At 32.7% G+C, this 72089-nt stretch overlaps 6 protein-coding genes across 7 annotated transcripts in view; 4 read left to right on the top strand and 2 right to left on the bottom strand.

Moving 5' to 3' along the window:
- The window catches only part of LOC132734562 (long-chain fatty acid transport protein 2-like), a 21751-nt gene extending 12568 nt beyond the window's left edge, over positions 1-9183 (top strand). Inside the window, exons 8-11 of the mRNA XM_060721331.1 lie at positions 1583-1682; positions 2816-3017; positions 3897-3994; positions 6721-9183. Of these exons, the coding sequence (XP_060577314.1) occupies positions 1583-1682; positions 2816-3017; positions 3897-3994; positions 6721-7034 (714 nt within the window). The 3' untranslated portion in view covers positions 7035-9183. The remainder of the gene's footprint in view (positions 1-1582; positions 1683-2815; positions 3018-3896; positions 3995-6720) is intronic.
- A 7019-nt stretch (positions 9184-16202) lies between these two features.
- Positions 16203-24419, top strand: LOC132734556 (long-chain fatty acid transport protein 2-like). Its single transcript, XM_060721316.1, has 11 exons — positions 16203-16350; positions 16896-17265; positions 17623-17733; positions 18139-18345; positions 18865-19023; positions 19193-19317; positions 19827-20018; positions 20599-20701; positions 22042-22243; positions 22470-22567; positions 23581-24419. Exons 2-11 carry the CDS (start codon positions 16896-16898, stop codon positions 23892-23894), a joined length of 1881 nt encoding a protein of 626 aa, XP_060577299.1. The 5' UTR covers positions 16203-16350; the 3' UTR covers positions 23895-24419.
- A 1582-nt stretch (positions 24420-26001) lies between these two features.
- LOC132734570 (long-chain fatty acid transport protein 2-like) lies at positions 26002-32537 on the top strand. Its single transcript, XM_060721341.1, has 11 exons — positions 26002-26128; positions 26507-26876; positions 27071-27181; positions 27332-27538; positions 27963-28121; positions 28673-28797; positions 29099-29290; positions 29604-29703; positions 30301-30502; positions 31001-31098; positions 31932-32537. Exons 2-11 carry the CDS (start codon positions 26507-26509, stop codon positions 32243-32245), a joined length of 1878 nt encoding a protein of 625 aa, XP_060577324.1. The 5' UTR covers positions 26002-26128; the 3' UTR covers positions 32246-32537.
- Positions 32538-37634: 5097 nt separating this feature from the next.
- LOC132734539 (long-chain fatty acid transport protein 2-like) lies at positions 37635-48209 on the top strand. Of its 2 annotated transcripts, none has more exons than XM_060721307.1 (11): positions 37635-37746; positions 39593-39966; positions 40658-40768; positions 41520-41726; positions 42657-42815; positions 43158-43282; positions 44502-44693; positions 45341-45440; positions 46126-46330; positions 46821-46918; positions 47497-48208. In XM_060721307.1, exons 2-11 carry the CDS (start codon positions 39597-39599, stop codon positions 47808-47810), a joined length of 1881 nt encoding a protein of 626 aa, XP_060577290.1. In that variant the 5' UTR covers positions 37635-37746; positions 39593-39596; the 3' UTR covers positions 47811-48208. The 2 variants fall into 2 exon arrangements, with proteins under 2 accessions (XP_060577290.1, XP_060577284.1); XM_060721301.1 differs by having other exon boundaries at positions 37648-37746; positions 39579-39966; positions 47497-48209.
- Positions 48210-50091: 1882 nt separating this feature from the next.
- On the bottom strand, positions 50092-57031 carry LOC132734507 (uncharacterized). The gene is made up of 12 exons (XM_060721265.1): positions 56874-57031; positions 56450-56771; positions 55735-55996; positions 55398-55539; positions 54584-54924; positions 53673-53796; positions 53054-53133; positions 52255-52420; positions 51735-51901; positions 50973-51181; positions 50683-50821; positions 50092-50449 (listed from the first exon to the last, which is right to left on the bottom strand). The coding sequence occupies exons 1-12, from the start codon at positions 56941-56943 to the stop codon at positions 50342-50344; spliced, it is 2130 nt and encodes a 709-aa protein (XP_060577248.1). The 5' UTR covers positions 56944-57031; the 3' UTR covers positions 50092-50341.
- A 9019-nt stretch (positions 57032-66050) lies between these two features.
- The window catches only part of LOC132734528 (MAU2 chromatid cohesion factor homolog), a 23922-nt gene continuing 17883 nt past the window's right edge, over positions 66051-72089 (bottom strand). Inside the window, exons 13-15 of the mRNA XM_060721292.1 lie at positions 71205-71295; positions 69117-69244; positions 66051-66149 (exon numbers count right to left, since the gene is read on the bottom strand). Of these exons, the coding sequence (XP_060577275.1) occupies positions 66090-66149; positions 69117-69244; positions 71205-71295 (279 nt within the window). The 3' untranslated portion in view covers positions 66051-66089. The remainder of the gene's footprint in view (positions 66150-69116; positions 69245-71204; positions 71296-72089) is intronic.

Below are 72089 nucleotides of genomic sequence, written 5' to 3'. Positions count from 1 at the left end.
AAATATTAAAATTTATAAGTATCAGATAATCAAATATTTCCATAAGAGGTGCCCTTTTTCTATCATAAGTCATTTTTGTATAAATTCACTTGAAATACAGTTTATGACTATCATTTATTAATACTTGTATGTTCATAAACTGTGTTTTGTAAAAACAGATTCTTGATTAGATGGTTAATGCTTAAAGGCTATTTTATTGGTAAGCAGTTGAACTACCAATAAACCATAAAATAATACATATATAAATGCAAATTAAAAAGGAAACATACTAAAGGAAAATAACTCATGAAATTTAATTCAAGGTAATGGAAGTGTCCCAAACAAAATGTCTTTTAACCTAATGTTATAGAACTGCAATAATGCTTTGGTGGACTAAATTCTCTAGTGAAAAAGAAAAAAAATCTGAAAGAGTTTTAATTTATTTCTGTGAGATAATTAAGGTTCAAGGACAAAATAAATATTGTGAAAATGGTCAAATGACCACAAAGGGGTGGCTAAAGTTTATAACTATATAGCCAAAACTTGTTAGATCCCTCACTGATTCATAAGGGTTTGTAATTTATATTTTATATATATATAATTTGCATGTGCCCATGTCATAAATCCACATTGTTAATTAGACAAACACTTGTAGTTGAATTAATCCTAGAAACTTCTTACTAACCATAATACAACTTTTATTGTTAACTATGTGCTTCTTTATTACTTATGGTCGTAATAGTGGATTGATCATTAAAATTGGGTGTTTGTAAGGCGGGGTTATACTGTAAATTCTTTGTGTGATGATTACTTCTCAGACAGTGTGTCTAATTGTCATCTGTCTCTCACCATTGATTCATATGCCATGTGGGATTAGTTGGTAATCACTTGTGCAGAAATTGTGTATTGCTGGTTAGTTATCCACTAAACTTTGACATAAAAATGTGTTAAAACTGTCTTAAAAAAAAAAACAATCAAACATATATACTCAATCTAGATGCATGTATACATTAAGCTGTGGTAAATACAAGTAGTAGAATTGCTAGTACTTATTTACAAAATTTTATATTCCCATTAGTTATGTACCTAGTTGAACCCATTTAGTATCACTGACTTGTAAAATACAACAGCCAGTATAATGCTGTAGTCACATTTTCTGTCTTGGGACAAGCATTCCGTTATCAACATTCTAGAATACCGGTAGTTAGTATAACCTTAACAATAAGATTGCATAAAAATGTTATATTTCTTGCTGCATATAAGATAATCTTAATTTTTCCTGGACATAAGTCATCTCTGGGAAGCCTCTGTGACAGTCACCAGATTTACATGACTGTGAGTACCATACATCAGGGATGTTGTAATATGTATATTTAAATAGACTTTTATATAGGAAAAACACATCTACCATGTTCAGAACTTAGATTGGATGAATTTTTATAAGTTCAAATTTTGTGTGACTATGACTGAGGATTCATTAGCAAAATGATGTGAATTTCTGTAACTGTAACTTTAGATATGTTTTGTATATTTCTAATGACACAGTTATTCATTTATCACCTGTATAAATGTTTTAGTTAAATGTTCTTCACAATGGTTACAGAATAGAATGGACCCTACACCAAAGTTGCTGGTAAAGGTAGAAATTGACACTGGGGATGTAATCAGAGATAAAAATGGACATTGCATTCCTGTCAAAGTTGGTATGTTTTTATTTTGCCATTTATACTTATGTCATAGTTGACAACATACTTAGCATCTACAGTAAAGTGTCAATTAAAGAGATTGTAATAGTCATATGATTAAGGTATACAATGTACATTGTTAAAAATTATGCCATTGTTTCTCAAATCTCCTCGGCGTGGCAATCATGTTTTTACTTTTAACACAAGTACTGGTTTGTGAAGAAAAATGTGTATTTGAATTGAATAGCCTAGTGTCTCTTTTACCCTAAGAGTATTATATTTATATAAAATATATGATTTAATCAGTTAATTTTGAATAATAATAGCAGAAACTTTAAAATTGATTTGTGCCCCCCCCCCCATAGGGGAGCATTTAGATTTATGCACCTGGGGTTCTGCTTGTGGATTCATTCTGTTTTGTCAGAGTTGTTGCCCTTGCCTTAGTAAAAAAAATCAATTTTCAAGTTGTGTCAAGTGTAGGTCAAAAAGTAATACATGTATTGACTTAGAGTCATGAAACTACAGGAATGTTGATCAAATGTGAAGTTGTGCACCTGGGGTTTCGCTTTTGAAGAAATTATGTTTTGTCCTAGTAAAATTGGGCAATTTCAATTTGTGTCTTGCATGGCTCCTGGGGATTTGCTTGAAAATTTGTAATATTCCAAAGTGTTAAGTTATGTGTACCTTGAGTGCTTGAGATAGAACTTTGCAGGAATGTTGATCAACATGTGAAGCTGTGCATTTGGGGTTTTGCATGTCAATTTTTATTTTTCAATTTTGTTAGAGATATTGCCTTGACTTAGGATAAATATGCAGTATTCAACAAGTTTAAGCACAGCTCAAAAAGTATTTGACCTGTAGTCCTGAAAGTTTACAGGAATGTGGATCAGATTTGTAGTTATGCACCGGGGGTTTGCTTGTGGATTTATTCAGTATTTGTAGAGTTTTTGCCCTTGACTTAGTAAAAGATTTGCAATTTTCAACTTGTGTCATGTGTAGCAAAAAACATATTTGACCTATAGTCAGTAGATTGACAAAACAGTGGAGTGTGGGGGCACCCTTGTCCTATAGACACTTTTCTGGTTTTGTTTATGACATAAGTATTGGACAGAAATATTTACAGTGTTTAAAACATTTGTTTGGTTTGTCAGGTGAACCAGGACTGTTACTTGGTGCTATACCATTCTACTACCAGGACATGCAGTTTTATAAAGGAGGGAAAGAAATCAACGAGAAGAAAATACTGAGGAATGTTCTGAAGGAAGGTGATGCTTACTTTAACTTTGGAGATATGTTGACAATGGACTCTGATTATTTTGTCTACTTCAAGGACAGGATAGGTGATACATTCAGGTAAAATATGTTATATTAGGAATGATTGTCTTGGAGTTATGAAAGATTAAGGTAGAATTTAAGTGTTTGTAAAGCCAAAAAATGATTAAATTTATTATTTCAATTCCTTTTATAGGTCAAACAGATCTTTAAGTATGAGCAGAATAAGGGAAATTCCTTTAAGATCTTGAAATATAAGATAGGAAAATATCCAAAGTTTGTGAATCTTTTTGATGTGTTGATGAAAAGAAAACCTATATGGTAATAATAGATATCCATTTGAGACTATGTAAAGAGATAGTTTTCATTTTCATCATAGAATTTTTTCTTGATCACAACAAAAAATAGGACAAATGAAAAAAGTCTTATGCAATTAATATGAATATAGACTTAAACTAGCTAATAAACTACAAACTTGAGCTTTTTTGTATCAAAGATGCCTCAATTGATTGGTGAGTGTATCAATAAAACTTGAAACTTGCTATGGAAACATAAAATTATTGTACATATTAAGAGTGAGCTTTATGTTAAAAGTTTAATATTGCTATGAGATATGATAGTTTTTTAACACTCATAAATTAATACCCTGTCCTTACCCTGTTAAATCTGTATAACAGATTTATCCGGCTGTGACTTTGCATCTGTGCATTTGAAACATGAGTAATTTCAAAGAAAAAAGCTAGAATCAAATAAATAGCATTAATTCAATTCCATATTTGTTGCATTAAACAAGAATATACATATTTATAGCAAATAATTCATGAAATACAAAGTAGAGATACAGATTTCATTTTGTATTCATATTTTCTTATTAATGAGTAAAATAGGTCAAACAGCAGATGTATACTTTGGTATTGTGTTATCATTGTTTAATACATTCATATGTACTGGTATTTTCAGGTGGAAAGGAGAAAATGTTGCTACATATGAGGTCTCTAATGTCCTTACAAAGCTAAATGTCATCCATGATGCTAATGTATATGGAGTGGAAATTCCAGGTTGGATAATTTTAAAGCTTTATACTGATACCCAATAAACTTTTTAATGGGACTTGTCCTGCTTTTAAATTAGATCAGTCCATTATTAGTTAGAGAGATTTAACCCTTACTATGCTAAATTGCTTATTAATGGACTTTTCCATCTTAAGTGAAAATTTCAAAATGTTAACTGACTGAAAGCAATCATTGCAGACCATGAGTGGTCTGCATTGATCACATTGGTATATTTAGTTGCCACTAGCAGACTAAGGGGCCACTTGACTCTCACCACTGTTGGCTCAAGCCATGCAAGTGTCATTGGACTCTTTCATGTCAGAAAGCTAACCAAATCTTACAGAACGTTGGTGGTTCTGTTCAGGTGCCAAAGGGCACCTAAGGTCTTTCTCAACCAGTAAAGCTAGACCTATACTTTATTGATGCGATGTAAAGCACAACCCCCAAAAGAACAGCAGAATAAGGATTTAACTACAAATGTGTTATACATGTTTGACATTATGAGAATATGCATATAAATAAAGAAAACATTCTATTTTAAACTTGTATATTAGCCCAGTTGTAACAAAAACTGTATCTTGATTTGAATCACTTTTTCTCTGAGGAAATACAGTATTGGTCTTATTAGGGCTCAAATCCACATCTTTTGTCCTCTAACATTGTTTCTTTTTAGCTCACCTGTCACAAAGTGACAGGGTGAGCTTTTGTGATCGCTTTTCGTCCGGCGTCCGTCCGTCCGTCGTCCGTCCGTCGTCCGTCCGTAAACTTTTGCTTTAAATGACATCTCCTCATAAACCACTGAGCCAATTTCATCCAAACTTCACAGGAATGTTCCTTTGGTGGTCACCTTTAAAAATTGTTCAAAGAATTTAATTCCATGCAGAACTCTGGTTGCCATGGCAACCGAAAGAAAAATCTTTAAATATCTTCTTTTAAACAACCCTAAGAGCTAGAGCTTAGATATTTGGCATGAAACATCTTCTAATGAGTGTCTACCAAGTTTGTTCAAATAAAAGCCCTGGGGTCAAAATTGGCCCCGCCCCGGGGGGTCATTGATTTTCCCTATATGCATATAGTAAAAACTTAAAAAATCTTCTTTTAAAGAACTGTAAGAGCTAGAGCTAAGATATTTGGCATGGAACATCTTCTAGTGAGTGTCTACCAAGTTTGTTCAAATAAAAGCCCTGGGGTCAAAATTGGCCCCGCCCCGGGGGGTCATTGATTTCCCTATATGCATATAGTAAACACTTAAAAAATCTTCTTTTAAAGAACTGTAAGAGCTAGAGTTTAGATATTTGGCATGAAACATCTTCTAGTGAATGTCTACCAAGTTTGTTCAAATAAAAGCCCTGGGGTCAAAATTGGCCCCGCCCCAGGGGGTCATTGATTTTCCCTATATGCATAAAGTAAAAACTTAAAAAATCTTCTTTTAAAGAACCCAAAGAGCTAGAGCTTAGATATTTGGCATGAAACATCTTCTAGTGAATGTCTACCAAGTTTGTTCAAATAAAAGCCCTGGGGTCAAAATTGGCCCCGCCCTGGGGGGTAATTGATTTTCCCTATATGCATATAGTAAAAACTTAAAAAATCTTCTTTTAAAGAACCATAAGAGCTAGAGCTTAGATATTTGGCATGAAACATCTTCTAGTGAATGTCTACCAAGTTTGTTCAAATAAAAGCCCTGGGGTCCAAATTGGCCCCGCCCCAGGGGGTCATTGATTTTCCCTATATGCATAAAGTAAAAACTTAAAAAATCTTCTTTTAAAGAACCCAAAGAGCTAGAGCTGAGATATTTGGCATGAAACATCTTCTAGTGAATGTCTACCAAGTTTGTTCAAATAAAAGCCCTGGGGTCAAAATTGGCCCCGCCCGGGGGTCATTGATTTTCCCTATATGCATATAGTAAAAACTTAAAAAATCTTCTTTTAAAAAGCCCAATGAGCTAGAGCTTAGATGTTTAGCATGAAACATCTTCTAGTGAATGTCTACCAAGTTTGTTCAAATAAAAGCCCTGGGGTCAAAATTGGCCCCGCCCCAGGGGGTCATTAATTTTCTTATATGCATATAGTAAAAACTTATAAAATCTTCTTTTAAAGAACCCAAAGAGCTAGAGCTAAGATATTTAGCATGAGACATGTTCTACTGGGTGTCTACCAAGTATGTTCAAATAAAAGCCCTGGGGTCAAAACTGGCCCCGCCCCGGGGGTCATTGATTTTCCTTATATACATAGCAAAAACTTAAAAATCTTCTTTGAAAAAACCCAAATAACTAGAGTTTAGATTTTAAGCATGAAACATCTTTAAGTAAATATCTACAAAGTTTGTTCAAATAAAAGCCCAGGGGTCAAAACTGGCCCTGCCCGAGGGGTGTCATTGTTTTTAACTATATGTGTATAGTAAAAACTTAAAAAATCTTCTTTTAAAAAACCCAATGAGCTAGAACTTGGATGTTTTTAAGTCTGTTCAAATAAACAAATAAAAGCCCTTGGGTAAAAATTGGGCCAGGGAGGGGGGGGGCTATATACAGGTGAGCAACCTCAGGGCCATCATGGCCCTCTTGTTATGTGGAGAAGTTTGAATTTACTTTGACAACACTGACTTGTTGTACAAGTACACAGGTAAATCATTTGCATGTTCAACTGGTATATGATACTGTAACAAACAAAAAAAGAAAAAAAAATTGTACATTGAAAAAAAAAGTTATAAAATAAATCAATGGCATGTATTTTCAGGGTCGGAGGGTCGTGCAGGGATGGCGGCCATTCATTTAGAAGATAATGTTACAATTACACCACAGATTCTGAAAGACATATTTCATCATGCTAAAGAGAATTTACCAAGTTATGCCAGACCTTTATTCCTAAGGTTTCCAAAAGAACAGGCTGTTACGACCACACTTAAACAACAGAAAACACAGTTGAGAAAAGAAGGTTTTCAACCACAAGATATAGATGACCCACTGTATTACTATGATGAACAAAATAAAACATATTCTCCATTAACTGTGGACACATATGGACAATTCCTGACAAAATCAAAATTGTAATTAAGATTATCAGTGTGACAGCAGTAACTATATCTAAACTAATGAGGAAAATGTTGCACTTTGACTTGTATATAGACACTGTATTTATACTCGTATATTTTTAAATCATTCCATCATTAACACAAGGTAATTGAAGATGTTTTAAGACTGTATTATTTTTTTAAAAAGGGATTACAATTGAAAATGAAAACTTATTATTTAATTTCATATTAAAAGATATACATATATAGATTATATATAAATTTAAAAACACTACCTCATCACTTTGTCAATTATTTTGCTCAACTTTACAATGAATAGTGGAGCTAACACTTGATTTTTGTCTTGCATGAAATGTCATAATTCATCAAGTTCTGAATATTTTCATTTGAAACTTTATATTACACTTTAAATAATAATTGTAGATCTCTGATCAAAACTGTATACATTTTTGTATCTGGTATAAATTTGTACTAACTCATACCCAATGGTGAGCTAAGAAAATTTCTGGTTAAAGTTATCTTTTCAAATGATATCTTGACAAAAAAAAATAACAACGCATTCTAGATATCGCCTATATCTCTTTTGTTTTCAATATAGATCATTTACCAACACCTATAATTCAATCTTTTGCACTAAATTATTTTCATCTGAGAGCTTGGATAAATTCTATGTTAGTCTATATTATCAAGGCTGAGTTTTCTGAAAATCAGAATAGTTTAGAGCACTTAACTATTGAAGGCTCAAGATTATATTGCATTTTTATTCAAATTTTGAAATATGTGATCTTTAATACCTCCATCTTAAAACAACAGTATGATTTTATACTAATGTTTTGAATAAATCTCTAACATTCCATCATGATTTTTATTTGTTATCAAATGTTTCACATTCTTTATCCAGAGCTCAGGGGAAACATGTTAAACGGTTGTGATTTTTGTTTAAATTTACATGCTTTACCTTTGACTTTGAAATCAAAAGTTAAACTTACTGAGTCTGTGATAATTATGTTTTTATTTCATAATGTGTATTTATTTACTGACACTATTTACTGACACTAAAAGCATTCATATACAGGTTTGTTTTCTCACTACCAATCTAGTATTAATTGTTGTCAAGTATCATTATGTAAGCATCAAGAAATCCAATGAATTATGTTGTGATGTATTGATTTTTGTTTTGTTTTTAGTCCCCTACCGGTTTAACCGGAGGGGACTTTATGTTTACCCTCCGTCCGTCTTTCTGTCCGTCCGTCCGTCTGTCTGTCTGTCAGTCCGTCAGTCCGTCCGTCCACAAAACTGGATCCCGCGATAACCCAAAAAGTACTGAATTTTTTTTTATGAAACTTGATATATGGATAGATGGCGGTATGGGCATTATGCACGTCTTTTTCTTTTCTTCCTATGTTGAAAATTCTGGTTGCTATGGCAACAAATAGTCTGAAAATATGGCAAATTTAACACATAAACTGGATCCAGTGATAACTCAAAAAGTACTGAAAATATTTTTATGAAACTTAAAATATGGGTAGATGGCAGTCTGGAGATTATGCACATCTTTTTCTTTTCTTCCTATAATGAAAAATCTGGTTGCTATGGCAACAAATAGCCTGAATTTCAAGATTTCTGATTTAAATTTTTCAGCTTTTTCACTATAAGTTCTTTATTTCTTAAGGTGTTTACTTCAAACTTTAAATATAAGTTTCTGGCCATCAACCACATCATATATGACAAGGTTTACAACTCTAGCACAAAAATTATCAGCATTACCTCCCTTGAACTTAGAATTTTTATGAAAAAAAAATGTTGTCTTTTTTAAATAACTTCTTTATTTCCTAATGTATCTACTTCAAACTTCATATATATGTTTCTTATTATCACTCAACATTTTTGAGGAGGTTAAATACTCTAGCAAGACTATTATCAGAATTATCTCCCCCTTGAACTTAGATTTTTTTCGACTTAGATTTTTTATAGGATTTACTTTAAAATCCCACATTATAATAATATGACAGGGTTGTATAAACATAATTTCCTTACTAGGCAGGGAAACTTAACACATTACTGTGATATAGACAAACTTAGAACTCAAAAGATTTAAGTTCATTCATGTCATTCATCCACTGGTAAAATTGAATGGCCAATGGCCCATCAGAATGTTGCTGGGGTTCTAACCGGTAGGGGACTTATGGATTGCTTGCAATACTATGATAATTGCTTGTTTGTTTTGTTTTTTTTTGTGGGGGGTGGATTAATATTTAGTTTCTATACACATATATATGTATTGTTTAAACTAAGATCATTGATTCTAATTCATTAAATTCTGACATGTAATTTATAAAATGACATATAGATGGGTAGACTTTGTGGTATTTACAAGTGAAGTTAATAATATGAGAGCAAGTTATTTACTGTCATTTATTGTATTGTTGCCACTGCTCTTCGGGGTGGGGGGATCAGAATACTGTGAGGAACAGTAGATTTTGTGGGATTTACAAGTGTAGTTAATAAGGATATTAGAGTAAGTTCAAGGGTGTTTATTATTACATCGGTGACTGTGCTCATGGGGGACCAAAAATTTTAAGTAAGCATATTGCTAAACCAAGGGCAGTAAATACCGGTAATCTGTATCTTTATTAACCAGGTTTTCAATTTTGAAAATCCTGGTTATTAGATTGGGGTATGGCGGGCGGATGGGCGGGCGGGCGTCAAACGAAATTGTGTCCGCTCTGTAACTCTTCAACCCTTTGAAGAATTTTGATGAAACTTCAGACAAATGTTTACCACATCAAGATGACGTGCAGAACGCATGTTCCGCATGGCTGGCTCCAAGGTCAAGGTCACAGTGACATTAACATTGAAAATCCTGTCCGCTCTGTAACTCTTCAACCCTTTGAAGAATTTTGATGAAACTTCAGACAAATGTTTACCACATCAAGATGACGTGCAGAACGCATGTTCCGCATGGCTGGCTCCAAGGTCAAGGTCACAGTGACATTAACATTGAAAATTGGTGACATGTTTCAGCTTCGACCTGTTGGTGACTCCTGGATTTTCCAGAATGATCGATATTTGTATGGTCCTCTAATGCAAAATTTATGGCAAGAAACAGTGCAAATGTATGAGTTGACAACTGTTATGCGTCAGAAAGATGATGCCGAGTTCGCACATTGCTTGAATCGTATAAGAGAATGCAATCATACCCAAGCTGATATCCTCAAAGGTATCAAAAAATGAAGACCTCAGTGATTACCTTCACTTATTTAGCCGTAATGCTGATGTTTACGAGTACAATAACATGGTTTTGACAAAAAAAACAGGACTGAGATTTTTTTCAGTCGCCACTGATTTCCCACAAGGACAGGTGACAACCAGTGGAGCAAAGACACTTTTAGAACAAGCTAAAACACTGGAACCAAAGAAGACTCAGAATTTACAGTATAATTTATTGCTTAAGGAGTCTGGTAACTATATGATAACTCACAATATTAATACGTCGGATGGTCTTACCAATGGCGCTACCTGCAAAATAATGATGGTTCAATGTGTCAACAATAATCCTACAGTTGTCTGGGTCATGTTTCCGGATGATGATATAGGGACCATTGCCAGATATGAAAACAGGCACCTGTACCGGGCCACTTCACAAATTTACAGATCATGGACACCCATTTTAACAGTGCAAAAGGAATTTCAAATTGGAAGGAGCAACAAACTCCGAGTTGTAAGAAAGCAGTTTCCTTTGACACCTGCTGAAGCAATCACAATCCATAAATCACAAGGATCCACAATAGATAAAGCAGCAATTTCATTCAAAGGTACAATCCAAAAACACATGGTGTATGTTGCATTGAGCAGACTACGTACTCTTGAAGGCCTACGATTATTGGACTTTGATCCCAAAAAGATTTCTGTAGAACCACTTGTCCAGCAGGAGATCTCTCGGCTCAGAACTGATGCAATATTTGTTTGTAACAGAGCAGTTGATTGTAAGTGCTTAATATCCGTAGTTGGCCATAATGCTAGGTCTCTACATAAGCATATTGGACATTACAGAGTAGATGACAGGCTTTCTTACACTGATGTACTGGTGATTCAAGAAACATGGGCTAAGAAGAATGATCAAGCAGATTATTATACCCTTCCTGGTTTTCAGCCACCACTTTCTGTGTCAACAGATAATAGAAAACACCGACCCCACTCTGGAACATTCATTTACGTTAAAGCTGGACTACAAGTTGTAAGCAGCCAGCAGTATACAGACCCAGGTATTGAAGGGGCAAGTGTGATAGTTTCCAAAAACAGTGCTCGCTATCAGATTCTATCTATATATTGCCGGCCACCAGGAAACACAGATAAAATCTTAAACATTGCACTCAAACTCCACTCAACGGATGTTCCAACTTTAATAGTTGGAGATTATAATATTAATCATCTAGACCTTACAAAGTGTACTAAACTCGTAGATGGTATGTGTACGCAATTTAGAGCAAAACCTGTGATCCATGAGGAAACAACAGATTATCACTCATCTTTGGATCAGATATACAGTACAGCCCTCGCAACCAGAGGTGGAACTCTTGAGACCTATTGGAGTGATCACAAAATGGTGTGGGCTGCTATATAGAGTCGGGTAATAACATTGATTAACAATTGTTGCCCATTTTAACAATATAATCTATTTGCTTTCTTTTTCAGCAGTTGATGTCTCAATGATTGTACTAAAACATCTATAGAACCCTCTCAAACTTGCTTTCATTTAACTCAAATTGTTGTCTCATTATTAAGTATACTCCTTGCAGACAGTATTGTTAGCCGAAATTTACATCCTACTCATTATCATGTATTCTCATGAATATTATCTTTTCCTTCATGTCATGTTATAATCTTTTGAATATTCATAGCAATCTTCATTCCAAAATTCATACTATAGTATAGAATCAGAACAACATTTTTGAAAACCTGGTTTCGTGGCATTGCCATGTTTCTTGTAATTAAAGTTGTTCAGATCATGTATAAGTAGTTTTAAATCATTTTATATTAATATTTTGTTGTGAAATTCTTGAAAAATTACGACTTTGTGTTGATTCTGACAATTGTGATGTTAATTTATGAATATTCATGCATCTGTTTTATTGATTCAGTATATTTTATGTTATAAATTTATGAATATTCATGAGTTTGTGTTGCAGATTCATGAAACTGCATATACAACATATATATGGTTGAAAGCTAATTAACTTTCATTAATGATTTGATAAATTTATGTAATGATAAGGAATATTCTTTAATCTCTACTAAATATCTCCTATAGACAATATGGGGTCAAAGTTCTCGTGATGTCAGTGTCCTCATTCTAAAATGATGTTTAAATTGTCATTGTATTAAATGCAGTGTCACTAATTCAATGACTTTGAATAATAAAGTAAGATAGTATACATGACTGTGTCTGTTTAATACTGACTATATGATATTGTACCGATTATTTTTTTGATATGTGAGGAACTTTGGTACCAAAGAACTAAAGTATGGTCAAAACTGCACTAATATATGAGCTAATTAGACTCTGTACTAACATTGGTAGAATATTGGTTGAAAACTTTTAAGGAAGGGAGTTTACACTAGTCAGGTTATAATGTTTAAGAGTACATGTAAGTGATTCTATCTCTAAATTATGTTTTGATATGATATATAACTAGAACAAAGTATGATATTCTGATATGTTTTATTGTCATATTTCTAATAATACAGACTTCAGTTGACTTCTGTGACCTTGACCTTGAAAGATTCATATTAACCTATAACCTGCTGGAACAAGAAGTGATAAATCTTTGCTATGGGTAAAGTGTCAGGCCAGCCTGCACATACAGGCCAGTCTTACCAGGCTGTCTAATGTTAATGGCTTAATTTTTGTATTTTAATGCTGAAAAAATCCCTGTAAACTTTAGTAGGCTTAACTAGATTCAAAACAAGGCAAATCTATTTCACAAATTTGCCAGGTTACTTGTTGATGCTAATAGGCCTCTTTGAGAGTGACTGGGTGTTACATTGACTTTAATAACATTCTTCCTATTACAATAACATGTCCTTTTGTACATTTTCTTTCAACACATTGACTACAGACAGTGTTATTATTTTACCGTATTCACTGTTATTTGTACAAACATTGACTATATTTTCTTTTGTTGTTGTTTAATATTGAACAATGTTTCATTTACATTTAGTGGATGTTTTGTATATTCATGTATATTCTTGTATATTCTTGTAAATCAAACTGGTGTTTCTGTTAGATTTACTCATGCCGGAAATATCATAGCCTAGGGGTGCCAGATGAGTCGCGTTGTTTTACGCTATTGTAAGAAAATAGTTACAGATAAAATAACATTAATTTCCATGAAATATTGATTTATTGTGGTAAACCCCTTGAAATTTCATAGACTATGATAGGAGATCTATATGCAAGAGAATATATCTGACATGTATTTCCAGTTCAAATCAGTATATCGATCCCTCCTCGGGTACCCTCGGGATGGGTATTCTGATCCAAACCGCAACATATGACAGTATCAACTCAGGATTATAACCTTACATTCTTTTTTAACCCTAATGTATATTGAAAGATGATTGTTTTGTGGCTACTCTTTCTAGAAATGATTAAGATGTATTATTTGTATGATTTTATTACAGGAATTCTTTTTGGAAATATATTCAATCATGATAAAGATAATTGTTTTTGATCTGTTTTGCTGTAAAGTGTCTACACTGTATATATGTTTTGCATAATCAGGTTCACATATTAACAGTATTATTTGGTTAAGTTTGACATAGGTTGTTTAGACTAAGTGTGTTCTTTTGTTTAGTCAAGAAAACAATTTATTATATGTTATGAATTCCTATTGTTTTTACCTACATTGTAAATAAAATTTATATTCACAATTTTTAAGCCTTTTGCTTTTCTGCCTAAAATATTGTTCTACATAAATGCTTTTTATGTTTTGTTAGCCGGACTAAGTAAATATAAGTCAGTAAGGTAAACTCGAGGATGATAATTGTCTGAAATGTATGATGTGCTTTTCCTGATCTGAATATGGAACTGTTCATAATGAGTTACGGAGAAATTAGTTATCACTAGTTAGTTATCCAGACAAGCCAGTTAAGTGGACCGACTGTCTGGATATAAACCTAAACATGTTAAAACCGGCATAATAAGCAGATACACAAACATGATTTTTGACGAATATAAGGATTTCATTATAAATACAGTGAAATAAAAGAGGTGGATTATCCTTTATTCTACATGTAATTGAATAATCAATTAAGATACAAAATGAAGATATTTTGTTAAATGAGAAAAATGGCGGCTAGAAAGGCAGGTCTATTGCTTGGCACCAGTAGCCCTTTGAAAGGGTTGTCTCCTTTTCTCATATTGTCTCAGGTTACTGAACATTTAATTTCTCATTGACCACCGTACAGCGGCCTACTTAATTTTTTGACCCAAACTTCATATATTTGGCTATTTAATCCATGAAAATTGCATGGAGGTAAATTATCACCACTTTGTGCTTCAAAATTTAACCTAAAGGGCATGACTGGTGACATGTCCAGTGTGCGAACTCGACAGCGAAAGCGCTTTGTGCTTAACGGCTATAGACCCTCATTAAACTAATACAACATACAACACACACGACCACGCACACGCACACATCATACATACATCATACATAGCCCTTTTAGATACTAGTAACTACCGTTCGGAAAGTGAAGGCAACCACTACTGGTAAACTACATACCCGTTAATATGCTATTATAGGCAATATATTGATTATCATATCATTTAACACCAAAACAAGATACAGGAAGTATTTTTAGATCATTTCATTTTTTAACTTTCCATGATCTATGTTAGCTTAACCTTTTACCCTATGAGCAGTTTGCGAAAAATGGCCGTTTTCATTGAAAAGCCTCCTGTAACAAGTTCAAACTGCTATGAAACTATGAAAAATGCTTCAATACTGATGAAAATTGGCGCATGCCCAATCGTAAATTTCCTGTTACCATGGCAACTGGGGGGACGTCTCAAAATTGCCAAAAATCACTATTTTGCATTGTTTTTTCCCATCAAAACTGATTTCAAAGTGTTGCAACTTCTCAATGAATTAAGATAGAGTAAAAGACTTTTCAGCGTCGGTTACTAGTTACCCTAAGATCGACCTGAGGCCATTTTTAGCCTGTTACATGCCCAAAACTTTCTTGGCGATGAGGGGGATTACCGCCCCCTTCAAACCCCCCAAACAGAAGGGGACACGTCCCCCGTCTGGTAACCCCAGATGTAACATTTTGATAGGGGGCCGCGCCGAAAAAGTGCTCACGTTTTTAAACATTTCTCAAACGAAAAACAGTGTTTGGGGGCCTAAATAGGGCATTTTAACACTGTTTAAGGCCTCAAAAAAGGGTGGAGGACGAAAAACCGTCAAAACAAGTCTATATGAGGGAAAAGGTTAACGATAAACATGTCTGATTAGACGGACCCATGTTGCGCAAATATCTGTACATATCAGGCCTGTGCCCTTTAAACCGGGGAGGCGAATTCAATATGGTTTATAAAGGTATAAGTTCACACACTAAACAAAGTCAAGATAATTTATATGTAGTAATGTTTATAAAACTGACTATTTGCTTAAGATAAACATCAACCGAACAGCGTCCTAGTTTTTCCAATACTTTTATTTTTTAAGTTTTAATAAAATTGTTAAATCACAAAAACTCGCGGATTGTATGACATTTTGTTTAACCCTTAGATACAATAAATATCTAATTAAATTTTACTGTCTAGTGGTATAAACCTATATGTGATAAACACCTAACAATCTATTATGGGTTTTTGCTTCGTAAGGAGCACATTTTGGCCATTATAGTTAAAAACTATTACTGCTAATGTTTGAATTAGAACGTTATAAAAACGAACATTTTACATGTGATGACAGAATATCTATTTGCATGCACGCTACTTCAAACTTGAGATAGTAAACTAAACTATTAACACTGCACGGTTTATCGACATATTTTCATTATTGCAAAGTTTAAGTCATCAATCATGCAATATGGAATGTAGACTATTAGATTCAGCTAGGTTTGCAAAGATTCTATGTACGATTGACCCAAATTCGGTCTTAATCTAACTCGAAAGGTTAATATATGTGACAGATAACGCAAATATCGTTTATCCAACATTATAAACTAATAATCGCGTTGAACTTTGCACACGTTATATTTCTTGTTAATTTAAAATGGAATTGTTTTTAATCATGGATTTTGGTTTGATACTATAGTCGGACAGGGTAAGATTGTCTGCTAGCAAGTACTTTATATCACTGGGACCAATCAAATAACATTTATTGATTTAAAATGGCGCCATGCTCTAGATGGACGTTAAATAAAGGTATTTCCTTAATGATAGCTTCAATATGAAAGTATTATTTTGAGTTAAAACAGACGAACCTTTTCAATGAATATGTCAATTAGAAGTCTCACTTTCAGATTTGATAATTATTTTCTATTTTTTCTTAATTGAGTTTAGCGTTTGCATTGTTCTTATGTGATAAGAACATTAAATGTGATGGACATTTGTTAAATCCTTTTATGAATTTCTGTAATGGATTTGCAAATTAAGGGATTTCAGTTTAAAGCACAAAAATTTAGCTATCAAGAGTTTAAACCCTGACAATGATATGTAGATTGACCTTGCTCTATATTAGTTGATGGCAAGGGCTACTCGCTATATAGTTGATGGCAAGGGCTACTCGGTTTAGGTTCCAGCAGGGTAAGGGTTACGGGTAAAAATCGCTTAAAATATTTTAAATGTTGTTTTTCATGTACTTTGTAGATGAGTTCTAAGCGTAACAAGATTTTACTGGGAGTTGCTGGCACGGTTGGGGTAGGGGTTATATCATGGCGTGCATTATTTCCATGGATAGGGTACGATATTGAAGTAATGAAAAAGGGGGCAAGGTACGGCAAGGTGCTAAACAAGGACATCACTAGTGGCCGATTCCCTATAAATATGTTCGAAGAAGCTGTGGAAAAATATCCCAAGAAAGCCTTTGTTATATTTGAGGACAGAGTATATAGCTATGAGTTTATGAATGAGCAGGCTAACAAAGTGGCAAATATAGCAGCCAAATGGGGACTGAAAGTTGGTGAATGTGTTGCTATAATGATTGAGAATGAACCGTCATTTATCTGGACATTTCTTGGTATGTGCTTTGAGATGTTTTATAGTATAAAATATTAAACTTCTTAATATGTATTTTCATAGTGTTTTAAGTCCAATTGTATAGTGACGAAATTATGATGTGAAAAAAGCAATGTCGTGGTCCATATTGTGCCTTGTGTTATGATCATGCCCTTTGAATTTAAAGATTGATCCGTCCAACAGTTATTTAAAGGATTCCTCTATCGGAATACTAATACTGAGCCTAAATGTGTTACATGTTAAGTCAGCCTGCTTAAATGCGATAGCTGGCTTGACTCTGTACCCGAAGCTATTCAATCAACTACCCTTTGCTGCTAGAACTTTCTATTTTGTTTTCATCCACATTGCTTTATTTCAGGTCTACAGAAACTAGGGATAGCTGTAGCTTTTATAAACTACAACATAAAAGGACAGCCATTAGTTCATTCAATACGTGCATGTGAGGCCAAGGTTCTTATAGCAGGAGCAGGTAAAGATTGTTTGAAATCCCTTAATGGTTTTAGATAAACAAACTTTACTTACAAAAGACCGAAGCGGACTTATATATTTGGAAATGGTATGCTCATATTTGGAATTCCTTAACGGTTGTAAACTTACAAAGGGTCAAAAAGTTGCAATAAGGTCCACAGCAGTTTTATATAAAAATGAGGATACAAAATGCTTATTAACGACTTGCTCAAGCCAGAACATACCCACGTACGCTGTCTCTCTGTCTGTTTTTCTTTACATTACATACACTATACTGGCTAATAAATTTTGAAAAAAAAATATATTTAATTGATAAATATGGAGTGGCACATAAGAATTTCAACATACTCAAACAGTACATACTGTAGCAACAATACAACTGTGAGATTTTATATAATTCATGTAGCTGACGAAATATTCCACTCAGTCAAAGAGATAAAACCAACCATTCAGCATATTCCCATCTATGTTCACGGTAATAACCGCGGTGATGGTTTCGAATCCTGGGACAGGTTGATGTTAGATACACTCCCGATACAAGTATGCCCCAGTGTGAGAAGGGGAATGGGGTTACATACTCCCTGCTGCTATATCTTTACTTCAGGAACAACTGGTAATTTACTATACGTTATTTATACCAAACATTACTTTATAATCTATATTTATATATGAAAGCCATAGGCAGACATAATATAGGGGATTTAGATTTTATACAAGATCTTTTATAGGAAAGAACCTCTTTCAACTTTAACCAAGTTCTTTCAACTTTGGGTTTATTTATAAGGTCGACCTACATGTCCGCTTTCTAGACTATCCGAGCTTGCAACTATTTTCAAGTTTGTCGTTTTGTTTTTTTTCTATTTTGTTGGTTGATAAAGATGTTAAACACTACGATGCTGATTCAGACTGGAGAGATTTATTTTTAGGTTTTTTTACCTTTTTTTCTACACCAGCTATTCTATATATTCTACTCGGAGTTGCTGGTTGAGTTTTGTTTAAAGTATCAAAACTGAAAAACTTTGAAAAATGTATCTTTCTTTTTAAATAATTATTCTATTAATGAACCTTATTATTATATTTATTGCAAATGAACGAATGAATACATGTTTATTGCAAATGATCTTGATTTTAGGATTACCAAAAGCTGTTATCATGAGTCAAGGAAAGTTCATTTCTATCGGCAAGTTCTTCCAGGTGTTTGAATTTCTTCCATCAGACATTATCTATACATGTATGCCATTATACCACAGTGCTGCCGGTGGACTGGGACTTATTAATACTATAGATCAAGGTATACATTCATTTTATAAATATTAATAATATATTACAATTTTTAATTAGGCACTCTTGGCGATATTTGTGATTAATAAGAATAACAATAAGTACATGAAACGATACGACACTCCGAGATGATTTATAAACTCTCCGTTATAACAACAATGAACATCTTCTTACTGTAGGTGCAACAATGGTTTTGAAAAGGAAGTTTTCGGCCAGTCAATTTTTCGATGACGTCAGGAAATACAACGTCACTGTTATACAATATATTGGAGAACTTTGTCGGTATCTACTCTCTGTACCGGAGGTAATATTTTCATAGCAACCATACAAAATTGTAAATGACTAGAATATCCATACAATGCCAATACATCACTTTATCATTTCTTTCTACCTTGTACTTTTCTTTACTGTTTTAATATCTGTAAACATTTGATTATATGAGCATGCCAAATCTGAAATGTTGAAAGGTAAAATCTACAATGCAACTTTTAAAATGGTGAATGACTTCGTGTTAAGTAATTCAGAAAGCCATTGTAAAACAAATGTTTTTAAATTGACAGGAACAATTTTCAAAACTTTTTTGTAAACTCGGTACGCCACACTTTAGTATAGATTAGTCTGCCCCTTCATTTCTGTTTGTAAAAGTACTTTGGGTAGCACATTATGCCAAATTAAAGCAGCGTTTCAGCAAAAGACAAGCAGGCAACTACCTGCCTTAGATACAAAAACAAGTACTTTCCAATGTTTTTGAAATCTGAAGAGGTCCATGCACGTAACGCTCTACATATTGAGCTTTTTTTTAACTGTTTTCAGAATAGCCAAGATGGTAAACATAAAGTGAGAGTGGCAGTTGGAAATGGATTAAGGGCAGACATATGGGATCAATTCAAACAGAGATACAATATTCCAAATATTTGTGAATTCTTCGGAGCCACAGAGGGTGTTGCTGGCTTTGTGAACCTTAACAACAAAACAGGGTCTTGTGGTCGCTATTCACCTGTTACAGTAAATAAACTATTTGACTTTTATCTTCTATTTACATTAGACTATTTTGAAAATAACATTGTTTAAAAACTCATTTAGGACAACAGCAATTACATTTCTTTGAGCAAAATACAAATTATAACTTCAATTTTTGCAATCGTATATTTCTGTTTTGCATATATTGTATCTCGGATATCTGAAATTAATGTTAAAATTACAAACCAAATTGATTAATATAAATCTCATAACGATCAAAGGTAATATGAATCATTTCGCTTTATAATGTGAATTTAATATAACGTTTTATTATATGTGCCTGGACACATTTTGGTTCCTTACGTCCATGGCACAGACTAGGCCTTAACCAGCTGAATTACTTGGATAGACTTGGCCAGCTTCCATTTATCTTTTATAAAAATCGTAAATTACCAATGTTTGGGATATCAACATGAATATATATATAGTCAGTGAGCAAACAGTGAAGATAGAGCCTTGTCAGAATGTAGGTATGTGAAGGCTGTGCAGGCTCTATGCTGGTGGTTCCAGCAGGGTAAGGGCTAATAAGAAAAAGCATACAAGCAGTTTGTACTTTTTTCTTCAGAAAATGTTGGATCCAGGTGGTTCGAAACTACTCGTTAAAGTAGATCTAGATACTGGAGAAGTTGTGAGAGATAAAAATGGTCATTGTTTACCAATTAAAGTCGGTATGAAGTTTTTATATAGAAACATTTTATTATATATCTTTTCATTATATCCAAGATATGCAAGAAATATATCATGACAATAAAGGAATTTAGCTTGATTTCTAGCAAAGTGAGATTCTTGACGGCTAATACTATTATATATTAGGAACAGTTAACGAGGTTTTTAAATCTTTGAAGATTATTTGGTTAATATCAGTAATGAATGATCTGGATTAGCAGATAATTGGTTTAAAATAAAGAAAATCAAAGCACTAAAATTGTTGTTACGGCAACCACACATTTTTTTAGGAAAATTATTACATATCGATGTAAGTACAATGTAATTTACAACTCATCTTTGTGTAAACGCGATGATAAATATAATTCAAAAGAAAGGGAAAATCGAAGCATGATTTCGGTTGGTTCTAATCAACAAGCATCCAACATGTATTTACAGTACCTTGGGGGCAGACATTGTGTTACAAACTCTAAAACAATAATGCTTATTCAACATAAACAAAGCCATTTTATGTTGTTTTTTTTATTCTGAAAAAGTTGAATCTCAATCACCAAAGAAAAGTTTTGGCAATTAATTTTTTCTTATAATTGGGTATGAAAGTATTGAATATAAACGTGTGTGCAGGATTGGCATGAATGTGAGTATATTTCTTCTGGCAATAAAAGCCGTAGCATGCCGATGCATTATAATTAGATAGTGCATGTAAAAATCGATCGCATATAACCGTAGTTGTTCTGCATTGACCGATATGTTGTGATCATCCGAAATGGCCGACTTATAATTTATAAATTGCTTGTTTAACTCGAACTCGGCTATTTCGTCTTAAAAGCCTTTTACAATTTTGAATGACGATTTTTTTTATTTACACATTTAAAATGCTTGTTGCCAAGTAGAATGGTCGAAGAGCTGCGAAGCAAATATTCGGGACACGTCGCTTTCTATTACAGACACTTTTTCACACCCAGACATTCACCCCAAGGAGTTTTACTCTGTAAAAATAAGGGATAAGGGATGAAGAATTACCTGGTCCGAAAATTTGCTCAGCAACATCTGATGTGCATATACATGCATAAGTTTAAGGATTAAATGTAAACTATATCCTGACTTGAACAAAGTTTACCTAGTATACAAATTTCTTTGTATACTCAGTATACCGAAAACATAATTATACATGTAGAATGTATTATAACAATGGTTTTAATATATGAAGTGAATGACATTTTAAAACTGTTTTTTTATCTTTCGGAAGTATTGCGCATGTGGTGTCAGACTATGGGTAGTACTAAAGCGGCTTGCTGCAAACATACTTATTTCTGAAATGATTATTGGTATATTTTAACAGGTGAGCCCGGACTTCTTATTGGGACTATCCCTGAGATTTATGGTTCTAATGGTATATATAAAGGTGGCAGGGAAATAAACGAAAGGAAATTGCTACGAAATGTTTTGAAAGATGGCGATTGTTTCTTTAATGTTGGCGACATTTTATCGATAGATTCGGACTACTTTCTTTATTTCAAGGACCGAGTTGGGGATACGTTCAGGTGATCTTTATCATACGCTGCTCTATTACAATGGGCATATTGTTTCATTTCTTTATCACATTCATGTACAACCAAATAATTATATAGTTAATTAATAACGTCGTTATTTGTTAAGTAAAAACATATCCAGAACATTGACAAAGACTGTAAGAATAAACTATGAATTATATGTTTAAGGTGATATGAGAAATATCGTACATGCCTATAAAATATTTTTATCTGGTAGATGGAGAGGTGAAAATGTATCAACTTTAGAGGTATCCAATATCTTGAACAAACTAGATGCTATACAAGATGCTAATGTATATGGAGTGGAAATTCCGGGTAAATTTTCCAATTTTGTAGACTTTGACTATTACTGCTAACTTATTTATAAAATTTCCGAAACAAATAAGATAAATATTTTATCATTGTGATATGTGCATAAGTTGTTAATTGCATAATATTTAATTCGGGTATTATACACCCAGCTCATTGGACCTATATGTCCCTATAGTAAATTAAAAAAATGATTTTTTAAATCATTTTTAAAGTTGCTTCGTTTCAATATAAATATATGATTTACTTAAATCTTACCACCTGTGATTTAGCACCAGCAAAAGTCTATGATTTTATATTATCCTTCGTAAAGGATAAACCTTATCTAGTAATAATCCCAAGATTAGGAGGGTTAACCCGCTAAATAATGATGGGTAACCCCGTAAAAGTACAGTTAACGCCGAGTTAATGACGGTTAACACCGAGATAAGGACGGATAACTCCCTAATAAGGATTGGTGACCCCGAGGTATGAATGGTTAACCCCGGGATAAGGGCGGGTAACCCCGGGATAAGGAGGGTTAACCCCGAGATATTGACGGGTAGCCCCGAGATATGAACGGGTAAACCCGGGATAACAACAGGTAACCCCGGGATAGGGACGGGTAACCCGAGATATGGACGGGTAACCCCGAAATATGGTCGGGTAAACCCGGGATAACAACGGGTAAACCCGGGATAACAACGGGTAACCCCGGGGTTAAGGACCAGTAACCCCGAGATATGGACGGGTAACCCCGGGATAATGACGGATAACCCCGGGATAAGGACGGGTAACCCCGGGATAAGAACGGGTAACCCCGAGATAAGGACGAATAACCCCGGGATAAAGACGGGTAGCCCCGGAATAAGGACGGGTAACAACCGAATATCCATTATAATGCGGTGTCAGGTTTATGAAACAAATCCTCTTAGCTTAGGTTAGTCGCTCTGCAATTCCTTCAATGAACCAGCATATACAAATTTAGATATTTCCAATTGTATAATAAATTGTGTTATAAGAAATCACTTATATTACAGGTGCAGAAGGACGTGCAGGTATGGCAGCCATTCATTTAGAAGATAACGTAACACTCAAAGAAAATATTCTTCGAGACATCTTCAACCTTGCAACAGAACAATTACCAAGTTATGCCAGACCTTTATTTCTGAGGTTTCCAAAAGAGCGAGCTATTACGACCACACTGAAACAACAGAAAACGCAGCTGAGGAAAGAAGGTTTTCACCCTGAAGATATAGACGATCCACTGTTCTTTTATGACGGACAAAATAAAACATATTCTCCGCTTACTGTTGAAACTTATGATCAATTTTTCATAAAGTCAAAACTGTGATAAAAATGATTTTTAAAAAATGTTATTTTGTAGGTAATTCTAGAATATGATAAAGCATGGATATTGAAAAGGGACTTCAATGTGTAACTTTTAAGAAGGTAAAAGTTTGCTCTCAATAAGTACAGTAACAACTGATTACAAGATAACGCTATCATAACAATAAAAGTTTCTATTCATTCTATAAATTTTGAGTGTCACTTAAAGTTAGTGATTAACGTGGAAGATATGGAACGAATAAACTTTACAAGTATTCAAGTATTCAATAAGTTGTAGGTTTGTGAATTTACAACGTTTATTCCTGTATGAATATGAAACTATCGGATGGACTATAAAACCTTATGTACCGCAAAATGTATTTTTCTGTATTTGGTAAATTTTATCCGAGTTTGGTTTATAATGGACAATTTACGAACAGTTAAAATTATCCTCCTATGCCAAAGAAGGATTTGAGAATCCGTGTGTACTGTTCAACAAAAATATTTGTTCTTAGAGTCAATATCCTATAAATAAAATTCTAAAATTGTTTGCTTTGATAATATACCAAAACAGAAGCCAAAAGCTCCATACAAATTCTTGGGCGAGTTGTCAAGGTCGCCGATTTCAAATCACTTGCCTGCTGATACTAATCTCGCCAGGGTCTTTGGATTCTTTCGTGTGAAGCAATCCAGAAAGCTGACGGAAGGTCGGTGGTTCTACTCAGGTGCCCGATCGTCACTAAAATAATGCAAGATGAGGCACCTGAGATTTTCCTACATTAGTGAAATTGGAATGTCACCATGTACAAAAATAAATCAGCAAATATTTGGTACCTTAACTGAAAGCTTGAGAGACCTATTTTTAATTTAGCATCAATCAATATTTATCCGATTTCGACTTTGGCAATTGTGATAGCAGAGATCCTCATTTAAGACTTGTCATCCTCTTTTAATAATTCTTGTCAAAATGAATACCAAATAAAAGGTGTATATATAAACAGGCGTAAATTTGGGTTTACTTAACATACTTTCTTAATGAATTACAATTCGATAGTTAATTGGAAGTTAGATTCATGTTTTAGGGTATGTCATCTTGTAAATGTGAGTAATATCTAAATACTTCTAGCTTACTAAAGGCATAAAAATAAGCTTGTTCTAGCTTACTAAAGGTATTGAAATTAGACTTTTTCTGGCTAACCAAAGGCATTAAAGTAAAAAATATGATGAAACAAACTCAAAACAAAACAATTAAAAATGTTGCATGGTCGATTTGATTAAGCCTCATGGACGGCTATGAATGGTGCAAGTTATCGTCCACGCCCCTAGCACCGGCTTAAGCATAATTTATCTAAACATGAAAAATGGTGAAATCTTGAATTTAGAAACATCGGTAGATGTGTTATCATGGAACCATCAATGTGTCACTTTCGTGCCATCCCATGAAAAGAGCCGCGAATGGTCCCAAAGTAAAAAATAAGCATGTGTCCTAAACGAGAAAACAATAACTACATGAAATGGCATCTTGAAAGGGGATTAGAGGCCATGAAACCTTAATATCACAGATAAGACGTCAAAATAAATATCTTAAAAGCAGGCACCATATCCTAAGGGTGATTATACATTGTTTAAGTAGGAATACTGAAACCATCCAAATTGGAAAAGGTCAAATAGAAGGAACTAAAATTACCACAAACATGTACACACAACAAAAGTGATGTCAAGGCTCGAACAACTTTGATTATAATAAGTACATGTAATATATACGTTTTTTCTAGCTTAACAAAGGCATTAAAATCTTTCCAAAGGTATTGAAATAAAACTTTCAAGATTACCAAAGGTTCTTTAATACTCCAGTATTGCTATGTTTGTAACAGACACTCAAGTATTGCTCTATATCTTGACTGTCCGTCAATTAGCATTACTTGTATGGTCTAACAATGAAATGTGTAACTTTCTAAAGAAACTTGATAACCAAAAACTAGATTAAGCATTACGGGACAATCAGCATTTATTCATGACAATTTAAGAAGTCTGACACATAACAATATCAATTTAAACGATTTAATGTTTGAATAAATTGGACTATGAAGTATATATGTTTACATTTACCTATGTATCCGCAGGTCATTGTCCTTGCCCTAAGCCGTGTTATGCATGGATTATATGTCTTATCTAACTTTACACATACTGTCGTGCTATTTTATAAACTTTGATATATGTCTAGGATTGTTTAGGATTTAGCAGAATATTTTGATAAAAGTAAGTTTTTTGTCTAAGCATATCAATATAATATAAGATAAAGAACTTATTTTTTCAGAACAGTCTTATTTGATATGAAAGACCATGCTTTTATCCACTTTATAAAGTTTGATGAACCGTTAAAAGTTATTATCTGTATAGTTGAGATCAGACTTAATATATGGAGTATGCATGAAATTTCACGATTTTTACCACTTAATGTAAACATATACTAGCACGTTCTACATGGATGTAAGGCGTCACCCGGATGGCGCCTAAAATAACAAAGTCAAAATCTTTTGAAATTCTGGTTCTCTTAGATGCTTTAATTTACTTTATTTCAGTTTGCAAGGTAGGACTTATTTTGTTATATTAGCTAAGTTTCATATTTTCACCTAGATGCCATCTAACAGGGATAAAATGTTGTTAGGAGCAGCTGGAACAGTAGGAGCTGGTTTGTTATCGTGGAGGACATTTTTCCCATGGATAGCTTACGATATAGCATTCTTAAAAAGGAGAAGAAGAACGGACAAAATGCGAGAAATAGATATAAGGAATCGTCGTTATTGTATCAATATGTTCGAGGAAGCTGTAGCAAAACACCCCAAGAAAGCTTTTGTTATATTTGAGGACAGAGTATATAGCTATGAGTTTATGAATGAGCAGGCTAACAAAGTGGCAAATATAGCAGCCAAATGGGGACTGAAAGTTGGTGAATGTGTTGCTATAATGATTGAGAATGAGCCGTCATTTATCTGGACATTTCTTGGTATGTGCTTTAAGAGGTTTATAGATTATTTTAATTGTATGGTCTTTGAGCTTGCTAAAATTATTCCAAAATGTTCATTTATTACATATGAGATGAAATAGTCGGTAAAATCACTTAAACTAGAAAAGAGAATCTCAAACCACGAGGTGTCTTGATTTGAAAACGCTTAAATTTGCATTGAATGTGTGTTTCAGGTTTGCAGAAACTAGGGATAGCTGTAGCTTTTATAAACTACAACATAAAAGGACAACCATTGGTTCATACAATACGTGCATGTGAGGCTAAGGTTCTCATAGTAGGAGCAGGTAACCTATGTTACATTCATGCTTAACAAGAAAATGTTACGTAAAACAATAATCAGCTATAAACCATTTCAATAATGATAATCCTATAATCCATTTTGTTACTATAATTGAATCTATTAAAGTTTTGTTTTTCTTCGTGATGTTATTCAGCTGACGAAATAGTACATTCTGTTGAAGAAGTTAAACAGGATATTGGATATATTCCTATCTTTATTCATGGACATACTAGTTGCGAGTGGTTCCAATCTTGGGATGACCTGATGCAACAAGCGACCCATGTTTCCATTTATCCAAGTGTTAGAGAGGAAATGACACCAAAAACTCCATGTTGCTACATATTTACATCAGGAACTACCGGTACGTTGTCCAGTGAGAGATATTTGTGTCACTTAACTTCGAGAAAACCTGACTACATTATTTGTTCGCGAATCATAAATTTACGATGGATGCAATTTTTGTAAAATCTTCGACGTGATACTTTATAACTATACCTTCACTTACAGAAATGACATATTACATCAAGTCGTTAATTATTAGAGTGAAAACAATGAACATATACGAAGATAAGTTTTTGTCTGGGTCACAGAAATGTGGCTCAGATATTAAGTAATTGCATGCTGAGATATAACAATGAATATATAGTCAATAGAAGAGCATACAGCCTTGTTTTCTTGAATCTTTGCTGTGACATTTTAATTATTTATAATTAACCGATGTGTATTCGAAACGGATTATTTTTGCGTAACTAAATGACTTAACTATTATATAATCTTTTTTTCAGGTTTACCAAAACCAGTGATAATTTCTCAGTTGCGAGGCATTGCAATGGGAAAGTTATTTCAACTATTCAATCTGACACCGTCGGATATTATCTACACAACCACACCATTGTATCACAGTGTCGGTGGAGGGCTGGGGATATTGAACACGTTGGACCAAGGTAACAATATATCTGTATATTATATTTTGTTCATGTCAAAATAATAATAAATAGCTTGAGTTATAGCATTGCTCGGAGGTTGAGTACTGTTTGTCAAAGGGTATATAATTATATTTATTACATAGTACTGGCAAATGTTTATTAACCTATACTTAACCTATACTTCCATTAAGCTATACAATATATTTCCATTTTCTGTATTTATTCATTTATATAATTACAGATATCAATGTATTTTTGTATTTATTTATATATACATGTACTCTAATAAATCATGTTTGTCGGTTAATGTAATAATGTATATTTAATCAAATAAAGACGTTTGTATCTGTATCATAAATTGTATGTATATACATAATTACAGGATCGTATCTTTTGTACTACGACCCAAAATCCATTTGATACAGCCTACCTGGTAGTGCTGGCCCGCCACATGTTGTATGACTGTTAAGCAAAGGTTTAATGTAACAAAAACTATCCTATGACACTTTATGTACATGTTAAATAAACGTGTATACCTGTATGTGCAACATCTATATTTTACGCTACAGGTGCTACAATGGTCCTGAAACGGAAATTTTCAGCTCATCAGTATTTTGAAGATGTCAGGAAACACAACGTTACTGTCATTCAATATATAGGAGAACTATGTCGATACCTCCTGTCCGTACCAGAGGTAAATTGATTACAAAAACCTTGTGTTTATCAAATGCAAGAATGAAAAATTTACCAGTTTAGCGAATCCTGTGAAAACCTAAAAAAACGAATAATATAATCTATATTAAAGTTTTAAAATATAAAAAAGGTCTCTAGATATCATTAAAAGTTTAAGACCTAATAACGAAAACAAGTTAATTTGACTATCTAATCTCTGTTTTTGGGAAAGCCTATAACAAATTTGAGCTTTAATTATTTAACTATTTTGTATTTGTCATTAAAATTGAGATTTAATACTGTAATCAATATACTTATACAAGAGTAAATTAGACGGTCACCACAAAGTGAGGGTGGCGTTTGGTAACGGACTGCGAGCAGATATTTGGGAGCGTTTTAAAAGAAGATACAATATTCCTTACATATATGAATTCTTCGGAGCCACGGAGGGTATTGGATTTTTTGTAAATGTAAACAATAAGACTGGAGCATGCGGTCGCTACTCTCCCATTTTGGTATGGTCATTTTATTTTATATTCGTTGTCTCTAAAGTTATGCTATTTCATGGTTGCGTTTATCTAGAATGAAATAATTCCCACCCAAACATATTGGATTATATATTTTTTTATGTTTTTATGGGCATCTTTCTAAATATATATGTAATTTTTAACGTAGAAAGCAGAAATTATTAAAGATATTAAAACTTAAATAGATTGTCAATAATTTGATAATTTGTTAATTTGAGAAATGGACTGTTAATTTGAAGTACAAAGTGAGGGATTGTATTAGTTTGGGAAGACTTTTACCATTGTTTTTTTATAACCAAAGCGAATGATGGACGCTCTAGAAAAGGTGTTTGTACAGGTAGACATTGATACAGGAGAGGTTGTAAGAGATAAGAATGGACATTGTATCCCAGTCAAACATGGTATGTTTTAATGATAATTTGTCTATTGTTTAACATTGCTGAAGTGATGTTGTTGCTGTTTTTTTTAAATATGTCACATTATTAATTGAATGAACAACATACGTATTGTAATTGTGAATTATTTGTTAGTTGTTACGTTTCTTCTATCTGTTTACTATTCATTTTCCAATGACAAATATTCTTATTACGATATTTTACATAAAACGAAAACCAGAAAACGATCAAGACACAATGTTAAACTGAGATACATGTAGTTGACAAAAATTATTGAATTATTTTTAACCCTATATACATGTTATCTTTCGTGCTAGAAGCTTCCAAATATGTGTTCGGAATAGTAGTGCCGGCTGGAGCGAAAGGTTTTTTTGTTAATCTATGCAACAAGTGACACTTTGTTACACGACCGCTTTACAGGCTTTTTGGTGACTGTAGAGTCACAAATGAGGTTCTCTGTCCTTTTAAAAATTCGTTATGTTTTTATTTTAATTTATTAAATACATGTACGTATATAGGCAACGAAGTCTCTCTATGTCTTTATTGATATTGTTTTGTGAGCTGGTAATTTTGTACAAAATATATATGCATTTATTCCTAAAGGTGAGCCAGGACTTCTCCTCAGTGCGATTCCTGCCATGCTTAATGACTTGCAGGTCTATAAAGGAAGCCGAGAAATCAATGAGAAGAAATTCTTGAGAAATGTTCTGAAGGAAGGCGATTGTTACTTTAATGTTGGAGACATTTTTTCGATGGATGACGACTACTTTCTTTATTTCAAGGATAGATTTGGTGATACTTTCAGGTCGGCACAGTAATTTTTAATAGAAACAAGACAATAATTGATAATGATTTCTGAAATTATTCTTTTAAATATCAGACATTAACCTTTTTCAGCTTGAGCTTTGCAGTCTTACAACAATTTCAGGAGCTAATTTTAGTGACACAATTCACATGAGTTCAAACGACCACGACCCTAATAAAACGGATAATCCGCTATTTATTTGAATATGGCTGTTTAAAAACAACATTTTACATTTGTTAATTTGAATAATTTACATCGAGTTAGTTGTATCGGTTATTTAATAATCCAAAAACCAAAGCAATATTAAGAAATTAGACTTTGACAAGTCCAACCGACATGGTGTTGCAGTCAAAATGGAGAATGTTTACGATATTGAGTACAACACATTTTATGGAGCCAGAAAATTGGAATATTTAACAAACATACCATTGAAAACTCTCAATTTAATTTATCTCTTTTTAAAGATTTAATTGATATGAATGAATAATTTATCAACAGATGGAGAGGTGAAAATGTGTCAACTTTGGAGGTATCCAATGTGTTAAATAAGCTAGATGTGATACATGATGCTAATGTGTATGGTGTCGAAGTAACAGGTACTATTATAGTTTACATGTTTTATTGTCATTAACCAAAGCAATAATTCTAAATTATCATTTATCCGTTCTAAATTAAGGACATTATAACATTTTCTCTTACAATAGTCGATAGATACCTCACCTTTGTTTCTTGAACGTGTAATCTTAATTATTTATCTATGAATTGGTGAAGCAGAGTTATCTTCTACAAAACTTTCTTTTTATAATTGAATTCGAATGTAAAGCTCAATCATAAGGATCTCTGGAAAAAAACATGATTTGTTTTGAAACATAACAACCTATTTCATCAGATATTATAAAATAGAGACCACCAAATCCCTATTAAATGCCCAAAACGACAAAACTGAAAAAGTTGCAGACTCGGTTTGATTGAGCCTGTTCATGGACAGTAGTGGTAATTTCAAGCTACCGTTCACGCCTACTAGCAGCGGCTTAAGCAGAATTAAACAACATAAACTGGTAAAATTTTAAACATCCACAGATGTATTCATATGGCGGTTATCATTGAACCTTCAATGTGACGCGTATAAAATAAGATAAACGTATTTGACAAGTGATATATCACGTTAAAAACGATTGAAAGCTTACTAGTATATATAACCAGAGTCGGTTGGCGAAAAAATCATTTTAACACACCTACTATGTATATTACTTTTTATAAGTAATTAATAATTCGACACAATTTGATTGTATTGGTAAAGTTATAGAACCGTACATTGAAAAATACGGTACAATCGTGCAGTTTAAATAATACTTAACTTACATGTATTTGTAACATAATACTATTTGTTAACATACAAATTAAAAAAGAACAAGTAAATTACTTATAGGTGCAGAAGGACGAGCAGGTATGGCAGCCATCCATCTAGAAGATAATGTAACACTCATGGAAAATATTCTACGAGACATCTTCAACCTTGCAACAGAACAATTGCCAAGTTATGCCAGACCTTTATTTCTGAGGTTTCCAAAAGAGCGAGCTATTACGACTACACTAAAACAACAGAAAACGCAATTGAGGAAAGAAGGTTTTCACCCTGAAGATATAGATGACCCACTGTATTACTATGATGATCAAAATAAAACATATTCTCGGTTATCAGTTGAAACTTACAGTCAGTTTATTACAAAATCAAAGCTTTAGATATGCAGGCAATGTTGGTGATAATTGATAATTTTATTAATATAATGAAAACACTAGAGATATTATATGTAAAACAGTTATGTATGTAATCAGACTTGCAATTAGCAACATTTTCCACAGCAGTGCTAAGATTTGTTACACAAAATAGACCAAGTCTCTGCAGCAAACGCTTTCAATAAACTAACATTCTAAGGCTACAGGAAGATTTTGATCCAGTATATCCAAAGAACAGTAATTGTTGAGCAGTAGTTCTAAAAAAATAAACAAAATAAAAATGTCACTGACGTTGAAATGTTTTTTGTTGTTTTTTTGTACACTTGGATTCCGTATTATATACGTTAAGCAATATAATAAGACGGTGATGTTGCTTATTTGCTTTAAAAAATACTATTTTATCGAAATTCTAATGAGTTACTGATACAGATGGTAAGAATGAGTAATAAAGCTATTGTTCTCCACCTGAAGCCACTCACAAGCCGAGGCAATCAGACATTTTAAGCATAAAGCGGAACGATTTACTTGACTGCATATTCACTCAAGGGTAATGTGAAAGTCAAACTGACCATGTATTTAGTGACAAGACTTTTAGACAAGTGTCGCATATTAAACGTACGAGAATTAGAACTGGAATCACTGATGTATTTATAGATGAATATCAACTTTAATCTACTGATTATAATGTTATGTTTGTCGAAATTTGCTCGTTTACGGCATAGAGGGGAAGCCATGCCTACAAGACAAATGCAAAGTTGATATTTTTGAGGGCACACTTTCCACATACGATAAACATTTGAAATACTTAGTGTATAGATCAAAAGACCACGGAGGCAGAATAGTGGTGTGACTTAATATTTGGAGACATACGTGGTGAAAATAATAAACAAAGTGTCATTTACCACCTAATAATTATGTTGCAAGTTGAACGGACAATACAAGATTCTTTATTAAGTAACGTAAACAAGTTATGTTTCTTGTTACATGATGCAATTAACATATAAACATATTACACATGACAAATACAAAAAAAGGCATAGCTGGTTAAACTCACTGAACACAAGTTAGTATAATGAGCATATACAAGAGGATGAACTATGTACAATTACAATAATATATGTGCGCATGAACATATGATAATAATTTAACACAGATATTTTTACAATACATTTACACCACAGTATCAGATATTTATTTTACAATACCAAATGTAACGTTGAAATTAGTATATAAAATTGATACATATGTAAATGAGTACAAGAAATAGCCTTAAAGATGTCTAAGAATAGTTGTTTACAATGTTTTGTCTTATTATAAATGCTTCTCGTATAAATTTGCATAGTTTAATTACTACAGAATAGTTTACAGATTTCAGTTCTATAAAATTAACAACACTTGGTCTGCAGGAATAGAATTTGTTTATACGTGTTTATAACGTTTTCGAATCTGATTACAATGTATATGCTGAACAGATAAAATAAAATGATATTCATCTTCTAGGTCACCACTGTTACAAATCGTACAATGTCTTTGGTTACGTTAAATTCTAGTATTACCATAGCGACCTAGCTTTTTCAATTCGTAGTTGGTGAGAAGATAGCCTTAACTTAGTCAATGGAATACGAAGTTTAAGCAGAATGTTATCTAAATAATATTCAAATTTAAAACAGTTTTTAAATAATTTATATTAAGTTCATAAACAAACAGACAATGTGGCAGTCCATACCTGAACAAATTGGTCCGTTAGTCTTTGTTTGAATAACAAAGGAAATGTTTTAATATTAATTATATCAGGATTGTTCCATAGATATAAAAATCCATTATTTTCTAAAAATGATTTTACTTTAGATACCAAATTTACCTTGTCTCTTTGACAATCATTTAACATTGTTTCATACATCTTTTTAACTAAATATTTTCACAGTTTACAATTTTTAGCCATAAGTTCCGGTATAATTAAACATTCTGTTCTGTTCTGGTATAATTAAAAACTGTGCCAACGTAATTAAAGTTAGAAATAACTTATATATGCATATTGTTATAAGTCCATTTTTTTATCATGCTTCAAAGGCCAACGTTTTCTAAAAACAACAATTTTACTATTATCCGGATTTACATCAAATCCCCAAGTACTGCAAAACGTGAAAAATTAATCAAGATTCTTTTGTAAGTCAGAAGTATTTTTCCCAAAGATGACCATATCATCTGCAAATAATATAAGTTTAAAAGCAACTTCCTCAAAACTAATACCAGAGTTTATATCATCTCGGAGAAATAACTCTAAATCTTCTAAAAAGCATGATAAAAAATACACCAGAGACGCTCATGAATTTTTGTACGGTGTAATACAGGTTTACTAGGGAATTTGTTTTCCCGAGAAAAATGTGTTATTGATTATTTAACTGTAACTGTTAAATGTTTTTCCTTTTTGAACCCCTTTGAAAATATAGACATATTTACTTTTCTCTGATGGACACAGAACATTGTAAAAACCTGATACACTTCATAAGGAAAGTAGACAGAAAATGGACACCTTTGGCAAGATCTAATTAATATTTGGGAACGTAACCCACCAAGTAAATATAATGACAAACAGCATAATATCGTTGTCATAAAAACATAATTCGATACGTTTACCTTGTCATAAAAAAACAACAAAATTCGTTACATTGAATGGTTCATCTTTTATAAAACATTTCTGTTTTAAAAGTTCATTTTAGTAAACCTTGTACAAGGTACATAGCATTGTGATAATGTTGTTTTTATTTGCAGTGAATCGCAAACTTGTTGTTACATGTATAACTTGAAAGCAAGATAAGTCAGTGCTTGCTAAAACAGTCGGTATGAATATTATACGAATAATATTAAAAATGTTTTAATTATGATAGACAACAAAATAATCTATAGAATGTCTCATCATTTTACTGCTTTTGCTAATTTAAACAGAGTCACCGGCGGTTATAAATGACATATATACATATAGATATCGATTGGGTTAATCGTCAAAACAAATTATATCATTGTGCTTCCATTGCAGGTGTCAGAAGAAATCAAGATGACAGTTGACATATCTTGTTCCAACCATATGTAGTAACTAGTCATAGGTCATTATTTTCATTACATATTTTAACAAGTAATCATTATGCAACGCCGATGGAATCTGAAAGTGGAGGTAAAGTTTTGTCTATCCCTCAGTACGAATTTCGTTTCCTCGCTGTTTCTTGGCAGCAACTGACTGAAATTCAATGAGACTTTCATTGAATGCCTCGCTTCCTTGTTGATCTTGTTTTTCATTATTTTATATGAAAATTTAATGTCTATATGAGATACGCATAGGATTTGCATCAACATCAGTTTCCGAGCTATTTCTCAGCAACTGCTTACATATTTCAACAAAACTTTATCAGAACCACAATGCTAAAAGGAGCAAAACCTCTTTATGTCGCAGTCGGACCATTTAATACATAGTTGTGGCCAGATATGTAAGTTTTATACAGAGTAACCCAAGTTTCTGCGCTATTTCTCGATTACTACTTTGCTGGATTTCAAGACAACTTTACATTAAATGGCGGGACGACATTCTGGGGATTGGAGTTGCCGGATCAGCATCTTAAATACTTCATCCTGGTACAATAGGTCGTGTGTAGAAGTAGTAATCGCGTTAGGACACACAAACTCAGTCAAACACTTCCCTTACTAGCTTCGGTGACAAGATGTTAACTTTCAGTTAGTTTCAAATTCAAGATTGTAGTCCAAAACAAATGATTTTTTATATTTTACGGTATGATTTTTTATTTTATTTTTCAAAAAAAATTAAAGTTGACAATTATGTTTTATGCATGCGAAGCACTCATTATACGACTTTGCATATTGAAATCAATGACATGTATGTATTTATAAAAATATATGCTAAAAATGTCAGAAATGAAACATAGAAAAGAGCGTTTAGTATGGGTTGCGTGTAATTAATGACTCATGTCACGACGGACAAAACCGTTATTGTTTATTATTCTCTTATACAATTTTCGTACGTTTCGATCATTTGTACGAATGAGCACCATTTGTAATACATTCCGGTTCAATATGTAAAAGCAAATGTTGAACCGAAACATGAAGTCGGTCTAGAAATCGGGAGTTTCGAGCGCATACTTCTATTTTCGACCGGAACTTGGCAGTCTAAATGATAAAAAGTAGAAATATCTATCTTACTCCACCTCGTGGGGACATAGACATATTTCTACGTCAAAACTGGCAAAAAGGGTTTTAAAGTGCTGTTTCTCAAAGGTGAGAAAATAAGAAAATAAGATTAAAATCATGGTGGACTGGAAACGTAAATTGAGATACGAATACGAATGTTTATTATTGAATATGGCTGCATAGGATTGAAGTAGGGGAACTGATGAAGGCAATAAAGGTTATCAGTAAACGGTCCAATTAAATTATATAGTTTGATGTTGTTGTAAAAAAACAAACTCTAGCTCCAGGGATGGCCAACGTGTGATTTTCGAGAGAAGCGGGGTGGGGGTTTCAAGTGCATTTTTATCCAAACTATTGCCCAATTTTCAAAGAATTAAAGTCGTTGACTCCGCATTAAACATTTTGGCCCCTTTGATAAATTCATTAAATCGAAAAGATATAAAACATTGAAAGTGCACAAGTACTATATATGTTGATTGTTGAATTTTCTGCTAGCGTTACCATTGGGCGTAACAACTTTCACTCATTAACTTGATTTTTGCTACTTTTTACAAAAGTAGGAGTGTTTAAATTATATCGTTTCAATAATCTTATGGTCGATTCTCGAATAAACTGTAACATAAAATGTTTCTCTTATTTAACACACATGAATTTTGTACATATTGTACTTATCAGAATATACATTCCCAAGCAAAATAGGTAGTGATTTGCCTGTATACGCCATTTGCTTTGAATGCAATTAACTACAATATATTTCTTTCACACAAGCATTTTGTAAATATTCTTTTTTTAATTGCAGTAGAATTATTATAGCTTTATGCACTTTATATATATTCATATGTTTTGTCTCAAATTGGACAGGGTATGCTTATATTTTCGTCTGTCGTAACAACACCGGTAAAAATATCCTTTATAAAATGAAATAAATGAGTAAAACAAGGCCATCATTATAAATAACTTATTTCCATATATAAACATTCCTGGTAGAATTCTGTAGGATCGATATTTTTCTAACCTCAAACCAAAACTGTGTTCGAAATGTAAAAATAATATTCAATAGAATCAGATGTTCCCCCTATTACATGTTATAACATGCCGTGTGAACTTAAATAATGAGGACTAACTACAGCGCAGTCCCAAAATATAAACTGAGAAAACTAGAGCGTGACCTTGAACTATATCAGATATCGTATGCTATTGCATACATATTATCTGTTGCATGCATGTTTTCTTTATCTAAAGTACACTTTACGATCTTAGTGTCTCTGTTCAGATTTTTCATTGGATTTATAGTAACCATATATTTAAAGGTGAGCATTTTTATATCAATTTCATATCCAATATATGCCATATGTCATAAATTATAAATTATTTACATTTTACTTTACTGACTACTACATACATACATATAATGTTTTTTAGAGAAAATTCGCGACGTAAATTGTATGTCTAATAGGTAATTTATAAACGAAATATACATATAATTATACTGAATATACAAATTATACATATATAATGTATACAGTATACATGAGAAAAAATCAGGATGTAAAATTTATGTTCCACCGTGTTAAGCAGGTCTAACAATATAATATAGCGATAAGTTTGAATAATCAGTAGGCTAACATATTATTTCCATCTATGTCGGTAAAGCGGTCAACATTCTTGAATTGTACATAAATAAGATATCCGGAGCACAAAATTATTTTTTCATAAATATCTAAATTAATTGAAAATTGTATCGCTTAATTAAATAAGTGTTTGTACTATAATTATTGTTTCGGTGTATAAATTACGGCTATCCCTGTGAAATGCGTTTAATTCATGCATTTAAATCCTAAATAAATACTATATTAACACACACACACAAATGAGTCACTGTATCAATTCTTATAGTTTAAAATACATACAGTGCATTGTGGTATACATCAATAAAAGCACCAAAAAATAAATGTTGATTTGTAATCATATTCATCATAATTCAATAATTATATGTATGAATATGCGATAATAAATGATTGGTCAGTAATAATTTTCTTTTTTTTTTACATAATAATGATCTCTATTTGATTAAAACATTAGTACAACGTATTTTAAAATATAACTCATGACTTGACTAGACAATAATCTAACTTAAACGTTATCTTTACATTGTACTTAAGGAGATACTGGTTTTGATGTACATATATACATGTATATCACTGATACATACATGTATGTTAACTATAGAACATAAAATGCGGAAATGTAGGACTGAATATGAAGAAAGATTACGTACATCATGGTAGAAATATAGATTCATATCATAGTAAAATATCGGGTACTAAATATAAAATATAAGTATTATGCTCAATTTTTCATAGTTAAGTTGAACAGAATTGACTAGTATGTATTTCAAAAGATTGATGACTCTGTCTTGATTATAAAAAAACTGACCCATTTTTTATTTTATAATTTAAAAGCTACATGTGAATTCCGATGGTCATTTAAAGAAATTTCTTTGGGCAACGTCATTACTTTATCGTTCATGTGAAATAAATTATAAAATCGAAAAGAAATTATGGCAAAATGTAAACTTATTTCGACTTTCACCAGTTCACTCACTACATACTATTGAATTGGCATTGTTAAGAAATATTACGTTTAACAATGTCTGCACGTATCTGACTTTGTGACATATAAGGATTCTTTCTTCAGCAATAGGAGCTAATTAGTTGGTAAGTTAGCTAATTAGTGTCGATATCACTTCAAATAGATAGTACATTCAACTATCGGTTGTTGTGGTTAAAACTTGAGTAACCTTGTAGTAGTGTTTTTAACTAACTTTCCATTATTTTTAAACGAAGCATATTAAAGTGTATAGTATATTTATCATATTTCTATATGATACAGCTAAAAATTAAAAAAAAGAACTTGTTACATAGTATGCTGTATGTTATTAATGATTTTTATGTACATGTCATGCTCTGTGAATGCTTACTTTTGTAAATATGTTACGCTCTTCAATATTGGAAGAAAATTGATCATCCATTGACTTATAAATTGCTTTTCGTAATAACAATTAGCGCTGTACCGGATTATAATTTTTACGAAATTGAATGAAGATATTTTGTATTTTTTTAAAGGCACTGACCTGTTACAGTCATGTATTTATAGATCGATGGCGTCCAAACGAAACAAGATTTTGCTCGGAGCAGCGGGTACTGTCGGGGCTGGAATACTGTCATGGCGCACGTTGTTTCCGTGGATAGGTTACGACATTAAAATGATGAAACAAGGTGGTAGACTGATGAAGATGTTTGCGAAAGATTTAGAAGATGGGCTCTATGTTATTGATATCTTTGAAAGAGACGTTGAAAAACACCCCAAGAAAGCTTTTGTTATATTTGAGGACAGAGTATATAGCTATGAGTTTATGAATGACCAGGCTAACAAAGTGGCAAATATAGCAGCCAAATGGGGACTGAAAGTTGGTGAATGTGTTGCTATAATGATTGAGAATGAACCTTCATTTATCTGGACATTTCTTGGTATGTGCTTTTAGAGATTTTAGTGTTGTTTTTTTAAGAGATTTTAATAGTTGTGCTGTTAATTTAATATATTTAATATGTGTTTTTTAGAATATCTTTTGCTTGATTTTACGCAATAATGTTATAATATATTAAATTAAACTAAAAGGTACGCCAGGAGATAAACTGAAGAAACCTTAACAAACGCTTTAATTAGACTCTATCAAATTGAACATGTACCGAAAAATGTAGAAATCTAGTTTTAGTTTTTCTCTACTAGAATGACAGTGAAACAAACGGTTTGATAACCGCCGTATGAACACATCTGCGGATGTTTCTAAATTCAAAATTTCCCCATTTTCGTTTTAAATGTTAAATTTCTGTTAAGCCTGCTGGGGGGCGGGGAGGGTAATTTTCACTTTTCAGTACCGTCCCTGAACGGTTAATCAAACCCCAGCCCCCAACTTTTATTTTGTTGTTGTTTTGGGCTTTTTTTAGGTTCTTTTTTCTCTATTTTTTTATATATCTGTTCTTGTGGATATCTATAAAATAGTGTTGGACCTTGCTACATTCGAACACGCTGTTGAAAGTTAATTGTTTGTAATGAAATTGTTTCATTTGATCAAAATTTAATTAACTGATCTTTTTATCATTCGTTATGGCAGCTATGGCAAAATTATTATTTACTGATAATCAAAAATGTGTGTTTCAGGTTTGCAGAAATTAGGGATAGCTGTAGCTTTTATAAACTACAACATAAAAGGACAACCATTGGTTCATACAATACGTGCATGTGAAGCCAAGGTTCTCATAGTAGGAACAGGTAAAGATTGTTTAAAACTATCAGACCTGTCTAATGAATTTTCAAGTGTTTATAATTTGAATCAGTTAATTTCTATTTCATTATCACAATATATGAACAAAAGTTGATCTACCAACAGTATGTAGCAGGGAATGACTGTAATATACTAAAGACAAAGGCTAATCACTTTTATCCGATTTTTAACGGAAAGAGCCAAAAAGTAGCGATCGATTAAGGTTAAAACATCCTAAAACATTTAACATGAACGTCTTCAATTCTACCGTAGCTTTTTGTCTTTGTTCATTTGATATTTCCTTAGATAATTCCACACAACATTTGCTATACATCTTTCATTTAAGAAAATTTTCAAAACTAAAAAAGTGCGTTAAAGATTAAGTATCACATAAAAATCGAAAGAAATTGTGATTCACTTGAAACAAAAGTGTATGTGATGGTAAACAATAATACCTACAGTGCAACAATTTTTACAAATCATTTTCAAGTTTGACAATGATTGAACGTTATTATCATAAGCCATTTGACAAGTCATATAATGTTATGCACTTGACCATTTTGGTAAAATTGAGTATACAATGTGTTAATGTCTGTAAATTGTAAACGATTATTATCTAGTTTTTGCATATGCTTGCTTTTTATCTCTAAGGAAATGTTAAGAATTTCAACATCGTGAACAGCCTTTTTAATGATATATGTTATTGAAACATGTTAATATCTCCTAAGATACTTATTATTACACTAAAATCTTATACAGCCGATAGAATATTTCACTCGGTGGATGAAGTGTGGCATAATATAGCTAATATTCCGATCTTCGTTCATGGTGGAGACCGAGGTGATAGGTATAAATCCTGGGATAGTTTGATGACAGCGGCTCTACCAGTACCGGTGTGTCGCAGTGTGAGACAAAATATAAAAACGAATATACCGTCGTGTTACATTTTCACGTCAGGCACTACAGGTAATTTGCTTTGGGAATCATTTACCTCTTTGTGTATAAACTGATGAATACAATTAACAGTTAACCAAATGAGTCACCCCATGTATTTTTTCTGGAAGTCGTAGCTATATTAACCAATATTTTCCAATCTGAATAACGGTCCGCATTTAGTAATAAATAGATCTGAACATCAGTTAGATTGCAATATTTTCTTACATATTGTTCTGAATATTATCTCCATCAAACCAACAAATTGAAACCAACTTATTGTATTAAAATCAACCACCCGTGATCAAAGTTCAAAAGTCAAATATCAAAAATCAGTCGCTTGCAGCACCAGGAAATATGTATTGAATATATAATTAGAAGAAAAAAATGCCGAAAATGTCAATACATAAACATGGTTTGGTCGTCAGAATCTATGCAAGAAATTATTAATCTTGACACTTTCGGATTACAAGATAATGAGTTATTATAATCTACAAATAAACTTACTTATTTTATTTAAAATTTAATCAAGTAGTTTTCAGAAATATGGTAAATATGTTAATTTTGATATAGCGCAATAGATGCATTTTGCTATACAATTTATGTATATAATTATCACATGATGTAGAATATGTTTTACCTCTGTTTATTCAATTGTATGTGTATAGATTATGTTGGATGATAATGTTAAAATATTTATTGTGTACAAAATTGCTTATTACTGTATATCTTTATATGCATTTCATGTTACATGAAATATGTTGCTTGTTTGTAAATCTGTTGTCCTCATAAGTCTACGACCTTCTGGAATTTACTTGAATATAAAAAATCTATAAACTATATCAATATGTAAAGTTATTTTATTTCTTCTAAATTTAATGAAATTTGCTATATTATAAATTTGTTATATAAAGATTATTGACACATTATATGGCCGTTCTAAATCTTGAACGATTTTCTCAGGTTTACCAAAGCCAGCTATCGTTACACATCTGAAGAGTGTAGGTTTCACGAAGTTCTTTCAATTCTTCAACTTCGGACCATCAGACATTGTATATACATGTACACCACTGTATCACAGTGCGGGATTCGGTCTAGGACTTCTGAACACGATTGACCAAGGTGGGTAATTGTAATATCCGGCTTGCAGAATACGGCACTAGTTATGCAGTGCACAACTGTTGACCATCCACCGCGTTGAAGATAAAGTTAAATTTCATTCTTGTAAGAATAAGGATTATAGTAAGAAAATAAAAATGTTACTATTTCTGTGACCATATTGTTACAAAGGCTTCACTTATTTTCTTTATTCTGTATTTTTTCTAATAATTACATGACTTTGCATGTTTCTCCAATATCTTAATACCTAACTTCAACAATTACACCTACAAATTAGACAGCGAACGAAATTTAGCAATAACGGGGTCAGTCATAATTTCTGGATCCTTAAAATTTCGTTTCCAGGTGCAACAATGGTACTGAAACGAAAATTCTCAGCTCATCAATATTTTGATGACGTCAGAAAGTACAATGTAACAGTGATACAGTATATAGGAGAACTTTGTCGATATCTTCTGTCTGTGCCAGAGGTAAAAACATTATAATTGTTATAGTAGTAAGACAGAAATAGTGTTTTAGGATATATCACAATGTCAACCGTCCTAATTAGCTTTAATTTGGTGAACTCCATTGAGTTTTTTGACACAAAGGGACTAAAATATTTTAGAAACTTGTGTACCATTTGATGTAAGTCTGAATTAATAACTTGTGTTCCCAGAATAATTATCTTTATTGAGCAAAATGAACAAAACTCGAATTGTGCAAATAGGTGATTTTAACTTTCTTTGCCTCGTTGATTTCTGTTGTCATTTTATTAACTCCGAGCATATTTCTTTGTCAGCATTTGCAGATTTTTTCCATTTGAAGTATATCATTTGATCTATGCAAGAATTTCAATTTTTTTCTTTGTAAGGCTTTTAAACCTTCAATAAAAGTCCGTTACGGATCACATTTGTAACGTGTGATGCAAATAAGATCGCATTCGTAACAGATAAAACATGTTATAAATGTGATTGTTCAAAACGCTGACATAAAGATCACATTTGTAACAAATGGTGTTAAACACTGACAAAATTCAATTATTACAAGTTCAATAATAATCTTTAATCTTCATCATTGTCGTTTAAATATCCCTTTGATTTATCGTTTTGATGGGTCGGGGGGTCATGGTTTTGGCTTGGGTCGTACATTTTTAAAAAGTTTTGGGTTTTAAAAACTGGGTCTGAGTGTAAAACCCCTTTTTTCAAAAGTTGAAAAGGGAAATCAAAAGGCATGACATTTTTTTTTTTTAAAGTTTGTTTTTTAGCAAAGCAGATTATGTGGGGCCGGGAAATATCGCAAATTGTAAAAAAAAGAAATTTCGCATGGGGAAACGATTAATCAAATTTTTTTCGGGTTTTTAATACCATAATCTGTTTTTTTATGCACGTAAAAAAAACATAACCCACCCTTAAAAATTTCCCCCTTTTGGAAATTTTGACATTCCCCCCTTAAAAAAATTTTCCCCTTTGTCGGAACCAAAAAAGGGGAAAGACCTCCCCTTGGTTTCTTGGGGCGCTACTCGATTTTTTTAAAAACCCCGATATTCGGGTTAATTTTAACTAGAGCGTACTTTCATGCTCAAAAGTGTATTTTACGCTTATTAGTGTTAATTTATAAAGTGAAAAGGGCGAGTAAATATTTAAAATATGTATGTAATCATTATTTTAAAAACTTTGCAAGAATAAATGTACATGTAATGCCTTTCAGAATCCATTAGACGGTCAACATAACGTAAGAGTGGCAGTTGGAAATGGATTAAGGGCAGACATATGGGATCAATTCAAACAGAGATACAATATTCCAAATATTTGTGAATTCTTTGCAGCTACCGAAGGAACAGCTGGTTTTATAAATTTGAACAATCGGAAAGGAGCATGTGGCCGATACTCGCCATTAATGGTATATAATATGTAACCTTTTAGAGCGTAAGATGTTTCTATAATGGTATACATGAAGTCTGTTTGAGAGTAAGTTGACCCATTAATGGTATATAAGAAATTCTTGTGTGTTAGTGGTTCCGATCATGACATGTATGGTTAGTTGTAATAATGTGTGCACACCAGTGTAAAATTAGACCATACTAGTATTGTATTTGTCATGTCTGACAAGATTCTGCTTCCATACAGTATAGTTTATGTTCATGAAATATGATTTTGAAATCAGAAAACTTTATGTCAAGTAATACAGTGAATTTTTCAAAACATAATAATTCTTTGACTCGAAATCGGCAATATAATTGGTTTATGTAAAATCAATCAAAGCCACGGTTTTTATTTTACCCTACACTAGTTCATTAACTTTTTTCTTCTTATTTTATCTTTTCTTTTAACAGACATTTTGGGGTCGTATTTTAAATTATTATCTTGGTAAATTTTTAAGGCATCTGGCATCTTTTATTTTTTGTTCTTTTGTCGGGCGGGTGAAATGAATTTGTTTTTTCAAAAAGGATACAAAAAATTATAAATTTAGGATAATGTTATACAAAAATTTGACCAAATTAATTAGAAATGTTCAATTCGTCTCATTGCTCTGGTATTAATTTGAAGATGTATTTGGACAAAACGAAGAAGGTGTTTGTGAAGATAGATATTAATAGCGGTGAAGTGCTGAGAGATAACAATGGACGCTGTATACCAGTCAAAGTTGGCATGTCTTCTATTGTTTTATTTTTGATGTTCCCTAATTTCTAGGATAATGCGCAATGAATGTCTTACCCGGCTGTTATAATTTTGATTCCAATTTATATTACACCGATTTGTACCATGTAGTAGTAAGTCATTACTGTTATCATATTCCTTTGCCGAATGGTTAAAGTTGTCAACTTGAAATCACTTACTCCTCACCATTGTGTGTTCAAATGCCCTCAGTTACTTTGGAATCTTCAATGCGAGGAAGCTATTCAGCTAGCTTACGAAACATCGGTTGTTCTACTCAGGTGCCCGGTCGTGAGTGAAAAAGTGCACAAAGGTATTCCTTCATCTGTAAAGCTAGAAAGTCGCCATATGACATTTACTGTGTCTTTGTGACTTAAACACCAACACGCAAACAAACAAACGTATTGAATTAATTAGTTAAGGTTTTTGTTTTTGTAGTTTCCATTTAAGTTCAAAGTTTCCTTTAAAAAATCTAGATTCCAGCAAAGCTTTACAAACTTTTCTTTAAAACAATCTAGTTTACATCAAAGCTTTACAAACACATTCCGTAAACATTGAAACCAAATAAAAGTTTAAAAAGTGCTCTTTTAAAACATATCAAATCGCTTTAGTAATATCGTGGATTCACTATATATATACATGTACATTAATTTTTTTCATTACTTTCATTTTTAAAGGTGAGCCCGGTGTGTTGCTGAGTGGTATACCAGAGATGTTAAAAAATAACCTTCAGTTCTACAAGGGTAACCGAGAAATGAACGAGAAGAAACTCGTAAGGGACGTTCTTGTTGAAGGCGACGTATATTTCAACTACGGAGACTTGCTAGCCATGGATTCAGATTATTTCCTATATTTCAAGGACAGAATTGGGGACACATTTAGGTAATACGCTATTACAATCTTTTTTTATCTATGTAGACTAAAGAGGAAATATACATTTGTTCCATGTTGTTATGAAATACAAGAAGAAATATAATTAAAAAAAAATGAACGTTTCGAGGTACATTAAATTGGATGAATGGTGATTTTTTTCACCACGCTCGAGTCTCTTCCTTGAATTACCTCGTTCTAGTCACAGACATTATTATATGTATAGAGAACCGTGGTTGTGACAGAATTTAGGACTCGAATCCACGATCACTAGTTTGAGAGGTGCTAGGTGGTCACCGCCCCACTCTAAATGAATATAAATGTATTATTGTTTGAGACCAATTTTATTGAGTCATATTATGGACGAGTATCCGGCTTTAAATATGAATGAACTCATTCAACGTGTTCTTTTCAGAACATATTACATGAAAAGTTAACAATGATGTATGCCGTATGACAATTGACAAATGTTTCATATATGTATTTATTTATTTTTTTGTAGATGGAAAGGTGAAAATGTGGCAACATATGAAGTTTCCAATGTGCTAACTCAGCTAGATATAATACATGATGCAAATGTTTATGGTGTTGAAATTCCAGGTATAACTTATTTAATAATAACCTTACAAACATTGTATAATACGTATACATGTATATAAATGTGAACTTAATTTTCAATTTTTCATACACTGCATCGTCCAAAAGCAAGAATTCATTGATAAAAACCATTTTCTTGCAACAACAGCAGCCGTCTGCTATAACAAACATACAAAAAAGCAAAATAAGATATCAAAATGATTAATTATAATTATTATGTATAAAATTGAACGGATCTTGTTTTAATAAAAACAATTGTATAGAACTTCTATTCCTTTCTTTATAACATTTCCATTTTGATCTATATAAGAATGAAACATACTAGTTTATCTTTAAAAATGTTTCTAAGAAATTGCAAGTCCCGCATGCCACCTAATCCGCGGTGGTCTGGTGTTTGCCTCTCAACCCAGGGATCGCAGGTGCTACCCCGTCTGTGGTCACAAACATGTTTCTAATACGACAGCAGTACTTATTACATAGTTCAAAGATTCAAATTAAGGTTACTTTACCTTTAATCACAGTCGAACATTATTGTATAAACATGGTTTGATACAATTAACAAGGTAATTGTAACATTTCAGGCACGGAAGGGCGTGCAGGAATGGCTGCCATACATTTAAATGGTGACACGAAAATCACTCCGAGTGTACTAGAAAAAATATTCCGTCATGCTACAGAAAATCTGCCAATTTATGCCAGACCTTTATTTCTACGATTTCCGACAGAAGAAGCTATAACTACGACACACAAACAACAGAAAACACAGTTGAGAAAAGAAGGTTTTCACCCACAAGATATAGATGACCCTTTGTTCTTTTATGATGTCAAAAGGAAAACATATTCTTCCCTTACTGTAGGAAATGTCGATCAATTGCTGACAACGTCTAAATTGTAACTCTTAAAACTGTTACATATGTAATAGCTTCATGCATACACCTTGTAGAATAAGAACAGTGGTGTACAGTTATTGTACATTATTGTACATTAAAAGACATAAAATATATCAAGTATATGAGAGTGATATCTCTTAATATCTGTCTGAAGAGACAGATAGATAGATATTGCTAAAATCTTTGTAATTATTTAATTGTTGTATTTGTATCTTCAGGTTGGTGTAAAAAGAGGGGTATTTGAATAACAGCATTAGTTTAATGTTTTTGTTTAATGTTCTTTTTAAGTTGCCCGAGGTAAAAGTCATTTAATGACTTAATATTTTTAAACATGTTAAAATATACAAGCGGCAGAAATAAATTTTAGAACAGTGGTATTTTGGTGTTGATGTTTTGTTGTTGATGAAAATCTTTCACATATATGTCTTATAAGAGGAGTTATTTGCTGTGTTGTTTTGTAGGAATCTGTAAAATTATCCAGCTTACTCCAATATAATTCACTCAATTCGCTCAACTTATCAAATGTTACATAAGGTATAAATTATTCAGGTGGACACATGGAATTCTTACGATAACAACACTTATGAACATGTATAAACTATGTTCGAAACGATGCACATTATCTGACCACGAAATTGGGAACTGAGAGGTTTTAAAAGGTGTTAAAATGTAAACCATTACCTTTTTGCTGTAATTTGTAATTTTATTTTTAACAATTTCTTCTTTTTTTTCATTCCAAATTTTTTCTTTTTAAAGTTTTTAAAATTTTAAAACGTTTTTAGCAAATTCATGGCATTTTTTTTAAAGGTATGAAAAACAAATCATGTCAAATTGCAAAAATAAGAAAAAAATGAATAAAGAAAATTAAATATAAGTATTATTAACATAAAAAATTTGAATTTTAAATATCATCAACAAATCCCTTTTTTAAGCTTAATTTTAAAAAGTTTATTAATTCAAAACTGTTATTCTTTAATGATAAAAAAATAAAAAATGTTTCCTGATTTGAAATAAAAATTTAAAATCTTGATTTTAAACATCAATTATGATAATTTTTAAATTTATCACCATATTTTTTTGGGAATTAAAAAGGTTGAAGTAAAAAAATTTTTTTTTTTATTAAAAAGTTAATTTTTAAGCATTTTTAAAATTTTCAAAAAATTAAAATTTAATTCGACAGACTTTAAAATTATGAAAGACCAAACCCCGGCCCAATTATCAAATTTATTGAATAAAATTGATAGGAATTTAATTGATTTAAGTAGTTTTTTTAATTTAATTGAAAATTTTAAATTTTCCTAACATTTAATTTTAAAAAAAATCAGGTAAAAAGTCTTAATTAAGAGTTATATATATTTGCAGTATAGACTTTAAAATATGTATTAGACAATTTGTTCCTTGATGAAACCTACAATGCAAATTTTTTCTTGATAAAAACTATCCAATTATGGAGATTCAAGTTGATTCCACTTATATTTTTCAATGAAAAAAAAAAGAATAAATATGAGAAATTAGTAAGGGTAATAACTTCAATTTTTTATATAAAAAAGTTATGGTTCTTAAGCCTCCACTTTTTTCAATGATATGCACCAATCTGAAAATTATTTAGTTCATACTTATTACTTTTTAAGTTATGACCCAGACAAAACCCCTCGGTCTCTTGTACTTTTTGCATTATGCCTAGATATAAATTGAATGTGAGAAATCACAAAAACAACATCTCCAGATATGCAAAAGTGAGTTATGAGTCTTAATGTTGCACTTATTTTTAATAAGATCTATACCTGTGAAGTTTCAAGTTGATACCTCAAACATTTATAGTTGTGCTCTCATAGATAATATCATAGGGCAATAATTCCAAAGTTATACAATAAAGAGTAATGGTTCTTAGTAAGTGCACTTTTTAGCAATGAAATAAATTCATTGATGTAGTTTCAAGTTGATTGATACGCTATAACGTTTTGCGTTATGTCCAAAGCAAAAATGAAGTGTAAATAATTTTAATTAATGTGTTATCACTCGAAATTGTGCATGGGAGTTATGGGTCTTAGTTGAGGTACCGTTATGCTATTTTCAACAATAAGATGTAACATTTAAAGAGTGACTGACGGTAGGACGACGCCATATCTATATCCATCAGCCTTTTACAGGTGATAATGATCGTGCCAAGAGCAATGTCCAAAGGCAAAATTTGTAACCATTTTCGAAATGGTTATATGTCATTCTTTAAAACATATGTAGCTAATGAAATAAATGCAACACAAAACTTTAAAATAACATGTAGACCATTTTAGAATACAAATGTATTATGTAGCCATAAGTACGTAGTGAATGTAAATATCACATTGACGATACATTCTCATCTGGCTAGAGAAAGTTTTATAGCGATTGCTCTTTGTGTGTGACCATACGTGATATAACGGTACGTATTTAGTCTATGTGACACTTCATCAATGGATAGTGTCCACCAATAACGGGTTTATACGTATAATGAGTTTCCCTGCTCTCAGTAATGAAAACAAAACAACATCAGTCTTCATATATAATCCTTCAATGATCTCACGGCATTCCGGAATCTCATTAAATCCTCCACACTGCCGAGACCTATAACTGATTCAACCCATCTGTAGAAATAATCTGGTGCCTGTAAAATATATGTTTTAAACTGTTTGCTCAATATACCTTAGACTCTTAATAAAATGCAAATGTTTTTTTATCTTGGCTAGAAAACGTAACAAATATTCAGTATGCGGTATTAACTCTACCCTCAATAGAATTATTCGGGGATGGCATGTGTCCTCCATTTAGTCTGCTAGATACAATCAGAAAATTCTAACAACTAGTCTATGAAAGAAACCATAACTTTAGGAATTAGGCTTTTGAGAAGTAAGATTTACACTTTATATTATGAAAACTGATGAACAATAAGTAATAATAAAATACCTTTCTCCAAACATTGTACACATACAATATCTGTTTTACTGAAAACTTGCTTACAATCCGCCAGGCCCGACCCCTGCAATTGTAAAATATGATAGAAGTAAGGGCGTGTAATCCAATATAAAAAAGAGCACTATACTCGACAACACCAATTGTTGAATATAGACAGCACGCAAATATTAGTAACACAAAAAACAACAACAATAACTATTCTATATAAGACTTACTCGAGTTTAAATTGTGTTGCCCAAAGTATTACGTCATCTGTATTCCAATTTACTACTTTTCTATCATACACTGGACAAGATGATTGCATACTAGTGCTGGCACGTGATATTCCTCGTGAAATAGCTCTTGAAGGACCTCTCGACATATATGCGCGTGACATAGACCGGCTGATAGGGGACCCTACTGCTGATGTTGTGTTAGATCCTCGCTATATGTGATAAAAAAAACAACAAAAGATTCAACTGGTAGTCTACTTAATACTGTTATTAGGAGTAAGACGAACAATCAAATAAAAGAATAAAGATGGTTGCAGTACAATTGATCTGTCCAACTTAATTTTTACATTTCTTCATTCAATAATTTCTACCCTATCTACCATAGGTAAATGACGTCATTAGCTAGCTATATAGTTGAGATACAAGTCTGAACACATCTATTTTAGCGAATGCCTGGAGATAAACAATGATAGCACACTTGCTTATTGGGGGATGCTGCCTCAGCACCCCTTTCTTTTTACATGTTTATATTCAAAACTACATCAAAAATCAGAATAACATTTAGAAACAAAACAAAAGCATAGTAACAAAACCGCACGCACACTCATTTAGTTTGGGAGTCTGCCAAACTAGATTCTGTACCACAAGTCATTTTGGAAATGCAATGGTCATAGAAACTACCACGTGCAAAATGAAAGAATTGAAGAATTCAGACAATGATCCTAAATTACGCACTATTGCTCGGTCCGGATGAATTGTACTTACAATATAGTCCCGCAAATTGTTCATCTGTTTCTCGAACGACCTATCACGTGTTAGAGTGAGGTAAAATCTGGACCCTAAAACTGACGTAATCCAGCCGACTGGTTCATATCCGGTTTGTAACTTTAACGGTATAATACGCTTCTTTAACGTAAATGCGTATTCAGCCTCTGAAACGAAGAAAAATGTAAGTCAAATATATTTCATATCCGTTATTGTGGTAATGGACCTCGAACTATATAAACTTTCGTTCGGTCCAACAGCCCTTAAGTTACTATTCGCTGTTTAAGGCCAAAGATCAATAATAATTTACCGGTATGGTAAAACAAACAGTCATATAATTAATTTTATATTGTATCAAAAATAAAGTAAGCTATCAAGTCCCACTTAGCAACATGTCTTGTTTTATTTTTAGGAGTATATACAGAAAACAATTTTGTTATGACCTCTGACAAAGAATTACGAAATCAGTATGATTTAATTCACATAACAAATTAAAAGTCGAAAAATGCATTTTCATTACCCATTCTGCAACTCTGGTCACTTGCGTAATTTTCTGAGAAGCAGACGACAACGTGACTTGCCTGTTCTATAGCACGTAGCACAGCATCCAAGCTGTCTGAATACTTGTTTAGTTCTGCTATATCAATCCATACAGGAAATCCATACGAACTAAGAGAATGGTATACCTACAAAATGATTAAATTTTTATCTTATTGATATATGTAAATGTAGAAATTCTTGAAGATAAAAGTATATAGATTCTAGAACTTTAACTCTGGTAAATTTATTGTTGTGCTATGTTATAAATGATGTGATGTTTTGTACCGGAAATTTAGATATATATTAAAAGCAGTATAGAGGCTAGTATGTGACCTGCAGGAAAACAGAAACAGACAGAATGGGCTTACCATATGTGAGTAAGCCATGGATAAAATTATCTGCAACATCCACAGCAATTTGAGAGGTTTGATAGAGGGTAAAGAAAGGAACAACAACAAAACACCGGCACTTTTAGACTGGTTAGATGTAAATACTTTATATAAAAACACAGATGGTAAAATCATGATTAAACAGTACATGATAAATCATGTTCATATCAAACGTGTTTTTGTCACTTAAATTTCACATTCACATTTTATTTAGCCACTTAATGTACTATACAATGATATTTTATTTCTACATAACATCACGGTAGGTAATAGTAGATATAACAATGTAATTACAGCAGCGACAGAAGCAGACACAACAACAATAACAACAACAACAACAGAAAAGGTAGAAGAAGCGATAGCAGCAGTCACAACAACAACGACGATTACCTTAAGAGCAGTTTTCTGGTCACTCATGTTATAACATATCAATATATGTTGTCCAGACACATCTTTCCTTGAAGCTAGCCCTGAAATCATATAGCTCCAAAATGATATATAGCGACTTTCCAACTCTAAAAGTGTAAGTAAGACTTCATAAAATATGCATTTCAGGTAGGATATGAACATTATTATATCAAATATAGCTATCTTGCTTTATTGTAGTCAACAATTGCAAGTTTAAAGGACAAATGGTCACACAATTAACTGGAGTGTGATATTGACGTAAACTAAACATTATTATAAAGGATTTCTATAACAACAAGAAGTCTTAGATCAAGATATTTTTGGTAGATCATAGATGTACATGTATTCTAATTTACAAAGCAAAGCTTTAAAATTTATAAATGTTAAAGGTAAGAATAACTTGGATTGTACACCTCTGTAGCTAGGTTGTCATTATTTCTTTATTTATTTATAGAAGACGCCATCGGTTTGTTTAACTCATTCAGTGAACAACTTTTTTACTTTAATGTATCGCCAAATTTCGTATATCTAAGTTAATGAACTCAAGTTATTTATTGATGTATAACTTGAAATAACAAGTTAAAGTTTTAAAATTAGTTACCTGTACGTCGTATTCGCTTTCCTTGGTCCACTAATACAAACAATGTCCTTTTAGCTGAAAATCTTTTAGCTGTATTATTCGAGTGTGACAGATCTTCAATACATTCTATAATATCTTCATTCTCCTGTAAAATACAAGTAAAGTCATCAATAATGGATATGATACAAGCGGCATAATGTGGTTAAAATAATTAGCGTTAGCTAAACTGACGATTAAATTCATAAATTTCATTAAAATTATGTCATCTTCGTAAAAAGGGGGGAAAATGAAAACAGCAAAATAAATAATGCTGGAGACTTGGTTTGATTGGGCCTATTCATGGACGGTAATGGGATTTACAAGCTACCGTCAGCTCCCCCTAATAGCGGCTTTAGCAGAACAAAATGTGTAAACTTGACAATGTTAAAATTACGAAATTATGAACATCCGCAAATGTGTTCATATAGCGTTGATTAATGTGACACGATCTTGTCTTTCTACGAAAAGCGACGTATGGTCCTCAAGATCCTAAACGAGAAAAACAATATAACTATATAGAACTATATAAAATGGAATCTTATAGACAATCAGAGGTTATGAAGCCCGCGAATATTGCAGACAGATTTCGAAAGACAGTCATAAAAAGTAGGCATATTCCAAGGCTGACAAATCAATGTGTTTAAGTAAATTACTGGGACCAGTAAGAAAAAATCAAATAAAAGAAACTAAAATGTACCACAAACACAACAATAATGTTGTGCTGAATGGCATATTAACGGGGCGATATTTTACGACATCCACACGGTGTGTGGAAAAGAACCAGATAGTAGATCTACGTATATAGTCAAGTCCCTACATTTTGAATACCGGGTATTTACAATTATACAATATGATATGAAAATGCACGTATTGTGAATGAGAGTCACCACTACCTGTATTTCTTTCCGATTTTGTTCACAAAATGCAAGTTCCCAGACCACATTAACCGCTGCTAGTACGTCGGATTGATCCGGGCTAGCTAGAAGACAGTTGATCAATGGTAACGGATGTTTATTCATGAAATACAACTTGTCCGGAAAACAAAACTGTAAAGCTTTTAACCCGTTCAGAAGTTCAGAAATGCTAAATCCATATACACGTCTGTCCTTGGCTAACAGTGCCTCATTAATTGCCTCGCATAGAATATCGAAAAAGTCAAGATGAATTTCCGACCAAAACATTTGGTTTTCTGTTAGCACATAACACAGAATTAAAACTGATCGCAGTCTGAACTCTGAAATAAAGCAATCGATACATGTATGTAGAATTATTTATTTTCAACAACTTTCTTTTAAATATCTGTTACAATATTTATGTGTCTACCAAAATGATAAATTTTATCTTTTTATTTTTTTATCATTCTGACAAATGTCATGTAGTTACTTTAAAAACGTTAGCTGTCAAAGCAATAGCAAAACCGTACCGAATTTTTACCAACTATCACAGGGATGACAACATTTTGCTTAATGGCGGAATATTATTTTTGCACCTTAATCAAATGAAAAAAGAAAAAGAAGAAAAACATTCATGAATGTTTAAGAGCATGTTAAGGTATCTGGTTATACAAATAAAATGTTCACTCGATGTGAAAAAAATAACATAATATGAAAAAAAACTTTGGCCTCTGACAGTTTAACATTTATTAATTACTTCCCCCATCATTTTTCGTTCATAACGAATTGAATTAAGAGAATGGGTGAGACTTACGTGCATTTTTGCAACTAAGGAACAGTAATACAGTAACAATTATCCCCGATTGTCGAAACTTTTCCTTCTTTGTGAACGGATGTCTGACACATTCGTACAGGATATTGATGGCAGAGCTTAATACAAGCGAATTTTCATCGGCCTAGAAATAAATCATTTACATATCTATTGTGATGATTTCATCTTTCGTGACTGTAACATGCAGTTTTAATGATAGATATAAATCATTTTACTATGTCTTCATTTTGTATACGTGATGCTCGTTAAAAAGGATAATCGGACAAATTTTATTTTAACGTGCATTATTTAATGAGAATTTTAAATACGGTAAACTTACTAGATCGATTTTATCTAAGTGAAGCAGATCTTGTTTTGTAACGCAGTGAAGATCTTCTAGAAGTGCTCGATATATTTCGGTCTCTGACAAACTTCTAACAACATTGTCACTGAGAGATGTCAATGTGTTAAATATCTTCCGAATTGTAAGCAACAGTTTTATCCCGTCATCCTCTGTGTCCCTTGTCCGTGCGTCTGTCAGACCTTGAATCTTTATTGCGTTCCTGACAAAATCATAGACTTCTGCTAATGTGTCAACCATACTGAAATATAACCGCATTGTCCATGAAATTGCGATTCGATTTTACATTACATGGAAGAACGCTGATTATGGAATATGTTTGCTTTAAAACATGTAACAGGAAATTAAAGACTCGGAACAATTTCCTGTGCGTTATTTACAACACAATAATTGCATTCAGATATTGGTTATCAAGGAGAATTTTATATGTAAGAATATTGTCATGTTTGAGTATAATTGTACATGTTTATACACATGTGATCATATTTTTCTGCGTCATTTTGATAAGTTAACGCTTTTTTTCCCATTTGAGTACATCATTTATTCACAATATACTTTAACTAAATTGATTTGCCTTGTTGTAAGTTTGAATTATTTTGAATGCAAAGTGCAGCAGGCAACAAAACAATTCTTGACGGGCTAAACATGTTCATAATACTTGATTTGTATAGTTGGTACAGTCAACGACACTTACCCGATTCTAGAAAGTTTATTTCCTAGTATAATTCTTTCATCTGTCTGTTTGTGCTGAATAAACATATTTATGATTTTGTCATACAATTTCCTATTGATATGTCCAAAATATATTGGCTGTCGGTTCTCCGTATTTTCCAGATACCTTTTACAGTGCTCTAGACCCTGTAACACAGATTTCAGCTTTTCGTTTCTTCGGATACCGAGATTTTCGAGGGAAAATTCGTCATTCCGTGCTTTTTGACGGTAACTATGGAAACGATGATCCGGGTGATGGTGCAGCGTCGTAGGGGTGGATGGAAGTACAATGCTTGACATGTCGTCTACAAAAAATAAAATAGCTAAAATTACTTTAACGCCTTTTTCAACAATATTAATAGATATAAATATGTTTTTAATGACCAGATCTCGAATACTTGACTTACCGAAATATTTCTCTGAACGATTTAAATGACCGCTAAGTGGATTTTTTGCATACTTACGTTTTGTCTGCATTGTATTCCATTAGAATGAATCTGGGTGCCGTTTTATCAACAAAGACGGTCGTAACTGCGTACGACCGTTGATAAAACGGCACCCTGATGAATGAATGTGACTGTTGTCAAAAGGTATGTTGAATATGACGTCACGTCCGGATAAACAACTTAAAAACGCAAACATAACAATTTTCATATTTAATAGAGGATAAAATGGAAGGGATTAAATGTAAAAGACAATATTGACGAACACATTTTCTAAACATTGGACTGATCAACCTTGTGATCACACACATTATCATCCACTGTGTGGTTAATATAGGCTTGCCAAACTATTTTTTGCATGCGTTTTAATTTTCATAATTCCGTAAATTTGTGAATTTACATCAAAGTTAATTGTTGCATGAACAGGCTCACTGCAACATTTTCAATTTTGTTGTGTTGGACCTTCTTTAGAGTTTCTGTTTATTATGTTTTGTTTTAAATGGTATATTTTCGATTAAAATATTATTTCCCTAAAAGAGTTAATAGTTACTCCGCAATAATGACTACAAAATAGAGACAAACGATATCCATATAGAACGCCCAAAATGACAAAATTGAAAACGTTATAGACTCTGTTAGATAACTGAGCCTGTTCATGAGCAGAACTGGAAAGTGAAAGTTAACTTCCACGACCTCTAGGACTAGCTTAAGCAGAAATCACCATTTAAACACGAAAATGGTGAAATTTAATTAAGCAGGCACCATATCCTATTGGTGATTATACAGTATTCATGTAGGAATACTGTAACCATCCAGTTAAAAACGGTCAAATAGAAGAAACTAAAAATACCACAAACATAGACAAACAACTTCTGTGTGGTGCTGAACGATCTTCAAGGATCGGAAGTATAACATCTTTGATTATCTGTACGGGGCGACTTTTTACAGCCTCCACACGACACAAATAACGCTGATGTAGAAGCAATAAAACAGAGAACACGGAATCCCTGTAGAACGCCCAAAATGACCAAATTGAAAATGTTAAAGTGCATTGTAAGTGTACTGTAAAGTGCACGTAACCGTCCACGCCACCCCCTAGCACCGGCTTAAGCAGAATTCACCATTTAAAAACGAAAATGTTGAAATTTATTAGAAACATCTGCAGAAAAATAAAATAAATTGTTGCGTTCAATGTTCTAAATGGCATATTTCTAGATGCGGTATCATTATTATTCTAAAATTGTTTAAAGTTACTCGGCAATAATTACTACAAACTGTGGTTGTACTGCGTTCGCGTAGCCATTGAAAGTCTAACGTCATTTTCCCTCCCCGAGCCTAAATGAAAAAAAGTCGGAAACTGCTATTATTGTTCTTATAAGGCATAAAATCAAAAGAAAATATGATTGTCAATCGTGCGTGCATGTGTGTGTGTGTGTCTGTTGTTTTATAAATGTAATATCAAATGAAGGCACCTTTTTAAAAATGATTTACATATCTTTTATCATATGATTTAATGTCTTACCTTCACAAAATAAAAACTAAATAAAGTTGTTATTGTTTTATTCAAGAATACGTTTTATATCTCGGTGTTGCGCATTCGTAGATATTTGTAGAATTTATTTTTAACTTCAAAGTGAAGTATTACGTTATTGGGCGATTAAAGGATTATTCATGTCGCAATCATTAAGTTTTATGAGTTGAAAAAATAGATAAAATGAATCTTTCATATCCTTGAGAGCAATATAACTAAATTTATGACAAATCTCCCAAATAAAGATCAATGCTATGAATATTAATAGATCTTTATTTTATTTCACCGAAATTTTACCAGATTCAAAACCCATGTATAAATAAAAGCAAATGAGAGATGCAATTAATTTTTGAACAAACATATTTACGAATTAACCTGTCACGGAATAGAACTGTTCAGTTAATTGGGGGAGAATGTGTGTAAGCGGTCGGGTACATAGTTCAGCCGAGGGGGCGTTTAGCTGTATTATGAGAGTCCTGGTTTCGAGTCCTGGACAGGCTGCACATTTTTCACTCTGTGATAAATTCTATTTTACCGACGTTCTTTAAATAAAACATTAAATGACGATACCGTTTTAACCATTTCGCAACTGTCAGAGAGAGAACCTATTAAAACTACATCAGATCTGTGTATTAATAATTAATTATGTCTTTATTTCGAATCGTATGATAATTATAAAATTCTAAAAAAAAATATCCATAGAAAATAATATTTTCCTACCTTAGCTGTTGAAGAGAATAAATTCCTTTATATATACCGTCACTCGTTCGATAACTTTAGTGATTAATTATTAAATACAAAATAAATATTTTTCAAAGACAAATAAATATTGACACATGAAATAAAGTCCATGCTTCAATATTTCAGTAGGCTTCTGTCATTTATAACCAATAAATTACAGCTGTATATCTTGATTGTTCACCGGAGCAGACGTCAAATATTCAACAATACACCTATACACATGTACATACACACTAGTGCGCTCGTTAAATCAATAGATGAACTGATCAAATACTTTATTCATTATTAATAAAGCTGTAGTTCATACATTGGGGATAACAAAAACGTAGCCAAAATGTATACATGTTTTGTGTGGTTATTATTGCTTTAAAACGTCAAATAATTATTGTTCAAAATGCTATTTCGCTTCAACAGAACTGAGTATATTATATATTGTTAACTTTCTGAATTACAAATGTTTCGAAGCATGGAAACCTATGATTAGGTGAAAAAATTAATGTTTACAATTAATAGAAGTTGCAAAATTAAATTTGAAAGAAAAAATTCAAACCGTTTCTGTATGAACACAAAGCGCTAGCATTTACATCTTCTTTCTGGTTTTATGTTAAAGTGTCACGGATTTAGCCTCATTTCATAGAAAGTTTAGATGAAACAACATCTGACATTAGTATACAGTCAAACCTATATCAGTAACACCATCGAAATGCCGGGGAAATCTTACCGCTGTTGCCAACGAAAAGACAACTTCTTTGTATTCTAAATTGTAAATTAAGTTTTAATTACATTCAAAATTGCATTTTTCTTTTATTTTTTTTGTTTTATTAGACTTCGCCGACATGTTTGTTTCCATCTATTTCTGCTATTTCTCCATTTTCTGCGATTTGTCTAAAGTCTAAAATCGTTGACGACTGTTTAAAATTCTTTCATTTATCATTGCATAGATCTATTTTGTGTCAGATTTTTCAATTTAAAACGTTAAGTTGAACCAATTTTTAACATGACATTATTATGTCACCTACTGATGTAGTCGGTCGACTACAAAGAATAATGTTAAAGCTGTAATTACAAAGTATAGACATTGATGAAATCGTTATCATAGACATGTATACAAAATAGATTTATTTAAATTGACACCGCTTTGGTATGACCTGCGTAAATGATTTCGTTCCGTAAACAAACTGGTACCAAATATAAAAAGAAGTAGGAAAAAAACAAAAACGATTATCTTCACTCAGAAATTATTTCAGAATTTCTCTTAAATGAAGAGATGTATATCATCATTCATCTACTACTTAGACTACTACATTTAGACTACTGTTCAGACGTCACATTATTGTATATCAATTACTTTGAAATGTTGATCCATTCCAGTCACTGGACCAGATTTATTTCCGACAGTCTACGGTTACACCGCTTGCTTCATCTGCACGTGGATCTATTCAATTTATACATATGTTATTTCAAAAGAAAATTAGAAATTATACATATTTTAAAAATTGAACGCTTTTAAACAAAACTCTCAAATAAGAAAGCAAAATTTAAAGTTCATTACTAGTATTAAAAATGTTGTTATTTTTTTCTCGTTAATCTTAAATGACCTGTCGAGTGCATGTATATCGATTGCGCGCGTAACTATGTTCGGCATTTCGTAAGAATAATTTTATGTTTCAGAGCTTTTGTTAGTTTAAACATATTTTATTGCATTTAATGCATGTTTACAAATATATCATACAAATAATGAGTATATATCAAAATGCAAATGGGTTGGGCAACAAGTTCTTACAACATTAGATTAAGCCCTTCCTCAGAGCTCTTTTCAGTGTTGTTCACGTAAAACAAATTTTACATATAGATCTGTAATTAATATATTTTTTTCGCTCACATCACTTCCCTCGTGCAGAAAGTTGAATTCATACACATTACACGTGTAGAACAGATTATCTGTCACGAATGAGTGTTTTCATTTAACTCCTTTGCACTGTGAAGATAAATAAGTTACAGTGATGTTTCTGAATGATAGGCACCATATTATTGAAGTTTTGCGTTAGAAGCGTCTTTCACTGTGACACAGAGATGACAGAGCAGTGGCATCGACAAGTACTTTGTTTTATTAAGAATCACAATGATTTAATGGTGTTGGCATTTATGCAGCTTGTGCTCTCTTCCGAATTTGTTTTGATAATTTTGTAAAACCAGTTTTGTATTACTATCTTAAATCGCCGTCTAAGTTTGTTTTAAACCAAAGAAACAGGTAATCTTTGTTTTAGCGAAATACTTTAAATACAGTCATATGTAGTTTAAATTATTCAGAAATATTTTGTTTGTCCTGTCTGAAGAGAAGCTGGCACAAGTGCTGTAACATATTTCTCTTAAAGTTTCAGTAGTGCTAAATACAGAGATATTGCTTTTTAACTATTTGGATTTATCTTTTTAAACAAACACAGTATCAAACCACTTTTCAAATCATCTAGTGTATGCGATAAATTTGACGCGTAATTAAGGAGCTACTTCATCACGTTGATCAAAGTTGACCAAAGTGCATAAAACATTTTCGTAGTGAATGTCATTGGTGCTATAAGCCTTGACTTCAAGTAAAAGAATCCGTCTGTATTGAAAGTAGAAAAACTGGTGCTGTTACGAGGTCAAACGTCAACACAATGCTGACCACCATCGCATCCCAAACCACCTGAATCTAGGCTCAGACACGAGTATCTTAAAATTCAAACTTTAACAAGAATCCGTAACTTTGCTTATTAGACTGTATGTTCCAATCAAGATGTTATTCACGTTTTTAAGTGCCACCTTGCAAGGCCGTTTTGGGAAAATCTGCGGGCCTTGTGATTTTGGACAAACGATTATTTTCATTTCTCCAGTTCTTGCGTGAATGGAATCTTAACAACGTTGATATGGTTCCATGCAAGAAACATCCTTGCCAATTCCGAGTGGTATAGGTAGAGATTTATGAAAAGTGTGAAAAGATGTATGGTAAACACTAGGTAAAAGTGAGGTAAAAGCACAGAATACACTTAAAATGTTTTACGTGCATGGAGGATTGATAAATTTGTCTTTTGCCGGATAGATGTCATCATAGACTGTCGGAGGTACAATGGCTATTTTTTATAACAAGAGGGCCATGATGGCCCTTAGGTCGCTCACCTGTATCAAGGCCCCCGGATCGAGGCCAGTTTAAACCCCAGGGCTTTTATTTGAACAAACTTGAAAGACACTCATTAGAAGATGTTTCACAATGTTTAGTTTGTTAAGTTTTTACTACACACATAATGAAAAACAATGATCTCCCCCCCCCCCCCCCCCCCCACCTCCAGCAGGGCCAATTTTCACCCGAGGGCTTTTATTTGAACAAACTTTGTAGACACCCATAAGAAGATGTTTCATGCTAAACATCTAAGCTCTAGCTCACTGGGTTTTTTAAAAGAAGTTATTTTAAGTTTTTACTATACACATATAGTTAAAAACAATGATACCCCTGGGGCGGGGTCAGTTTTGACCCCAGGGCTTTTATTTGAACAAACTTTGTAGACACTTACTAGAAGATATTTCATGCCAAATATCTAAGCTCTAGCTATTTGGGTTTTTTCAAAGAAGATTTTTAAGTTTTTGCTATACACATATAAGGAAAATCAATGACCCCCAGGGGCAGGGCCAATTTTGACCCCAGGGCTTTTATTTGAACAAACTTGGTAGACACCCACTAGAACATGTTTCATGCTAAATATCTTAGCTCTAGCTCTTTGAGTTCTTTAAAAGAAGATTTTTTAAGTTTTTACTATATGCATATAGGGAAAATCAATGACCCCATGGGGCGGGGCCAATTTTGACCCCAGGGCTTTTATTTGAACAAACTTTGTAGACACTCACTAGAACATGTTTCATGCTTAATATCTAAACTCTAGCTATTTGGTTTTTTTCAAAGAAGATTTTTAAAGTTTTTGCTATACATATATAAGGAAAATCAATGACCCCCCGGGCGGAGCCAATTTTGACCCCAGGGCTTTTATTTGAACAAACTTGGTAGACACCCACTAGAACATGTTTCATGCTGAATATCTTAGCCCTAGCTCTTTGAGTTCTTTAAAAGAAGATTTTTAAGTTTTTACTATATGCATATAGGGAAAATCAATGACCCCATGGGGCAGGGTCAATTTTGACCCCAGGGCTTTTATTTGAACAAACTTGGTAGACACTCACTAGAACATGTTTCATGCTGAATATCTAGGCTCTAGCTCTTTGGGTTCTTTAAAAGAAGATTTTTTAAGTTTTTACTATATGCATATAGGGAAAATCAATGACCCCCTGGGGCGGGGCCAATTTTGACCCCAGGGATTTTATTTGAACAAACTTGGTTGATACTCACTAGAAGATGTTTCATGCCAAATATCTTAGCTCTAGCTCTTAGGGTTTTTTAAAAGAAGATATTTAAAGTTTTTTCTTTCGGTTGCCATGGCAACCAGAGTTCTGCATGGAATTAAATTCTTTGAACAATTTTTAAAGGTGACCACCACAGGAACATTCCTGTGAAGTTTGGATGAAATTGGCTTAGTGGTTTATGAGGAGATGTCATTTAAAGTAAAAGTTTACGGACGGACGACAGACGGACGACGGACGGACGCTGGACGGCTGACAGGTGAGCTAAAAATGAATCAGCAAATTGAAAGTATAGAAAATATAATAAAAAGAATTATTTTCTTTATTCCACAATCAATTGTACTACATTTATTACATTACAATACAAAAACATGACTGCAACATTCATGACATTAGGTATTAATTCATTGGCTATAATATACTGTATATATTACATCTGCTTGCAGCAAAATGTTAAGTCAGAAGATGTCCATTATTATTTTGACAAAATGATCATAGTTCTTTTAAATCAATTAACATACACAATTTCTTTAAACATGTATTGTTTACATTTTCACCACTAGTTCAATGCTGTTATATCAGATTAAGTTATGCCATATATCAACAACTTAAGAAACTTTATGTTGCGTTTAACATTCCTGTCATATAAAAGGTAACTTAATTTTGTTTAAAGTAACTCTGCTAGGTCCAAAAGCTAAAAAACAAAAAAATTGAAAATCCTACTTGGATCAACTGAAGTACTTTACACGGAAACAAAATATGTATAAAGAAACAAGTACTCGAAATTTAATCAATATTTAGTAAGATTCCAAGCTCGATTTGAGTTTAAAGATTTGAATTAAAATCGTTGTTTCATGAGCTTTTGCACAGGAAAGCTATTATTTTGGAAAAAAGTGCCAACAGATGATCTGGAATCTTATACAAGTTATTGGTTTAGAACGACATCAAAAGGTATTAAATAATGAACAAATATTTAAAGTCCCGTCATCTCAAAACTTGAGTGGTGTCCCTTTAAGACCTGACATTTACAGAAATGTCCCCATCAATATAAAACATGCTTGATAGAAACATGCATTCCTATCATTATAAATTAGTAACAATTAAACCTACATATCTCTAGATGACCTTACAATCAATTTAACAAAACTATTTTAAAATTACTGTGAAGTACATGTATTGCATGATTAATACATAATATGACAAGATAGACTACTAGCCTATTATCAGCATATTTCTACCCCATAACTGATTACCCATTAGCGAGGTGGCAGCTACTGGTTTTATCCAAGCAAAAAATGTTGACCAAGATCAACCAATAAATCTGCGCTATCTGATCATGATCTGCTTTGTTCCCTCTTCAGTCTTTACATGTTTTATATTTTCCTTAAAAGTGATGGACAGTTTGGTCAAGATTGAAAAAAGGACATGTAGACTTGAGATATTTAGTGTGGTAATGGTTGAACAGTAAGGGTAATTCCTTTCAATGTAACATGTAATCTACAAGTACATGTATATTATATGCTTAAGGCTGTTGCACACTTGACTTATGAGAAAAGTTTTTGCATTTTTAATGAAGATATACACTAACCTGGATATAAGTAGATCTAAACACTGGCAAGACAATTTTCCTAAAGTGTTTTTAAAGTCCTTAAAAACTATGGTTTCTGTCTTAATCAGAATGTAACTAGTAACTATAGTAATACCTATTCATTAACCACACCAACCTCCGCCTCCTCCCCTCCCCGAAAATTTAGACATATTCTATTATAATTCCTTCAAAAGCAGTTAAAATATGGCTGATAAGAAAACAAGACTGACACAGAAAAAAATGTTTCCATTAAAGTTTAACTGCAATTAAATTATCTTAATTTTCAGTTCATTTTTTTACTAAATATAATTGATCAGATGATGATTTAATACATATTCAATATATATTACAATGTAGATTGTAAAATTCTATTAATAGTTTAGAAAAGAAAGTTGGGACATAAAACCATTAAAAATACAATATTATATCAAAGAATATAAAATATTTTAGGACATGCACTGACAAAATTGCTTCTCTCAATATTTCTATCTTTCTATTAAAGTTGTATAAGACACTTGTCCTAACAATAAGATAAGAAGTGTCTATTGTTTAGAAAATATATTATCATATCAAAATTGCTTCAAATAGGGAGTAAACAATATAAAGGCTGGTCTTTGTGGCATATACAAGTCACTATCTGTGTATACATACAAAAAGTAAAACCGCCTAGTAAAATCATAGAACTGTTACATGCCAATTATTCATTCAACATATAGATTTCTTTAATTCTACAGTCACTGAAGAGATTGTTAGTAAAAAAAGTTCAACAATATTGCACATTGTGTATGTAATGATATAAGGGGACGTTGTATGGTTGTGTAACACCTTACTAGCATTATGATTCTCACGCTCAGCACCCAATTGAAGATATGGTGGATGTAAATCATGTTGTATGAAAGGCATCCAGCAACTGTTTATATACAATAATCTATGTTCACATTATAGCATTGGCTGATGATGTATTCAAGTGAAATGGACAAGGTCCTTCTGTCCACTGAAAGTAAATAAGAAGGATATCATTTAGAAAGATAGAAAAAACAATGAGTAAAGATGATATATAAATGATGAAATAAACATCATGTGCTTGTATTACATGGTAAATGAGTAAGTGATCTGTAAGAAATCAAAATTAAGCAAAAACTTCTTTATCCTGATTTCAACTTCCCTTACACTTTTCTGAAAGTATGTCTAAAACAGCAACAATTCTGGAAAGGACATGACAAAACAATTTTAATGAAGACACTACCAATACACCCTTCCCTACCATTAACCTTATAAGCTAGATAAATAGAACTTCTTTAAACACAGGCATTCCTCATCCCTAGCAAAACTTACAAAAATGACAAACATTTTTTTATCTTAGTCAGCAAATTTAATCACTAAACATCTACCTAATTGTAACATTTCTAAGGTGCCTCATGAGTCCCAATTCCTCCAATGAGGCCAAATGAAAAAACAAGAGGGCCATAATGGCCCTGAGGTCGCTCACCTGTATATAGGCCAGTTTAAACCCCTGGGCTTTTATTTTAACAAACTTGGTAGACACCCATAAGAATATGTTTCATGCTAAACATCTAAGCTCTAGCTCATTGGGTTTTTCAAAAGAAAATTTTTGTAAGTTTATACTATACACATATAGTTAAAAACAATGACACCCCTGGGGCGGAGCCAGTTTTGACCCCAGGGCTTTTATTTGAATAAAATTTGTAGACACACACTAGAAGATGTTTCATGCTTATTATCTAAACCCTAGCAATTTGGGTTTTTTCACAAATAATTTTTTAAGTTTTTGATATACACATATAAGGAAAATCAATGACCCCTGGGGCGGGCCAATTTTGACCCCAGGGCTTTTATGTAAACACCCATAAGAACATGTTTCATGCTAAATATCTTAGCTCTAGCTCCATGAGTTCTTTAAAAGAAGATTTTTTAAAGTTTTTACTATATGCATATGGCAGGGCTCTCGATTGACACGCGGATCAGGGTTTTGACTCGTGAAAATCGGGAAATGCACATATTTGACACGTGATAAAATCTGCTCAAGAGTCAAATTGCCACATGGGATTTTCAGCTATGCAATAATAATTACCTTAAATCCACCCCTAATTATCAAATCCTACATTGTAACATGTGTTCAAATCACACTCATAAAAATGTCAACAGGCAGAATAAGCCGCGTATAAAATTCTTTACACACGGCAATTGTTTATACCCTGTGCACTGAAGCGCGACAATTCAGTGGCTGCAATTTGACAGCGCTAAAAATAGCTCTACACAAATGATAAGAATTACATACTTGAGGTGTCAATTGTTGATTGCTTTTAAAGGTTTATAATACGTCTTTGATTTACTTGGAGTACCTGTGCATTATTTATAAATATACCTGGTACATTTTTATGATATAGGGAAAATCAATGACCCCCTGGGGCGGGGCCAATTTTGACCCCCAGGGCTTTTATTTGAACAAGCAAATTCGTTGAATTTATATCCCCAGCCGAGTACTGGTTATTATAAACACAACAACTGAAGACATAATGCTTTATTTATATATCAATCATGGCATAAACAGTAATATTCTTTGAACTTGATAAATATTCAGGGCAATAACAGAGCCATAACTTTGTGTTAAATAGTAAAATCTGGAAATGCCAATGAGATGTATGCATACTACATAACTAATCAAGGACCAGAAATCTGAGTTATAAGTATCTGACTGGAACAAGGCGACTATATGCACATCTCCTGTTAGTATCCCATAAAGTTTCATTGAATTCCAGCCAGTAGTAGCAGAGAAGTAGCAAGGAAACAAATATTTTTCTATATGGATACTGCATTACTAATCAAGGGCCATAACTCTGAGTTAAAGAGTCTGACCGGCACAAGCCAACGATATGCACATCTCCTCTTGGTATTGAAGGTTCCTATACAGTTTCATTGAATTCCAGCCAGTAGTTGCAGAGAAGTAGCGTGGAAACGATTTTTACTCCATATGCATACTGCATAACTAATCAAGGGCCATAACTCTGAGTTAAAGTGTCTGACCTAAACAAGCCGACGATATGCGCATCTCCTCTTGGTATTGATGATTCCCATAAAGTTTCGTTGAATTCCAGCCAGTAGTTGCAGAGAAGTAGTGTGGAAACGATTTTTACTCTATATGCATACTACATAACTAATCAAGGGCCATAACTCTGAGTTAAAAGAGTCTGGCCGGAACAAGCCGACGATATGGGCATCTCCTCTTGATATTGATGATTCCCATAAAGTTTCGTTGAATTCCAGCCAGTAGTTGCAGAGAACTACTCCGGAAACGATTTTTACTCTATATGCATACTACATAACTAATCAAGGGCCATTACTCTGAGTTAAAGTGTCTGACCGGAACAAGCCAACGATATGCGCATCTCCTCTTGATATTGCTGATTCCCATAAAGTTTCGTTGAATTCCAGCCAGTAGTTGCAGAGAACTACTCCGGAAACGATTTTTACTCTATATGCATACTACATAACTAATCAAGGGCCATAACTCTGAGTTAAAGGGTCAGTCCAGAACAAGCTGAGGATATGGGCATCTCCTCCTGATACTGATGATTCCCATAAAGTTTCGTTGAATTCCAGTCGGTAGTTGCAGAGAACTACTCTGGAAACGAAATTCGGACGGACTGATGGACAACGCCAAAACTATATCCCCCTCCCGATTCCATCGGCGGGGGATAACAAATTTGGTAGACACTCACTAGAAGATGTTTCAGGCCAAATATCTAAGCTCTAGCTCTTAGGGATGTTTAAAAGAAGATATTTAAAGATTTTTCTTTCGGTTGCCATGGCAACCATAGTTCTGCATGGAATTAAATTCTTTGAACAATTTTTAAAGGTGACCACCAAAGTCTTATTGTCCACAAATTACAGAGCTTGTGATACATAGTCAAACACGTCACCTATGTTTTAACTGATATACCTGTATAAGGCCATGTTCTGACAGCTGTGTAGACTGGAAGAGATCTTTGAGAAGTGAGGCAGAGAAACTGGTGTGTAATCTACAACCTTCTTCCTCATTTGCTTTGTCACCTGACATCTGATACAGATCTATAAATAGAAAGAAATTAAAGATCTAAAAATAGCAAGTTTGAATAGGAGCTGTCAGAAGGACAACATGCTAAGCTGTTTTCAGTGCTTGATAGTAAAAACAAGAAACATGGCAATGCCATGAAACCAGGTTTCAAATTATCACCATTGTAGATAAATATGTTGAAGTTGAAATACAAATACAAGCAACAAACAATGTAACTATGTGCAATGTAAATCATGAATAATGTAGGAGGAATTGCACACAGAAGAATTGTTCACTTTTATTCTGCATAAGGGAAAAAAACAAAGAGCCATAATTAGGTCAAAAATAATCCAATCACAAAACCCCGACACTATGCACCAGGGTACTTGATGACAAAGCTTCTGTGAAAGTTTGGACAAAATCCATTGAGAAATGTAGGAGTTGAGCATAGAAGAAATTGTTCATTATAATTATATTCTATATAAGGAAAAAATACAAAGGGCCATAATTAGGTCAAATATTATTCAATCACAAAATCCTGACAATATGCTCCAGCGCATTTGATAATAAAGCTTCTGTGAAAGTTTGGTCAAAATACTTTGAGAAATGTAGGAGGAGTTGCGCACAGAAGAATTACTCACCATATATTTTGTATAAGGAAAGAAAAATCTAAGGGCCATAATTAGATCAAATATTATCCAATCACTAAACCCTGACAATATGTGCAAGGGCACTTAATTACAAAGCTTGTGTGAAAGTTTGGTCAAAATCCGTTGAGAAATGTAGGAGTTGTGCACAGAAGAAATTGTTCACTATAAATTCTATATAAGGAAAAAAACAAAGGGCCATAATTAGGTCAAATATTACCCAATCCTAAAACCCCAACAATATGCGCCAGGGCACATGATGACAAAGCTTCTGTGATAGTTTCGTCAAAATCCATTAAGAAATGTTGGAGGAGTTGCGCACAGAAGAAATTGTTTACGCCCGCCCACCCGTCCGCCCATCCGCCCGCCGACATACCTCAATCTAATAACCAGTTTTTTCCTTCGGAAAACCAATCATATAACTGAGCAAACTAGCTAGCTAAGTCATAGATGGTTGGTGATAGCTAGTAGTTGAAATGATGTACAGAGGGACAACTGATATAATGGTTATTTTTCTTGCATATCAGACAGGATTATTTACCGTTTCGGCGGTGCTAGAAAACGCTGTCTTACATAAGACATGTAAGACAAATCGCGTGCTTTAAATGACGTCATTGCCTTTTATGAATGAATTGTGTTCTTAGGATGACATCACTTAACCAATATGAATGAAGTTGTAAGTTCATACACTACAATAAGAAAAAAGTGCCTAATGAAAATAGCAGTCTTCGTAATTTCTGTTCTGAAAATAATTGATATGTAATATGCAAGAAAACTCATGTTACTGTTTAGCCGTAACTCGGCAGAGCCTCGCTACCACTGTAAACAGTCACCCTCGAGCTAGATATTCCGGTCTGTACCATCAGCCTGTGTAAGACTCATATAGTCTCTCACCACTGATTTAAATATCATGTGGGGTAACTTGTTATCACTAGCAGAGAAATTCGTAATTATTGGTAAGTTATCCAGGTAAGGCACTTATGTGGACTGATATGTCCAAATATGCGTTAAACTTGGTGTAGAAACAAAATCAAACAAACAAAACAATTAGCAACGTATCTCATCAGTTTGTCCAGCTAAATCATATTCATCAGTGAACATTTTGGTAAATTTGATATTCTGATTATAGGCACTGTGCTCCAAACTAGTTGGAAAAAATTAAGAATAGTGTAACCTAGCAGTAGGTATTGGGTTGTTTCTTCTCTTCACACTTCTCCATGTGTTACACAGGAATATGGTGAACAGGCTGTTATACTGTACATGTGTACTAACAAACAGATATATGTTCAAGCTAACTTTAACACAATTCTCAATGTACTATAAAAAATCTTATAGATTGAAAAGTTACCTTTGAGAAGTGATGAGGCCCATAATTGTACATGTACATCAGGTATTTTACCTGCCAGCTGCATTGCCGGGGTAACCATGTTTAATGACTCCTGAAATGAAATGTTTACCATAATATAAACATGTATATCCAATAAACTTTTATCACACTACTTCACATGCATATAAATAATAATAAAACTTGCAAATATCCCAAAATGGTAAATAAGCTATATGTCAAATAGTCTTAAATTTAAATAATTGTTAATAATAAAAAATAATTTATTTACTAGAACTATCGCTGAATGCGATTCATACCCCCACCAATGTCCTTGACAGAAGACGACTTGGAAAGGTGGTTAAGGGAATAACTTAAGTGGCACAAATACATAAAAAGAAATTATCTCTGGTGAAAGAATGACTAATTATACAGGTAATGGTATAAATATATATTATCAAATCATGTTTGAAACAGTTACAAATAACCTTTCATTTTCCCAATGTACCAAACATTTTATAAGTCAATTTTTGACCTTCAAGTGTGGCCTTGACCTTAAGCTGGCACAAGGGTAAGATGGGTTCTGCACATTGCCCAGTTGGGTGAACATTTGAGTAAAGTTTGAAGAAAATCCTTCCATTAGTATAGAATTTATAGAGCGGACACAACATATTGTCTTGCATTGATTGTATGTAAATTTTAAGACTTAAAAAGGGGCATAACTTTGTCATAATGCAAAACAGAGTTATGAAACTTGACCTGAATATCTTATATGTGACACCTCATATATCTTTTAAGTTTTAAGCAAATACCTGTGCTAGTTTCAGAAATATTCAAGTACATGTTAAAATTTAAGAACATTTTCTAAGTCAATTTTTGACCTTCAAGTGTGACCTTGACCTTTAGCCG

Source organism: Ruditapes philippinarum, unplaced genomic scaffold (genome assembly GCF_026571515.1).
Source record: "Ruditapes philippinarum isolate M1 unplaced genomic scaffold, ASM2657151v2 ctg3834_1_1_1_1, whole genome shotgun sequence".
NCBI lineage: Eukaryota > Metazoa > Mollusca > Bivalvia > Venerida > Veneridae > Ruditapes > Ruditapes philippinarum.
The sequence above is the reverse complement of the archived record's forward strand: the minus strand, read 5'-3'. Positions and strand labels throughout refer to the sequence as shown.

Coding starts and splice junctions, on each gene's coding strand:
- LOC132734556 (XM_060721316.1), top strand. CDS start 16,896: ATGAGTTCTAAGCGTAACAAGATTTTACTGGGAGTTGCTGGCACGGTT. Junction 18,346..18,864: donor CTTTACTTCAGGAACAACTG/GTAATTTACTAT, acceptor TCTTGATTTTAG/GATTACCAAAAGCTGTTATC. Junction 22,244..22,469: donor CGAGTTGGGGATACGTTCAG/GTGATCTTTATC, acceptor TTTATCTGGTAG/ATGGAGAGGTGAAAATGTAT.
- LOC132734570 (XM_060721341.1), top strand. CDS start 26,507: ATGCCATCTAACAGGGATAAAATGTTGTTAGGAGCAGCTGGAACAGTA. Junction 26,877..27,070: donor ATTTATCTGGACATTTCTTG/GTATGTGCTTTA, acceptor TGTGTGTTTCAG/GTTTGCAGAAACTAGGGATA. Junction 27,539..27,962: donor ATTTACATCAGGAACTACCG/GTACGTTGTCCA, acceptor TCTTTTTTTCAG/GTTTACCAAAACCAGTGATA.
- LOC132734539 (XM_060721301.1), top strand. CDS start 37,660: ATGTTTTCTTTATCTAAAGTACACTTTACGATCTTAGTGTCTCTGTTC. Junction 37,747..39,578: donor TAGTAACCATATATTTAAAG/GTGAGCATTTTT, acceptor GACCTGTTACAG/TCATGTATTTATAGATCGAT. Junction 41,727..42,656: donor TTTCACGTCAGGCACTACAG/GTAATTTGCTTT, acceptor CGATTTTCTCAG/GTTTACCAAAGCCAGCTATC.
- LOC132734507 (XM_060721265.1), bottom strand. CDS start 56,943: ATGCAGACAAAACGTAAGTATGCAAAAAATCCACTTAGCGGTCATTTA. Junction 51,182..51,734: donor ACAATTTGCGGGACTATATT/GTAAGTACAATT, acceptor TATCACATATAG/CGAGGATCTAACACAACATC. Junction 50,450..50,682: donor GTAAATCTTACTTCTCAAAA/GCCTAATTCCTA, acceptor TATATTTTACAG/GCACCAGATTATTTCTACAG.